This window comes from Daphnia magna, unplaced genomic scaffold (genome assembly GCF_020631705.1).
Source record: "Daphnia magna isolate NIES unplaced genomic scaffold, ASM2063170v1.1 Dm_contigs231, whole genome shotgun sequence".
NCBI lineage: Eukaryota > Metazoa > Arthropoda > Branchiopoda > Diplostraca > Daphniidae > Daphnia > Daphnia magna.
Window position 1 is genome coordinate 19,393 of NW_025533192.1, and position 70,776 is coordinate 90,168.

Here is a 70,776-nt window from a genome sequence, read left to right on the forward strand (position 1 = left end):
ATTAAATGAAGCTTGTTGGAAGTAGGAAAAGGTATTGAATGCTGGTTGTTCCCAAAATATTAGGCTTACTGTTGTGATGAAAGGAACTAAAATAAAAATTAGATACAACTGGTTGAGCTATCGACCTGACCACCTAGCGGCAGAAAATTCCCGGTCTTTTAGCGTTCCATTCAGGAACGGTGATTTACATCATATGAATCCTATATTTTACCATTTTTCATGAATAATATTCTTTTTAAAATGTACTCAATCCTATTAAATAAATAATTCAATGAGGAAAGAATAAAGTTCATTTTTTATTTTCGTCAATTTAGTCTATCTCATTTACCAAATCCAACATAAAGGTCCAACAGATGCCAAAACGGACAGTAGCTGTTTTCCAACATTTATTTAACAGTATAAAATACTTGATAAAACATTCTATGTTCAGTAACGGTGTTGGTTCGCTAGCACCGTTACTGTGGGATACCACAGTGTATGATAAATGATGGTTATATGGTGATGGACGTTGTCGGACCATTTGGAGATTGTCTGACGCTAATTCCAGGTCGAAAATGGCTTCAAGACTATCTCAAGGATCAATATAACCATCATTTATCATACACTGTGGTATCCCATAGGTGCAGAAATGTGCGAATGGCATAAGGTGGCTAGTATATGGGATATACTTGTATCCAATATGAATACACTGTTATACCATGAGTATTTACTTCTATATGTAAACTGTATGGAATATACTTGTATACTTCTATACCTGTATGGTGATGGACGTGGTCGGACCATTGGAGATTGTCTGACGCTAATTCCAGGTCGAAAATGGCTTCAAGAGGTAGCCGGAGAAATAGGACCCCGACCAATAGGACCCGGAGAAATAGGACCCCAAAAAAGGCCATGGAGAAATAGGACCCGGAGAAATAGGACCTCTTTTTCTATCTTTCTTTTTAGGGTCCTATTTCTCCGGGTCCTATTCCTCCCCTCCGCCTTCGTATAGGTACGGCCTATATAGTTTTCAGCTGACAGAACAACGTTGGCGTTGATGCACACATTGAAACAGCCACAACTTTTTTGTTTCAACTCTGATTTCTTACTACACCACGACGTATTCCGCTCCCGAGTACTACACCACCAAGGCCCTTGGCTACTACACTGAGCCTCCTAAATATTATCCAGCTCACAGCTACAAAACTGAAGCCCCAAAGTACTATCCATAGCCCTTTAATTATAATCAGCTTGCTAACAAAAACAATGTTACAGTTTTAAATGAGTCGGACTTTCAGAGTCGATAAGTCGGAACTGGAACGAATAAAGCTATGACTTACTCAACACGAGACTACAACGTTCTCAGACCCATTTTACCTCAATTTTGTAGGAGAGGTCAATAATATCGCAAAAATGCAAATAGTATGGTGTCATTGTAGGGACGACGATTGGGAACACTTGAGGTACTTCTTGGAACACTCTTCCGCGCCGTTTCTGTTCACACAAAACGCGTTCGTAGGTTTTGGATTTGTTGTGGGTATGAAAATCAACGCTCTTCAGGACACCAAAGGTTTTAAAATAAACTAAAAGAATAATCACAATAGACCAAGATCGGATGCTGAGTTGCCAAGGCTGAATTCCGACCTGGGGTATTTTTCCTCTCGGGCCCTATAGGATGGAAATGAAAAATAATATATTTAATTAAGTTGTAGTTAGTTTTATTACAAAATTTTTGGAATCGTGTACTATACCTCTGTGCTGATATAATACAAAATATTTTATCTCCAAAAAAGCTGTTATTTTTCCAGGAAACTTTTTGAAAGGTACTTGTTTACAATGTACCGTAGCATACGTAAAGTGATTGACTGTGACTAGTGACTGTAGTGTCAAACTGTTTTCGTTTTTTATGTCATGAGTAGTGTAGTTTGTGATGTCGGTAATGAGTTATTTGACACAATTAGTCTTTTTAAGTTATTTGATTATGCTAAAGGACTTATTCATAAGGAAAAAGAAATTTACTTAGAAAAACTGTGCAAGTGCAATGTAGACTGTCCCTACGTACTGCCAAAAGAAATGTAGCAGAAAACTATCAGTGTTATTGAAAAGTTTTTACCACCTATAAGAGAGCATGAGCTTTACATGTATTTGATTGCAAGACGGAGCAGGGAGACGGAGCTGAGAGCGCAGAGACCCAACCACTTTCCACGTACTTGATTGCTTCATGTATGGTCTTGATTGCATTAAGTTGCATTTTTGTATCCCTGCTCTGTCTTGCAATTAAACACGTTTGTCTTCTCTCTAGTGCAGCAACTTTTACACCTTTGTTAAAAATGAATATATTTAATAAATATTGACGAATTCTATTTATAATGAATTCTGCACTAGAGAGAAGACAAACGTGTTTAATATAATGAAATAGGCAATGTTGCGAAAGGCGCAAATTTCAAAAAATTGTGAATTTCAATCATAAATTTAACATATAAATAATTGCCTAATCTAGAATAATTAGGTATTTAAGGATAGGGAATTAAATTAAGCTTAAACGAAATCAATTTCTGGATACATTGATTGGTAATTTTATAGATAACGAACGAAAAACCCCAATTTTTACTATACCCCCGAGAGGCGAGTGGCCTCCTATACTAGCGAACCTGGCGGGGAATCTAGAGACCCTTTACTGAACACCCGCTGGTCTTGGGGATAGCCGAGAGTGTACCTTTCCTATTATATCGTGGTTTTAGCGTTGATAGACGGGCTGAAGGCAGTGGCTACCGGTGCGGGGAGAACGGGTTCTACTTTTATGCCGACGATGGGTTCTGTTACGACGACGAAGGCTTTTGCTACCGTTTTGAGGGCGGGTTCTTCTACGACACTGAGGCCGGAAACCGCCATGATTCTGGCGGGTACCGCTGTGACGATCGAGGACTACGTCTGCCAGAATACGAAGAAGAATCGTCTGAAGACCAAGCCGAACCATTATCCAGTACTCACAGGAGCCGTCAGGCCGGTGACGAAAGGGACTTAAGTTACGCTAACTTAGAGCCGCCGCGTGTTAGAAAAAGTCCCCGTAATACTGATTCTGGGGATCGTCGTCGGCCATGGTTACCGAGTTCAGTTTGTAATGAAGTAGCGGTGGTGGATTTATCGACTGAAAATGATCGAGAAAACGCGACGGCCGGCGCAAACGAGTCTGTTCCGACAGAGTTCACCAGAACCACGCCACCGGCACCATCCTCTTTGGGCGAAGTTAACCTTCCAGGTACTTCTGGTCAACAACCGCTTGTGATTCCCCAAACTATATCGGAAATGATTTCCGGTTGGATGACCTGTGGCATTTCAACCGATGCATCTAGAGCCATTTCTAAAGAATTTGCGTTGGAATTCGCCGACACGGAGTTTTCGCTAAAACCCCCTAAACTAGATGGCTGGATGTCGCGTAGGGCCCTTCTTAAGTCTGATAAGAACTTGCCAAAATCCATTAACGCGATGGAAGACACCTTAACGAAAGCGCAACTCAAGATTATGGACATTGCGCCCCCTCTCGTTGATTTGTATGCGCGGCTGTGTACCTTACCGGACAGCCTAGCGGCCAAACGCTCAGTAGAAGCCGCTCTGCAACAGTGGGGGCGGGCCTACTTTAGCATTACAGAAAAACGCCGAGATTCCGTTATTGCCCTGGTCGAACCAGAATCGGATTTTTTGCTGCGTGACACAAACGCCTTCGACGTCGGCAGAGAGGCCCGTACTTTTCTGTTTACAGAAAAATACTTGCAGGCCATGCTAACGAACGCAAGCCAAGACAACACACTGGCCCAGGCAGCTAGGACAGCGGCTGCAGCCGCAAGCGTCGGAGGTCGGAGAAATGCGGGTACGAGGCGTTTACGGTTTCCGGAGCCCTCTGGTGCACCGGCTTATCATCCCCCGCAGTACGAAGCCAATCTGAGAGGTAGAGGAAGAAGAGGTGTTCGCGGTAGACGAGCTGGTCGTGCCCGTGAACCACGTCCAAACGCTTGGGCACCAGGGAGTCGAAGGTATGTTTCAATAAATTCTGATCCTTCGACTTTTCGTAAAATGCCCCTAAACACCCGCCCCGCGTCTCCTCTCGGGTCCGTGAACCGTTACGTGACTGGTGTTGCGCCGTTAACCGTCGCCTCTAGGCTGAAAATGTTTTTCTCAAACTGGGAGTCCATTACGGACAACGTTTGGATCCTTAACACGGTTCGCGATGGCCTAACTTTAGATTTTACTTCCGAACCAGTGCAGGAATTTTTTCCCCCCGAAATATCCATGCCGGACGAGATGATGTCGGTATGCGATAGGGAAGTTCGAGAACTTCTGGTCAAACGTGCGGTGACCGAAGTAACGAACGGTTCTGACGGCTTTGTCAGCTCGTTTTTCTGCGTGAAAAAGAAACAAGCCGGTAAATTTAGGCCTATCGTAAATTTAAAACCACTGAATCAATTCATCAGGTATCAACACTTTAAAATGGAGAACCTTGAATCGGTTCGTTACCTGGTTAGGGAGGGCGACTGGATGGTCAAAGTAGACCTCAAAGACGCCTATTTTACGGTGGCGATCGAAAAAACATTCAAAAAGTTCTTGCGCTTTCGCTGGAGGGGACGGATTTATGAATTTAATTGTATGGCCTTTGGTCTTGCTCCGGCTCCTAGAGTATTTACAAAAATTCTTAAGGTAGTTATGGCGTCCCTACGTAGACAAGGCATTCGTATAATAATCTACCTGGACGACATTTTGGTTCTAAATGGCACCAAAGAAGGTACTCTTGCAGACCTCAAGTCGGTGGTTGACCTTATCTATTCGTTGGGTTTTTTAATCAACTGGGAGAAGTCACTGGTCATTCCCAGCCAAGTTATGGAATATTTAGGTTTGATCGTCAACTCAATCGATCTTTCCTTTTCCCTCCCCTGTTCGAAGGCGGAAGCGGTAAGAAAGATGTGTGTTTCGGCAATAGCCCGCGGGGTGGTTTCCTTGTGATCCTTGGCGTCGATTCAAGGGAACTTTTCCTGGGCGGTCCCGGCAATCCCATTCGCGCAGTCTCATTACCGGAGCCTACAGCGGTTTTACATTGCGAACGCGCAACGGTCTAAATTCGATCTGGAAACAAAAGTACAGCTAACCCCCTCCGCCATACTTGACCTGGAATGGTGGGTGGCCAACATTGAAAGGTCCAGCGGTAAAATGTTTTTCCCGCGGGACCCGGACTTGGAGATATTCTCTGATGCGTCCTTGTCGGGTTGGGGCGCTGTCTGCAACGGGGTCACAACTCGTGGACCTTGGATGGAAGAACACCGGCAGAAACACATTAATGAGCTAGAGCTGCTCGGCGCCCTCTACGCAATCCAGGCCTTTGCGGCGGGAAAAAAGGGTATCGCGGTGCGTATCTTCTTAGATAACACAACGGCCGTAAGTTACGTTAATAAATGCGGTGGTACGAGGTCTGTAGCGCTGACCGCCACGGCTAAAATTCTCTCAGCTTGGTGCGAGGAGCGATTTGTTTCGTTGGAGGCGGTGCATTTTGCCGGAGAGCTCAATACAATCGCCGATCGTGAATCGAGGGCGCAAGCTGATGCCAGTGATTGGCAACTGGACAGTCGTGTCTTTGCTAAAATATTGAAGCTTTGGGTCATGGACATCGATTTGTTCGCTGCCCCATGGAATAAACAATTGCCCCAGTTCATCTCCTGGAAGCCTCAGCCCGGAGCAGCTGAAGTCAACGCGTTTTCGGTTAGCTGGAGTAACGTTAGGGGCTACGCCTTTCCCCCATTTTCTCTAATTTTTAGATGTATTGAGAAGTTACGCAGGGAGAAGGCCACTATAGTTTTGGTTAGCCCCATTTGGACAGGCCAAGCTTGGTTTCCAACCTTGTTGGAACACGCTTGCGACATTCCCCGTCTTCTGCGACCGTCGTCAGGCCTGCTTACTTCGGCCGAGGGGATACCTCATCCCTTGCTCCAATCGAGAGCCATCTGCCTAGCCGCCTGGAAACTCTCAGGCGATCTTACAGAATGCAGGGATTTTTCGCAATCGGTTATCAGCCTGCTCCTGGACAGATGTCACGTCAATACCAATGCTGCATACGAGTCAGCGTGGAACAGTTGGTTGCATTGGTGTCTGGGGCGGAACGAAGATCCCATGTCTGGCGATCTAAAGTCGTTAACTGATTATCTATCCTTCTTGCATGCATCTGGCAAGGCCTACAGCTCCATTAATATCCAGCGCTCGATGCTTTCAACTACTCTAGGCCCCATTGACGGATTTCCAATCGGACAACACCCTGTCATCATTAAACTACTGAAAGGGTGCTATAACCGCAGACCGCCCGCGCCTAGATACTCGTCAACGTGGGACCCTAACGACGTTATTCGTTTTATTGCGTCAATGGATGAGAATGCTTCTCTTACCATACCTATCCTGGTGGGAAAATTAGTTACTCTTTTTGCCCTCGCGTCTTTATTGAGGGTTTCGGAACTTGCCTCCATTACGTTTTCGTCCGTCAGCTTTGTTGGGAGCTCGGTCCGTTTCGACCTATCAAAACCAAGGAAAGCGCAGCGAAGTGGCGCGCTTCAATCCTTTTCCCTGGCCGCTTGCCCCGACTCAAGCGCGTGTCCAGTGTCTGCGCTGCGATCCTACATATCCCGAACTGAGATTAATCGACCGCAGGGTCAGGATGGGCGATTATTCATATCCCTGATATCCCCTTACGGCGCGGTAACAGGCAATACAATTGCTCGTTGGATCAAGTCCTTCTTAAAACTGGCCGGGATCGATACGTCCGTTTTTAGCGCACACTCAACCCGCGGCGCAGCTTCATCGTTGGCTATCGCGAAAGGCCTCTCTGTTGAAACAGTGTTACAAGCGGGTCATTGGTCAAGCCGTTCGACATTCAGTCGCTTTTATAATCGCCAAACAAACCCAACATTTTCAGCATCGGTTTTGTCCGATGCGTGAATCTTTGAAGTCACCCTTAGGGTCGAGCGGAATGTTCCGCTGTACAATTTTCAATTACCGGAGTGATCGCTTTAGCGATCACGAAGGGTAATTGTAATTGTACTAGGATAAATGAGTGAGAGACCCTAAGGGTCTTGAATCCCAACCCACAATCCACCCATCTCATTTTATCCTTGCACCTGTTCTAATGTTGTTGTTTGCCGAAACGGCCTAGGGTTCAACCAGATAGATGGTCCAAAGGAAGTTATCGTAAGGAGAACGGAGACCAATGAAGGTGTACCGGGTGATCAACCATACCACCAAAGAAGTTTCTTGAGTTTCCCCCTGTTCATGAAGGCGTCACTTGCCATTTGTCAATTTTGTTGTTCACCAGATTTGTTTATGTTCTGTTTGAATCGTTACACCTGTGCATTCTGTGCTCTTTATTTCACAGGCAAATTTTATCTGTTGGCGGCACGCTTTCTTTAAGTCTGAGTAAAAGGGGGGCGTGCCGGGCCAGAGGTAGGCCAAGTGACCTTCAATCTCTTTGAAAAAGCTAAAATAAATAGGTCTACACCCTTAGGGTCTCTCTCTCATATATCCTAGTACAATTACAATTACCCTTCGTGATCGCTAAAGCGATCACTCCGGTAATTGAAAATTGTATTTAAGTCAACAATGGTTTTAACTGTAAAAGCGAGCACATATTCCTAATTTGGTTTCCATGACGGCTTCAAAACTCCCTAAAGAAAAAAGTTATTTTTTATGGTATTTTCGAGACATTCAAAAATAATTTTTGAAAAGTAAACTACCAGTGAATGGAATGTGCAGGTTTCTCCATTTGCTTGACGTGAAGATCTCTTCAAAACTACTTTGATTGAGTATTTGACATGGCCATAGCCAAATTTTTCCAACATCTCAGTTTGAAATGAAGAGGGAATTTTTTTGGAAGTACAAACACAAATGGAAATTGGTGAACTCCACTGACAAGTTCAAATGTTTCTCTGCCTGCAAGTAAAACAATTAATTTATATAAGATAATAAAAATATTGAACATTGCTTGTCACTAAATATATAAATTGATACCTTCATTGGTAATTAGAGGAATTTTCAGGTCTAGATAAGTTTCTTCAGCTGAATAGTAAGTCTGACTACTCAATTCATTGAAACAAAATTTTGCATAGCCTTGACATTCCAGGTAAATTCCTACCAAAGTTAAAAGTGTAACAATGAGTGAAATTTTAAAAGACATCAATTAAAACCTTTCAGTATTTTACTGCTGACATTTGAGATGTGAACTACTCCAGACACTTCCTCTCCAGGAAAATAAATTCCAACAGGATTGTCTAATACTATAATGAGACTTTCTATCCCCATAATGCAGCTTTGGAACCATAACTCAACTTCATTGCAAGCCAGTTTTTCACAAAGATTTCTTTATACAAACAACATATTTGTGAAAACTTCTATAACAACTACCAGTCAGCGTCCGTACCCTTTAATGGCAACAGCTGGTCGTAAGTTTTATAAATAAAAATAGAAAAGCGCCAGTTTCGGCTGCTGGATCAATAGTTTAAATACCTATGGCTGCTCCAATGACAGGAATTCATTTAACACATTTCTAAATTCTAAAATTCAGTAAATCAGTAATCTAATATCCCCGAAAACGCTAGTACAATTACATAACGTAGTAGCAAGTTTCAAAATCAAGCAGTTCCATGAGGAATTCGGTGGAGCTTAAGGTAAAAATGTTAAAATAAAGAAGTACACGTCAGCACTCGGCAGTCATAGATTTGATGGTTTAACCTGAGGTCAGGTAGAGTGCGTACAGGTATACTGTTATAATGAGGTAGTGTAGTTCTCTAGTAGTACAGTGCAACATGTTTCTCTCAAGTTAATTCAGTTTGCATACCAAGAAAATTCTAAAAAGCATATCCTCACAATCCCAAACATGTAAAGAATATAAAAATTTACTTAAAACGAAACTTAAAGCTGAAAATATTTTGTGGCATGTGTCAAGATTTTAACCGTCGCCATAGGAGATCGCCTAGACAGATGTCATGTATTATCATCTACCAGTGCGTGTTATTAGTTGAAATTATTGACATTGTTATGTTACGTTGCTTAATTCTATGCACTGCCTTTGTGTTATTTATTTCTTAAATTTCGTTAATTTGGCAAAAGTTGATCATCGACCGTAGACTCGCGCCCCAAGTTCAGGTTCCATGTTCCATGTTTCCATGAACATTGCTTCAATCCCTCTAAGCCTCATCTAGGGTCATTGATGATCAACAGACGCCATAACCACTAGGCTATGGGCGCCCAACTTAAGTTGATTTTGTAAAATGTGTTGTTACTTCCGCAGTGCTCATCATGCATGTTTTCTACTTGGGCACAAGAAGAGAAAGAGAGATGATAATATTAGTTTCCTAGAATGCTTATTTTTATTAAAAACGAAGAACAAGAACAAAAACAAACAAATTCATTTTTTCTTGTTTGTTTTTTTGTTTTTTTTTTTTTATTAAATTAAATTTTATTTACTGTAAGATACCACAGTATATGATAAATGGTGGCTATATGGTGATGGACGTTGTCGGACCATTTGGAGATTGTCTGACGCTAATTCCAGGTCGAAAATGGCTTCAAGACTATCGTAAGGATCAATATAGCCATCATATAACATATACTGTGGTGTACCATAGGTGCAGAAATTTGCGAATGGTATAAGGTGGCCTAGTATGGTGATGGACGTGGTCGGACCATTGGAGATTGTCTGACGCTAATTCCAGGTCAAAAATGGCTTCAAGACTGTGTAAGGATCCATATATAGTGTGAATAACCTTGGCTCGATTGAAAGCGAACGCTGTACCCCTTAATGGAGGAAGCTAGGAGTCAACACGGATTACCGGTGCCTCTGGCCGGTAATTTGACCGATGATCCCACTTTTTTATTCATTCTTAGATATAGCTCATTTAAATAAAGCCTGCATGTGCGTGAATAAAAATTCAAGGATAAATAATGTGTAACAATGATCGTTACTTAATCTTTACCCGAATATTTATTCACGCACATGCATGCCTTATCTGTTCAGTATAGAATGAAACTGTTGACAGGTTAATAGCAGTCTTTGATATTGGTCAGTTCCCAGCAATGCGGGGAATTTCGATTTCAAGGTTCTCTCAGACAGGGTCATAGGCGATTGGAAACGACCGTGGTGGATCATTTTCGCATAACAAGTTTACCCAACGCAGGAACGAGCAGGATCGTGAAACTCTTGTCTTAACCAGTCTGCTGTTGGTGATATGGTCGATAAAGATTGAATAATAGGTCAGGGTATAATTTGCTACCAACCCGTTCATGTCGAAACTGGTCAAAGCATCAAGTTTAGCTTTTCACTTGCTGGAATGCAGGTGAAATGATTTGGCGTAGTATGGGATCTGGCGCACAAAATCAAGTCATAGAGGATGTTGAATTTCAGCTTACGTAAATTTATAGTCATACAAAACACTACGACGACCTAACGATTCATGAGATTTTTGAAATGCTATCTGCCTCATAATTATGAGCTGGAGCCGACGGCATCCTGTAAGTTTCAGGTGAAACAGGTAGTACTGATTAAATGGCGGTTCAAAAAGAAGGACATTCTCACAAATTCAAGAGTTACATGTTGCCAATCATTTAAACACATTTAATTTAGCTCGAGAATGAAAAAATCCACAATTCTTGTTGTTGAAAACGAGAAGCACAACACACAATATTCGACTGTGCACTCTGGAACTACCGAAATCACAGAGATAGAAAATGTGAACTGCTCGGGTGCGGTGTAAGTGTCTATTTGCTTTATGTCGGCGAATAGATTTGGAGGTAGAGGCTGAAAAGTGGAAGCGGCCATCATGGATATTTTATCCCCCTTCCCTCACTCCCTCAGTTCCGATGTGCGGGGGAATTCTCTACTTTAAAAAATGCATTTTCTCGAAAATGTCGCACCAAAAAGAAAAGAAAAATTAGTAAAGCTAGCGAAGTATCGTACAGGTTTACACATCAAAACTTAATGGAACTGATTATAATTTTCGTAAATATGAGAGAACTAATCGAATACAATCTTTACAAGTGAAGGGGGTCATCATTTTTAGACACCACTTTTCTTTATCGCCACAAGTGATTGTTTTTCCTTCACCCTATCGCCACTGGTGCTTGTTTATTTTTATATTTTTGGGTTCGGCCATTCCGAGAAGCTACAACTCTGCTAGATAATTATTGCCTTTTTCCCCTCCATGCGTTTGGATCAATCAATAGCAAAATTTAATACCCTAACGGACATTAACTAAGAAGAACTCGCAGCAGCTCATTCCAACTTCTTAAAGCTGCATCACCACAACTTCGAGCAGTCGGAGGGTCACGACAAGAATTTGTTTACATTTCTGCCTGATTTATATAAAACATAATAACAAAATATTTGTGAAGGTTAACTGCAGAGAACATGAAAAAAGAGTGGGTTTGGTCGTCCTATTAATCCACCGTTTATTATTCATGTGGACACCTAATTTCATCCATTTGGAGTTTATAGCCTTTGCTTTCCATGTAACCAGCCAGTGTGGTCCCATCGTTATTCAATCGTTATTCAAACTGTCCTGACCCTTGCGCTTGCGTCACTCTTTCATCCATAGTCGACCTGCAATTAGCATTAGATAAACACTCATTAGTAACGCATATGATATCACCCATAGTAACGATGCTAGCGAACCAACACCGTTACCAAACGTGAATCGGTTTATCAAGTCTTTTATACTGTACCATAGATGATCTAACCATCTACAGCTCTTTATGACACAAGTTGACGTATAATGTTAAATTTCGCAAACAAAATAAACTGAATTGACAATAATAACAAATGAACTTTATTCATTACTTCTTTTATTATCTATTGAATAGAATCATTTTTATGCCAGAAAAATAAATACTTATGAAAAACGCCAGAATAGAAAAATCGTATATGGTCTAATCACGGATCGTGAATGGAACGTCTATCAGTCCCGCCGTAAAGTATCGTTCAGACTACAGCTCTTTTCTACGTATAACGTATAACGTTTAAAGTTTACGTTTGTACTTCGTAAATTTCGCTGCGTTTTTTACGGAGCCATATTTACGTAAATGTGTTCGTAGACTGTTCAGACTACACTGTCAAATTTACGTAGAGTAGGCTAGATTCTGCGGAGATTCTAGCGTCTACTGTAGATTTTTGTACCTGTTGTAGCTCTTTGTTATATTTATTGATAAAAGTTCTGAGGACGAAATTTCTGAAAATAGTGACGTGGATATGGAAGACAGTGACACTGACAGTGATGAAACTGTAAACAAACAACGAATTGCTCATGAAAACGCAATGGCTATGTGGAGATGGAAGGCCAAGTGTGTTTGTTTGCTCTATTTGTTGATGAAACGTCGTCGTTTAAAGGCTTTACAAAATTCTTATCGACCAGTTGGTAGGTGTTCTTATTTCCAATGAGTTAACACATGAATACTAGTAACTGTGTATATTATCATTCTTAAATAGGTAGGCTGTGGACTAGATTCCACAACTCTTCATCACAACGGGAGCAGCATTCACTGTGTACAACTGTCCTTCTTGCAGAGAAAAGTATGGCAGATTGCTTTACCTTCCGAAACATCACTCGAATGTCTCCATCCATGTTCAATAAACTGTTGAAAATGGTTGGTCCAAAACTTGCAAAAAAAGACACAAAAATGAGACGTTCAATACCAGTTGGTATAGACTACATTGTTTTACTATCTTACTATTGTTAATTTCCATGTAAAATTTTGATGAAATTGAATGAATTGAAATAGAATAAGCAATAAACCAAAATAGTTGCAAAAGATTTCATGACATAATATTTACTTTTTGATTTTCTTTATCGGTGATTTTTTGGGGGCGACTTGAATTTGTTAGGGGAATTCTTTTTGGCAACTTTAGTAGGTGCCATATTTATTTTTAAAATAAAAATTTAAAAAATTAATTATTAAATTTACAATTCTACACCTGACATATCCCAGAATGAATAAACAGGAGAGAAAACCTGAAAAAACAAAAGAATGTAGACAAGCGTAATAGATTTTGGCTACGTAGTGCGTAGAACGTCCCAAAAACTTATGTAAAAAAGAGATCAATCTCATTTTTACGTAGGCTCAGTTTTGACTTCGTTTTGACTACGTTTTGAGTTTACGTATTACGTACTACGTAGAGTGTTGTGTCTGAACACTCTTCCGTTCCCAGCTACGTAACTCGGAGCGTAAAAACGTTATACGTAGTACGTAAAACGCTCAAAAAGGCTGTAGTCTGAACGTGGCTTAAGACCGGGAAGGTTCTCTTCAGTTGACACTAGGTGGCACGTGAGTAGCACGTTGAATTGAACCTTTTGATTCCTGTTGTTCGGCCCATCCCGTTGCCAATTTATTGGGAGTAAAAGTGATTAGCAGGTTGGTTGATGCAGTGAAACCGGTACTGTCCTCGTCGCTTTTTTTTTTATGAGTGACAGAACACAGTGGAAACGATTCCTGCGTGAACGGATTATGTCACTGTCTGGTATATGCTGTTGTATTCTCGTAATATAATTCAGGTGCTAATCGAACTGACCATACAGGAATCTTTCAACTCCTAATGGATTAATAAAAGGTTCGTTGTTTTCTCGTAAGTCGAGTTCGAATAGTCGCTGGGATTTTAGCTCGAACGAATCCAGTTTGAGGACGTCACTCGAGGAATGATAAACCTGTTCACTCTTCGTCCTCTTATTTTGGTAAGGAAACTAGGCGATGGAGCTAAGGTAATAACTGCGCTAGTCAAGGCGTTCTGCTACTTGTATCGAAGTTTCATTCGTATACTGCAAAACTTGTTTAGACTACTCAGATCATTGCCCTCTATAGGGATATCAAAACATAATTTTCTCGAAAATGTCACACCAAAAAGAAAAGAAAAAAAGAAAAGAAAAAGGCCTCCGTGGGATGAGAGAAAAACAAAATGTTGGGGAGCTTAACAGGTGGGGTAAAAAACCCTTAAACACCTGAAATGCTGTATAAGCAGTTTCGTAAATATATGCTTCAAACAAACAAATATCTTAGATAGACTCCGTTTTATATTTCCTCGTATTTACACCAACAACACAAAAAGCATCAAGGCATAAAATACACTGATTTAAATTATATTTCAGACAGGTTTTCAATAATTTAGTAGATCTTGTAGCCTTTGCCGTTGAAAGGGAAGTGGACGGGGGCAACGGGTAGCTCGTATTCGTGAACGGGAGCAACTGGGAGCTCGTATTCATGGACGGGAGCGACGGGAAAGTGGTCACCTTTGGGCTGGAATCCAGCATCATCAGCGGTCCAGATCAAAGTGAATTTCTGACCTTCAGGGGAAACCCAGAAAGAGGATCCCTTGTTGGTGTTTCCCCTGAAGGTCCGGGGGTTGCTCTACACCAGTGAAACATATCATTTGACATTAATGTTATACTTCAGGAACGACTGTGATGAACGAATAAATATGGGAGATGAAATGTTCAGCGCTTTAAAAAAACTTGGCCTCTAATAGTATTTTGGAGCTGCTTCAGTGTAGTAGCTTGGGGCAGAGTAGTACTTTGGAGCCTCAGTGTAATAGCTGGGAGCCGCATAAGTGTTGGTGTAGTATTCGGGCGCCTTTGTAGTGTAGTATTTTGGAGCCTCTGTATAGTAGCTAGGAGTGGCATATGATGTGGTGTAGTATTCAGGTGCCTTGGTGGTGTAGTACTGTGTAAGTAGTAAGTAAGTAGTGAGAATGCCATTGCAATGTCAAACTCTAACTGGAATCGTAGGATTGACAATAATTGTCATAAATAAACAATAAGGATCCTACATAAGATTGTCGTTGCTTTTTCAACGGGTAACTGATTGAATGATAGAATGACAAGGGACATTGCTTAATGCTTATACGGGTAAATACAAATCTAAATACTGAAATCTAATTGTAAATTGAATTCGGCGATTAATATTTGCGCTCTCGTTTCGTATAACTCTTAGCCGATGCATAAACCCATTAGTGTCGACATCGGCCGCAAGGTGATATGGAAGATTCTATTCTTGCATGTCATTAACGGTGTTGATGCGTGATGCCACACCCTAAATCGTGAGTGCTAGATAATAATTCGAAATTTTTAAATATTTAATTAAGTTTTTTGTTTTATAATCAAGTCGAATGATATTCATCACTGTTTTCCCGATAATGTTCATTTAAGACATTACGTCATAGTTTCTCAGAATTTAAATGGGAGTTAGTTTATGTCGGAAATTGCCCGATTGTGTTATCAACGTGGTTTGGTGCCTCAATTCACGGTATATAAGAGTTGAGTGCATTTCTATGTGTAGCGGCACTTGAAATGACTGGGTATGGCACCCTCCCAATGTTGGGATTGCTAGTAACCAAGAGTCTGTAAGCAAATACAACTCGAAACGTCAAGCGTTGGTATGGGATTGGCCCACCATTCCAATGCAAGGCTGAATAGAGAGGTAAGAGCTATCAGCTGATGTCATGATAGATCGGATCAATAGCTGTACTATACTATTCGGTCCATCGTGACAGGTCTGGAGGATACTAGCATGTCATTCAAGAGCTTAGCGCGACCATTTTTTTTTGTTTTTTTTTTTGTTTTTTTCACAATTAAGTGAAATTGCGCAAACAATGAACTCTAGCTGCTAGTACCCAATTTTGAGCATTGACTTTCTACTTGACATTTTCAATGGAAAACTAGGAAAACCCACGATAGCGATGGAAATGCAGCATGAGAGGATCTTCGCTACACCACACAGTGCAATAGAGGCGGGGTAAGAAACTGGAAATTCGAAAATGTTCAACTTCAAGATGCCTTTGGGCTAAAGCGATGAATCAGTGTGGCGGTAGGTATTATAAAAATGAACGTGTGAAGTGGAAGTAAACCAGTTACGTTGGTGCCTTCAAACTGACTCCATCGTCGGCAACATATTGCATATTCGGCTGTCAATCATGCGTAAGACAAAGTCGTTCATTCATTTTTGCATATTCCAGCAGCCCTACTAACTACAATGTTTCCCCCACTAGTTCATTGTATAGATCGATTACTGAACTGTTTAATTTTTGAATTTGTAGGGGACTACGGTGTCATGCTGCTGTTTGCTTTTGCCATTTTGATGGCTACATCGGCGGGTACCGATGGGTTTGTCCTCATCTGGACACTAGACTACACAACCCCTACGCCCTACTACACCACCTCGTATGCTGCTCCCTCTTACAGCCCCAAGGCTCTCGAATATTATACCACATATGCAGCTCCCAGCTACTACACCGAGTTTCCCAACTACTTACTACACGATCAGAACGCCCAAATACTACACGACCATATACTCCGCTCCAACATACTACACTCAAGCCATTAAATACTATGCTGCTCAAAGGTATTATACCGAGGCTCCAATTTACTACTCTATGCAACGTACGCCAGTCCCAGCTACTACGCCTAGGCTCCCTAACATTAGACCACAAAGACTCCGGAGTACTACCCACCTAAAGCCGAAGCTACATCCTATTATGCTGAATCAACCTGCTATACTGACGCTCCGAATTATTATTCTGCTTCTAGCTATTACTACCCTCATCCAGCCCCGAAATACTATTAGAGGATACTATTAGTAGATTTATTCGAAAATCTTCAGTTTCCCAGGCAGACACCTATTCACAAAGCCATGGGAGATAGATGATATAAAAAATTTATTAATAAAAAAATTCTTATTTTAGGTTATTGATTGCAGAGTCAGAGACCAATGTGTGGAATCTGCCAATGTTCTAGCCCTCGAAACCCCAGCTGCCCTTCTGCTTCAACAAGGGTATAAAGCAATTCTAATTTCAGGAGGTAAACATTGAAACCAAAAACAAATCAGACATTTTAAAATTGGCTTATTGCTTAATGCTATTGTTTCACTTAACTTTTGAAAACATGGTAGTGTATACATATGTTCAGGGTCAAGTTAATGAAATGGTTGAGCCAAAAATGAATTTTACATTACTTTTGAACAGGTCTCAACTCAGTTTACGCAGCGGATGCCCCACTATACGACCCAACAATCTTTACTTGCGATCTTCCAGTGCAGGGAATTTGTTATGCATGCAATTTACTCAAGAAAGATTTAGGTAACCAATTCTGTTTTATTAAATTTTTATTATTCAAATTATTTCATAGCAGTATTTAACATGTCAGAAATAACAATTATGTCATAAATTAAATAGAACGTTTATTTTATTTTATTTATTTTATTTTATTTTGTTTGTTTTTTCTTTCGTTCTGTTAAGGTGGAACGGTAGAGAGAAAAGATGTTTGCGAAGATGGGCAATTCGAGATCCAAGTAGGAACGGAGTGCCCATTGTTTAAAGGCTTAGAGACTCTGTTGGTTCTTGAGAGATGTTGGTTTCCTTTCCATTGAGTGCGAAACATTGATCTTAATGGCTGGTGTAAAATTACAGGGCGAAAAATGTTGCATAACTTCTTGTTCGACATTTGTGGATTGCAAGGAGCAATGGGCTATCCCGCATCTGCAGCACCTACACCTACACCAGTGAACTATCCCGCACTTCCAGCGATGCCAATTTCTGCGTCATCGCCTCCTCCGAGTCCTCCCTATTCAATGAGTTCCGCACTTCCTGTAACTACTCCTCGTCCGTATCCGATCAATTTTTCTTCAATCTATTAATGAAACATGGCCTTCCTTAATGTTGAGAGGTATGCCAAATAAACAGTACAACTTAAAAGAAAATACTCGAACGGTTATTCAAAATGAGCAAAGATTTAGTTATTAAAGGATCTACTGCTTTACGCGCGTGAACGAAGATATAGTATAGCAACAATTTTGGAGGAGAAAATTTCCTATATTTGAACTAGAATAAGCAGCTTACTATTATTCACGGTTGAGCGCCTTCGGGAACTGCCCCCGAGGCAATGCCCGTGCTCCTTTTTGGCCCGTAGGCCGAGGCGGAAGTTAGTTCCTCAAGTGATCAAGTCACTTAGTATCCTACTATTATTTATTTTTTTTATTTATTTATTTATTTTTTATTTTTTTTCTTTCTTTAACACTAGCATTGTCAGGACGTTGATTCGCTAGGATGCGAATCCAACGAGCGCGAAGTACGGTCACAGTATTGGAGGAATGACCGTGTGCTTGGTTCGTGGTTTGGAGTCACAAGTGGTAGGTGCATGCTGACGTAATCTTATTACGTCGGGGTACCCATTGAGCGGCGCGTGAAATGCGGTCTACTGACAACCCCAGTGCTACTGAATTCTTTTTTGTAACACCACATGCACATGCTACCACTCGAACCACTGCACCAACCCGACAATGATTTCCTACTCCTAATAATTACCTAGCATTCGTCCACTCTACTCTCCTCGCAATGAAGCAGTTTTCGTAAGGCGATCCAGTGGCTATTATGGGGGGGGGGGAAGTTTACGGGATTTTTTTTTAAGTACGTAGGCCACGTTACCTGATCCCGCATATTATGCGTACTGCCGTGCGGTTGGGGACTTACCACAGGCAGCTCGGGACCAAGCAACGCATATGCTACGTCAGACATCTTACCTTACCTTACTTGGGAAAAAGAAATGCAAATTATTACCTTTTCAAGCTGTGTCCCGCTCGCCTGCTTCCTTTTCTGCTTTACAGCAGTTCTTCTGTAGGAGGAGTATCACTCCTACATTAAGGGAAATGACGTCTTGAAGTTACAATAATGATCTGTCAGTTGTCATTTTTGCCACCAGGTGCCGTTTACCACGGCCGGGCTACACAGATGCATCAGTTTATTAAACCACAACTTATTCTACTCCAAGCTGCTACAATGAGGCCCCCAAATACTACACAACAAAGGCACCAGAGTACTAAACAACAAATAACGCTACACCAAGCTACTATATTGAAGCTCTGAAGTACTACTATTTACACTGCCCCAAGCTATATCATTGCTACAGTTGCCTACTACACCACAACAGAAGCAACCAAGTAATAGGGCCAAATTTTAATCTTTAAATCTTTAAAAGGAAATCAAACTGACAGCTTGTATTTTTATCGCACACCTGAAATAACACCAATGCCTAAACACATTAGTGTTAACATTGATTGCGAGGCGATCTGGAGGATCCTTGCATATCATTAATAGTTTCAGAGAGATTTCAGTTCTTCTTCTGGGAATTCTCGTCCCGCCGACAAAGAAACCATCTTTCCTCTGCGTCGGATACGGCTGACCGTGCGGAATTTATTCGCAACAGTAGCTATCGCGGGCTACCTGCATTATCAGAACAAATCAGATTTTTCAGTCAAATATTTTACGGAACTCTTAAATGTCTCAGTAGTTTTACCATGCTGGTTCTGGCTATCGGCCAAAATAGTCTGTTTTATTAATTGTTGGTCATAGCCGTACTCATTCCGATGATTTTCGTGGAACATTTTCTGCGCTGCGTCAACAATTGGTGGGTGGCTTACTTTCACTCCCCAGCAATCTGTAATTGTTTCAAGATAGACCATTCGGTTTAATTATCTTAATTCACGAAATAGATAGAACACAAATAAATTAACATAAATAAATAAACATCCAACGATGGGATACGCAATGGAATGGATGGTATCTCATGTGAAACGTTCGGTTGCTTGCCAGCTATTCACGAACGGCGTCCTGTTCACGAACTATTATCTTGCTGTCCGAGTCACGCACATCAACGTGCCCACCGTTTCATCCAGCAATGGTAGAGGAGAGTGGGGGCAATTGAGACACAGGGCACTTGAAACAAAAATTGTTTCTCTCGCCGTATAAGAGGAATTTCTTGAAAAAATTAGGGTTAATAGAATAAGGGGGTTTACAAGTTTAGAAAAATTTACGATTTTTTGTATTCAAAACTTTTTAAGATATCTCGAAAAAACTGTTTTTTATTCTCCGTCTGTTAAATTTGCGTTTTAAATTTTTTTGTTTTAACCCCTAAAACGCTACGCTTTAGTAATAAAATTAGTTTCAGATGATTTGCAATTCATTTTTCTACAATTTAATGTAATTTAATTTTTCCCTGGATTCTTAAATAATTTTAAATAATTAAATGTAACGATGACCCTATTGCAGGGCGATGGAAACACTTTGTTTATATTCCCTGTCTGCGAGTGGTTGCATTTTTTTTGCAAGTATTTGAGGTAATTCATTTAAACAAATGTAAATCATCATGTTAAGACAACTATAATACTTGTATTCGCTGTTTGGGATTTATTAAAAAAAGCATGTTGATTAATGGTTTTTTTTTAATTTAATTATTTAAATATTTTAAACTAAATTACGATCTACTTCAAGCATTTTTTTAAAATCTGTAAATCGCATTGTACCTAATGGTAAAATTTGATCACACTAGCAGTTGTGGCTGCTGAGATATCGTGATTTTCATTTTATGTGGGTATGAAGAAGCTTCCTTATGGGAAAACCCACGTTGCAATTGCGTCGACACACCTTTTCAATTGCCCTGCTACCATGGCAATTGAAACACTCGAAGCGACCTCAGTTTTTTACAATTTACTACTATTATAATTAATCTTTTCTCATTAAAAAAAATATCGTTTAGTAGCTGAGATAATAGGCTACAATTCTATATAATTTTTATATGAAATTTTTCAGTTTTTTTTTCAAGAAACACAAAAAACCAAAAAGTGTATCAATTGCCCCCACTCTCCCCTACTATCAAAGATTATGTATGAAATGAAAAGATATTATTGAATAATCTATCTGATTTTGAATTCAGTTATTTCAGGTAGCCTTTCCGGTATAATTTTTAGTTTTAGCGAATGACTTACCCAACGCCAGGTCATGGCAAACAAGTAAGCCAAATTGAGTTTTTTTATTAGCTCAGTTGCATTGTATAAATTAATGCGGTCACCGAAATCTATGGCGCTCTCAAGAACTTTCCATCCTTCATCATCGTCCATCGTTAACTTGTGGAAAATTCTCACCATCCAGCCTATTGGTTTGGTTTGTTTAATTTTTTCCAAAATTAATCGAGAAAAATAGGGATTGCAATTTGTCATTTAATTATTTTTCAAAACTTATTCAACTGGATAACAAGCCAATGGGACGCTATTGATTGTTTCCCTAAAAAATCTTAAAAATTGGCTGACAAACTTGGGCGCTGAAAGGTTGCCATAAAGTGGATAAGCAATGATTTTTTGATGAGGATCTCTCCAATCAGCATCACGGCTGCAAACTGATTTGAATGAGCCTCTATAGCCACGACGAAAAGCTCTCGCTCCAACATGGCGATGTAATTCGACGGGAGGAAACAAGTAGGCTATACACACAGAACTATCGCGGCTAGCCCCACGATCACTACCTTAACAGGACGCTGAGGCGAAAAACGTCGCATGAGAAGCCGCTCAGCATCACCCAGGTGGTAGTTTCATCATCGTAGTTTCCCTTTTTAAATTTTTTTACGAAAATTGGGATGCATCAAAATCAGCTACTAGGCTACTCGGGGCAGCCACTAGTCCGTCTCCGTCAACTAGTAACGTTATCAAAGTGTGCTTGCGAGTTCCGGACTATATGACCGCTTAACATTCGGGCAGAACAACTCGATCTTCATTTTTGGGTATTTGAAGCATCTGCTTCAACTTACCGTATACAGAAAGAAACGTAGTTGTCAATCAGTTTGTCTTAATTGCCTTGTATTTTAAGTCTCTTCCCAGCAATCACATGGCTCCAACAATTATTTTCAGGGCCTGATGGTACACGTCAACGTTATTAGGGACCTGAACTGCCATATGTTCAGTTCCCAACAGGATGTGGTGGGAAACAACAACGTGGAGTCATTACAAGCTAAATCTGGTAAAAAATAAATAAATAAAAAAATGATAAATAAACTGAATGGAACCCCTTTTGATCTTGTATATAGCCTACTTTCGACAGAATGTAATAATTGGAATGAAATGAGGAAATCGACTGTTATCTTCAAATATTACTCTGAATTCATATCGGAATGGCATCCCGACACCCAGTGTCTGTGAGTTCTTGGGAAACTAATTCTTGAAGAATGGGGGAGTGAAGGACGAAGATGAGCAGTCTTATAGCGATCGTTTCATTTTGTCACTCTCTTTTGGGTTTACGTTGTGTGAAATGTGCACACAGTTATCATTCTTTCTGTTCGGTTGTGTCTTTTGTACTATGTTTCAAATTGGTTTTCGTTTTTCAAATCAATTCTTTTACCTTTTTAAAATAGTAGTTTGAATTCATTCCAAATTTCAAAAATTTAAGAGTTCATCAAACTAAAATAGAAACACATGTCTCCTGAACCCTTTGCTAACGTTACGGCATCCATTTTGTGCCGTGCTAATATATCGTAGCCTAATATATAAGTGAGAGAAGCTTGCCGTAAAATAATGGAACACTGCGGCCTTCTAGGTTTATTCGGACAGAAGTCGTCTGGATGCTGTTTTGTCAAAATGACTCACCTATTAAGTGAAAACCTTCGATTGTAAAAGGTTACTATAATGTAAGGATCTACGGCGCGTTAATCGAGCACTTCGACGGTGCGACCAGTCTGCGCCCGGTTGCGCCCCAAAAATCTTTATCTCTCACCAAAGACGAATTGGCGCGATTCTCCTGTAAAGTATTAGGCCATTCATCGGCGCATTGCGCATATCTTCGTGGAGCTGTAAGAACTGTCTATTGTATGAATATTATAATTGCCGTGAAATTACCTGTGCCTGAAGTTTGTATTGCGCTTATGGGTAGACTAACCTATATTGTATACATTGAACAGGAAAGGCTTTTATAGGGCCTCAGGTTCTGATCTAGATAAAGGAAAAATCAACAACAAACAAACAACGAATAGGTTGGTATTGGTAGGCTGATCGGTGCTAAAAAAATTGAACATAAAATTCCAAAAGTTAAATAGGACTTGTAAGAGAAAGATGCAGTTGGCGTCCACTGTATTATATAGCTGACGTGCGTCCTTTCAGCAAACGGTCCATTCGGACGTGGTATTTGCTGGGCGACATTTTTTTGGACATGGAGCTTTCAGTATTGCTTCTGTATACACTGGCCTGCCTACGAATAAGCCATCTCTTCTCTCCGTCGGATACGGCTGACTATTCGGGAATTTTTCACAGCAATAGCTATCGTGCGCTATCTACATGTTAGACACATCACATTTCTCAGTTATGTTTTTCTGGGAACTGAAATTCTCCAAACAGTTTTACCATGCTAGCTGGAGCTATCGGCCAAAAGAGTGTATTAAGTAATTGTTGGTCATAGCCGTAGGTATGCCGATGATTTTGATGGAACATTTTTTGCGCTGTGTCAACAATTGCCGAACGATTTTGGCTGATTTTCACTCCCCAGCAACCTGCAATTGTTCAAAAAAGACCGTGTTCGTGATTGTGCATTCACAGAATGGCTGCAAATAAAAATCAACTAACATCCAACGAAGGTTACGCAGTGGTGAGGGTGGTCTCTCATGATGTGAAAAGCTCGGTCGCTTGCCAGCCATTCACGAACGGCGTCCTCTTCACGAGGTATTACCGCAGTGTCTGAGTCACGAGACATTAAAATGTCCACCATTTCATCCAGCAACGGCAGCTATCGAAAATTGTATTTTATTGAATAAATTTGTGAATCCAGTTATTAAAGGTAGCCTATAGCCTATATCCGGTATAATTTTTAGTTTTACAAAATGTCTTACCCAGCGCCAGGTCATGGCAAACAAGTCGGCCAAATTGAGTTTCTTGATTAGCTCAGTTGCATTGCATAAATCAATATGGTCTCCGAAATCTATGGTGTTCTCAAGGACTTTCCATCCTTCATCATCGTCCATTGTTAAATTGTGATAAATTCTCACAACCCAGCCTTTATGTGTTTTTTTTTTATCAATTGGGAAAATAACTTTTTCTGTTCACGCATGATTAATCATATTTTGATTGTGATTTTTCATACCTGGATAGGCCAAAGGAACTTTACTAAGTGTCTCGTTAAAATATCTTAAATATTTGCTGGCAAAAATTGGCGATGATAAGTTGCCATAAAGTGAATAGCCAATGACTTTTTGATGAGGACCTCTCCGATCAGCATTGCGACTGCAAACTGACCTGAATGGGCCCGTATAGCCATCACGAAAAGGTTTCCCTCTAAACTGGTGATGCCAATCATCCGGTAGTACGTGGACACACAGAACTATCACGGCCAGCCCCAGAATTGCCAAGAAAACGGAGCGTTGAGAAAGACGTCGAATGAGGAGCCATTCAATGTCGACCAAGCATCTCATGATTTTCCTCTTTTTTCGTGTTTGTGTGTGTGTTTTCTTTTCTAAACGTAGGCGCGGAAAATATTAACTTCTACTCGTGCAGCCACTTGCTCGTCAACTAACGTTGAAAATTTGGCTATATATGAGGTTCCACTCTCTGACCGTTTAAGATCGGAGGAGGAGCAACTCAGTCACGTTTCCGCTCATCATTTTTGAGTAACCCTGACATATGTTGCAACTTAGTTTAGTCTAGAAAGAACAGGGTGGTCGCGAGGGAATATCTACTCCCTAGTGAATAACCGCAGAGGAATTTTTTTTTTTTTTTTATGGGCGAAATGTTCAAAGTGACCGCCATGGTTATTTGCCTCTTGGATTCTTTTCCTGTCCAAATGCGTACGGCGTTCTTCAATCTTTTTTCTTGTGATTTTTTTATTTATTTTACCACCACGTTTCTCGTGTTCACATTCATAAATTTTGTTTGCTTGCGTATAAGGGAAAAAATATACTTTGGATTTAGCTAGTCTACTCTTATATTAGTTTAGTATGCCTAGACTAAATGAATAATGTGATGTTTGTTAAAGATATAAACTTATTAAATCATATGCAATTGTTCAGTATATAGTCTACGTGGGATACTGCAAGGAATTTTTGTGTTTAAACACAAAGGACAAGAGAAGCTTTGAAAAAAGGCCAACGTCAGGGACTTGTTTCTTTTCAAGGTAATTTTCGGAACAAAATTTGAATTGTAAAAATATTTGTTTAAATCATTGTGTTTTTGACATCACAAAGGAACATGGATATAATAATCTATACAAATTTGGACGAAGATTAAATACCGAACGATGTAAAGTTTAGTCATTTTTGTACCCTCTGTAACCCCTATAAGTTATATTAAAAACTTTTATTATTAATTGTGGGATTTTTTTTTTCCTAGTAGCTTCGATGCACCTGAACGATAGTGTATCCAGTTGAACGACGTGTGGTGGAGCAGGAGGAACAAGGAAAATCCTTAATATAGATACTTTTGTATTCCAAATTTGTTTGATATCTTCACTGGCTGTGACTTATCTGCAGGTTCTTGATCAATATTTCTTGATTAACTAGTAATCGCTAATGTCTTTTAGTTTTGTTTTCACGGTCGCAATCTTCAAGTGTTTCATTAGATGATGCATCAGTTGTATATATGGCCTACCTAGTACGTCAGTCGATCACATGGATGGAATGGTGCTAATCAAACTGTAGACTATTTTAACATTCATTCAGCCAGTTCTCCGCGTATACCTACGTTTTTGTTCACTAGAGGGAAAAAAAGAGAAAAAAATGGCAAAACAATCAGCTAGTCGTCCTTGTATGGCACCTTTTGTGAGATATACAACAACAGCAACTCTTTCGATTCATTGTAAAAAAAAAAAAAAAAAAAAAAATCCGTTGATGGCTGTGATCGTTTAAGATACCATTCCTGATGGAATATATGTTCTTTACTCAATTTCCTGGTTAGTTAAACATTTCTTCTCTTTAGTGATTTCTGTGAAGCGCCTAGGATCTTGGCGCCCGAAGTTAGTTGACTCTAAACTTTGTATAATTGCAGCCATTTCCGACGGGGTTTTCCTTCCAATTTGTAAATGACTTTTTCAACGACATTTTCCTTCTCTTTTTTTCTCTCCTTAAATAAGACGGGCAGTATGCAAATTTCCGACATCTTGCGTTAGTTCTAAAAAAAAACCGGCATTTTTTTTTTCTCCGTAAAAGCGAACGAAGCAAATTTTGTCAATCCATATTCCTATAATTTCATGCAACTGCGATGCGTAAAGAATACAAAATGCTGTATTTCAACATGTTTCCTGGAATGCAATGTGTAGCATTTTAACGCAGGATTTTCTTTTTTATAGTTTGACTAGCAGAACGGCAGCTTGTTTACGCTTATATAGTGAATGAGTTCGAACAAGAAAGGCGTTTTTATTTTGTCCTTCAGCGAACGAAGAAATTTGCTTAGTCGAACACTAGATCATTGTATTTTACTTTTGAAGCGATGGGTTGGTCACCCTGACATGCCTCTTATTACTTGCTCACCATTTCTTTTGACCGCAACCTTTTTCATTTTCATTTTCTTCTCTGTTTGAACTCGAACAAAAATGAATCGAATACTCTACTTTCTGTATTCTGGTTCGTTTGAGAAAACTTGTTATCGCTCATCTGGAGTGCAGCCAAAAAAATGTGAACGTAAGAATTTTTGAGGGCATTGGACCCGTAGAGTCTGAGACAGTTTGATATTTAAAGAACAGAAGGTTGCCCAACTTCTGACAGGTAACTTGTTAATAGACTTGCGCGCGTAACATCATAGTTACGATATAAATGTCTGGAATCTTCCAGACTTTGCCTTTCTTGTCCAAACTTGTCCAACTCTCTAAAGACTTGGGCAATATGTTTTCTACCGAGCAATCATTTCTCTTCACTAATTTATAGTTGCCAGAGGGATCGCGAAGCGATCCCGACAGGCAACTGTGATTGCATGTAAATAAATGAAACGAGACCCTAAGGGTGTAGACCATTTATTTACTAGCCCCACTTCACAGAAAATTAACCTGCGGCCTATTGCCGCCCTACAGCCTCAGATCTTTTTTAACCTGAAGCATGTGGTATACAAGGATATAGCACAAACTGTACAAGCCCTCTTATGCAAACAAACAAGGGAAAAAAGGGGGAACCAAAACAAAACTAAAGGATCTCGCGATGATAGCGCGACTGAAACTTGAAAATAATGATAATTCCTGGCTTGCATGGGCTTGTGGGCAATGGTGCGGAAGAACTCACTGCCCGTTGTACTGCTGGCCACCTCCACGTCTTCCAAAACCTCCTCTGTACTTCCTAACCATAGGAAAAATATAAATTTTAATAATTTAATGATATGAACGATAGACTGATGGGTGGTTGTGGTGGGATTTTAGAGACCCTTAGGGTCTCGTTTCATTTATTTACATGCAATCACAGTTGCCTGTCGGGATCGCTTCGCGATCCCTCTGGCAACTATAAATTGCATGCAAAACATTTTCACTCTACCCTAAGGGTGATTTCAAAGCGTGATTTCTCGGTTGTAGTATTTTGCAAAGGTTGTTTCGTTCGACCAATCTCCCGCTCGAAGAATTGCATCTATCGAAATTCCTGATCTTGCTGCTTCTGAAGCTGCGGCGCCCCTTGTTGAATGAGCTGAAAAAATTGATGTGTCGATTCCTGCATCTGACAAATACTCTTTTATCCATCTAGCTACCGTATTGCCTGAAACTGACCCGAACGGTTGTATTAAACTGATGAGTAAATGCTGCTGATTTGCCTCTGTCCTATTAATGTCTGTAAAGTAAACGTAGGCACGTAGACAATCCACAGGGCAAATGAGATTATTAGCATACTTAGCAATCGATACCCACCGCAAAGGACCGCTTGTTTGAGCCTTTCTTGGTTTGGAGAGAGCTATCTTAGCTCCGGAAGAGGAAAATTCCAAAGTATGTTTGTCTAAAGATGCTATTTCAGACACTCTCAGTAGGGTAGAGACCGCCAATAATGTAGCCAGTTTTTTTGTAAGCGATGAGAGATCTAGAGACAAATTGTTACCCGCATGACGCATATAGCTGAAAACGACTTCCACGTCCCAGATCGACGAGTATTTAGGCCTAGGGGGATTTTCATTATAACATCCTTTCATAAAACGTATTACTAGCGGATGCTGCCCAATGGCCACGCTATCTATCGGGTTCAGTGTCATTGATAACATAGAACGATGTATGTTAACTGTACTATATGACTTACCCTCCATATGCAAGGTCGTAAGGAAGTCCAACATGACTGTCAAATCATTTGACATGGGATCATGATGCTCCCCAGCACACCAATTATTCCAGTTGCGCCACGCTGACTCGTAGGTAGATAGCGTGGATGTACGACTCCCTGCCAACAGTACTTTGACAGTGTTCCCTGAAAATCCTTTACTTTCGAGTCCGATCCTGATAGTCTCCAGGCGGCTAGCATAAGGTTGGCCCCCGCGAGCGGATGCGGATTTCCGGATGGAGAGGTCAGCAATTGGTGGCCGGGTGGTAAGATTCTTGGTGTGTCGCACACTAACTCTAATATAAGGGGATACCATGGTTGACTTGGCCATACTGGGCATACCATGGTGACTGTGCACCGTTCTCTCCTTATCTTCGCCAGACAACGAGGAATAAGGGAAAAGGGGGAAAGAGATAACCATCTACATTTCTCCAGTTGCATGTAAAAGCATCAACCGCTCGTGCACCGGGTTGGGGTTTCCATGAAACGAAATCTGGGGTTTGAGCGTTCCACGCGTTTGCAAATAAATCTGTTCTGATTGGCCACAATTCACAGATTCTCTTAAAAAGAGACGGAGATAGCATCCAATCACTAGAATCATTTGCCACCCTTGATTCATGGTCCGCTACTACATTTAATTTACCTGGAATGTAAACAGCCTGAATTTGGATGTTACGAGCTTCGCACCATTCCGCAATCTCTATTGCCAATGTAGTAAGCTGCCTTGATTTCGTTCCCCCGAATTTATTTAAATAACAAACCGCTGTGTGGTTGTCTAAAAAAATTCGAATGACAATACCGTTTAAATAATTTGCAAATGATTTCAAGGCATTGGCAGCTGCTTTTAGTTCTAATACATTAATATGCCACCCTAACTCTGAGCTCCAAGGCCCTCCTGTGGCCACTCCGTTTGAACATGCCCCCCACCTATTCAACGAAGCGTCTGAATGAATTGTTAAATCCGGTTCCAGTGGCGAAAAAATTTTCCCGTTTACTTCTTTTAAACAGGAAGACCACCAAATCAAATCCTTGCGTGCTTGGGAAGAAAGAATGCACTTAAAGGCCAGACTGTGGTTGCTCCGCTTTGAATTTTCAATGAAAAACTTTTGCAAGGACCTATAGTGCGCCTGTGCAAAAGGTACCGATATAATCGCCCAAGCTAGACTTCCCAAAATTGACGATAGTTCTCTTAAGGTGACGAACTGATTTGACAGAGCTCCAGAACACTGTTTCTGAATGCGGCTTACCTTCGCCGGAGGAAGCGCGAAGGAAAAAGTATTAGAATTTATTATTACCCCCAGGTATTCTATAGTCTGTGACGGTGTCGTAACAGACTTCTCCCAGTTTATCAAAAAACCTAAAGATTCTAAAAGCTGAACTACCCACTCTACCTCTGATCTAAGTATGTCCTTGATTTCGTTCATCAGTAAAATGTCGTCAAGGTAAATAACTAGTCTCAACCCCCGCTCCCTGACAAAAGCCGCCACAGCCCTTAAAATTTTTGTAAAATGCGAGGGGCTGAACAAAGACCAAAGGCTAGGCACGAAAATTGAAAAAGGCGGTTTTTCCACTTAAAACGTAAGTATTTTTGGTGGGGTTTAGCAATGGGAATGGTAAGGTAGGCATCTTTTAGATCTAGTTTAGTAAACCAATCCCCTTTCCTAACGAGATTCTTTACTGTTTCCAACCCTTCCATTTTGAAATGTTCGTATCGAACAAATTGGTTCAAAGGTTTTAAGTTAACTATCGGCCTAAAACCCCCGATTTTTTGGGTATTACAAACAATGAACTAACAAAACCCCAGGAACTGTCGACTACCTCACTGATTGCTTGCTTTTCTAACAAATCTTCGACTTCTTTATCACATACCGCCTGCATTTCTAGGGACATAGCTACCTCCGCCGGAATAAAATTTTGACAAGGGGTAGACCAGAAGTCCAGCCAAGCGCCTTCCACCACTACTTGATTAATCCAGGGGTTGTTCGATAGCACAGCCCAATTTGAAGCAAAATAAGAAACTCTGCCCCCAATCACATGAGGGGGGTGTTCAAGGAAAAAGTTTAACGACGAAGATTCCAACACATACCTAGATCCACGCTCTCCCCTTTTGCTTCGGAAACCTTTCTCCGGTCTAGTTCGGCCGCCACGGTTGTTTCGTCCGCCACCACGACCTCTGGACTGTGATCCCGATGAGCCGGCCTGTGCTGCCTCGATCTGGTTCAGAGTGAGCTCTTGGTTGGCTTCCTTTAACATTGCTGCCAGAAAGGCTGGGCCAAACAGCCATTTGGTTCCTTCTTCATTGTTAAATGAATCTTCAGCGTCTAATAAATGTTCAGATCGCGGAGCTGCACATTTGAGAACGTTCTGTCGGCGACGACGAGTGACATGGTTAAAGGCCCTTGCCCATTGCGCCAGAGCCGCTTCCGTTGCCAACAAGAGAGGATTCTCCGGTGAAATGCCTGGGAATGCAGCTACATGGTTGAGAATGTGAAGTAAAGGCGGGGCAATGTCCATTACTTTAAACTGCATGGTCAACCAAATCTTCTCCGCCGCCTCTACCGTTTTCTGCATCGATTTTTCTTTCAATCGACGGGCGGCCCATTCGTCAATAGCTGGCGGAATAAGAGAAAATTTCTCATTTTCAAAGGACCCCTTGAATTCCTGTTGAATATCTTTTGAGTCGGCGGTAGAGATACCCTTGGTCATCCAACTCGCCAAACCCAGTGAAATCTCTTCAGAGACCACATTTCTCGCATCTTCCGCCAGCTTTTTCGCACCTGCTCCCTGGGACGGCAAGGTGGTTCTTGTCAGCGAATCCCGAACTTGCATATACTGAGCTAACCTGTTCGGTTGCTCATTCGGATCTAGACGGACGGGCGGATCTATTGGACGAGGCGGTGGTTCTGTGGTATTGAGCGCTTCTGCTGGAAATTAAGGCGTCTCTATTGCACTAGTAGGCACCGATGATGGCTCTTTTAACAACCTGGGACGCGTAAAGGTGGGTCTTGCTTGAATCCCAACCGCTGCTAGGCCTAAAAGCCGACGAGAGCGGCGTACGGGGGATCTTGATCGCTCTCGTTCTGGTCTAATTTCTTTCGGCTCTACTGACTGTTGCGACCTTCTCAGGTAATTATACCTGTTGTAAGTGCTGCACTGTGATGATGGAGAGATGTCACGACCCAAGGATCGGAGTGCTTTGTCCCTCAGGTTTTGCTCGGCTTCACCGTCGGACCACTGACCATCCTCTAGTCCCCCGTCATCCACCTGCTCCTCTTCACTTTCTACCACGTTTAGAAATTGGTCCATCTCGTCTAAGTACCCTATAGTACGTGAGTCCACTGACTGGGCGTAAGCCCCTTGTCGAGAACTATGTAAGATTCTTCGAGACATGACTTCAAAACGACTGCTCTGTGACGGAGCCAAAAAAGATCTGAGGCTGTAGGGCGGCAATAGGCCGCAGGTTAATTTTCTGTGAAGTGGGGCTAGTAAATAAATGGTCTACACCCTTAGGGTAGAGTGAAAATGTTTTGCATGCAATCTCGACTTCCGTCTCGAATTGTTCCCCCCTCGTTTTTCAGTTTGTGAACCCTACCTCCCCTTTTTATTTTTTCGATTGAACCAAGTCAACACTGATGCTGAATCAGTGCCACGTTTTTTCGCGTCCAAGAAGGACGTCAATACAAAGTTCTCAACTGCAATTCTAAATCCGGTGTCGCGCAATCATTCGCGACATCTTTGGTGCCGTGACCAGGATACAAGAACACCTTAAGCTTCTTTATTCCGGTAACTTCAATCTCAACAAACACAACGTAGGGTAATCTTACACAATCATGGGTGATCGGGCACTGCTTAGCAAGTCACGCCGTGGCGTTCGCGGCGTAGCCACTCGCCATGTAAACAGACTTAAGCAAATCATCGATGACGAGGCAATTGTCCTTCCTCGTAAAATCCATGACCTCAAACAAAGGCTAGCCGATCTGAATCAGTGCGTTATGAAATTAGAAGATCTTGATCAGCAGATTTATGACACTTTCACGGACGATGCTGAGCTGGAGAATGAAATGGACGCGGTAGAGCAAGTTAACCATTTAATTCGCACAGAGCGTGAAGAAGTAACTTATACAATTGCTCAACTGGAGAAACAATGGGCTGAAGAAAATAATGGAACAAGACCAGACAATCCACCAGAAGTCGGCGTCAATCAAGCTCCGGTAGTCTCATCAAGATCAGCAACGAGACCTAAAATCCAACTTCCACGTTTCAACGGTGATATTCTGCAATGGCAATCATTTTGGCAAGCCTTTTGTGCTGAAATTGACAGCGACGTAACACTTGCGGATATCAACAAATTCAATTATTTGCTGGGTCAACTCGACAACAACGTGTTAACTACCGTGGCTGGATTAACACCATTCCACGCAAATTATGCCGTGTTGACCGATCTTCTCAAAGAACGTTATGGCAGAAAGCCAAAAGTAATCGCGGCTTACATGAGAGCCTTATATACCCTTCAAAAACCGGAGGGCAATTTGAAAAGTTTGCGCTCCTTTTATGACCTTTTGGAATCCTATGTCAGAGGCCTGGAATCACTTGGTAAGCCTCCAGATACCTACGGGGACTTATTGGTATGCATTCTGCTTGATAAACTTCCAAGTGATCTGAGAAAAAACATTACCCGTCAACATGATCAGGATCAATGGACGCTGGACGAACTACGGAAATCGTTACGTGGAGAGATCCGTGTTCTTGAAGCTGGACAAATCACTTCTTCATCGCCGCATCAGTCTAGACCTTCGTATCAACAATCTACGTCACTTTTAAACAATGCATCACATTCGAAAGTAAACTGCAACTATTGTAATGGCGAACACTTCCATTTTTAATGTACTAAATATACAACAGCGGATGATCGAATGCAAACTGTATTGAAGAAGAGGATGTGTCTCAATTGCCTGAACACCAATCATCAAGTCAACGATTGTCGATCAAAGAAATTTTGTCGTGTGTGCAAAGCTAAACATCACTCAAGTCTTCATGGAGCAAAATCCTTACTGGTTATCTCAAATTTCACCATTTCGTCAAGCGCCAAGCAAACTCAAGAACCAACATCAGTTCTATCAGCCAGTACGTTGGTGGTACCCACTGAGTACAGCGTTTTAAAAACAGCCATCACGTCAGTGTTAACCCCCAAAGGAAATAGCAAAACAAACATCATAGTCGACGAAGGATCTCAAAGGTCACTGATGACACGAAAATTAGCGAGAAGAGTAAAAATCAAGAGCTCCAGTCAGGAATTTCTGTTGCTGTCTGGCTCTACTGGACTTTCAAATAAACCAAGTGTCTATGAAGTAGTTGAATTTACATTGATGGACAAAAAAGACAAGCCCATCTATATCAAAGCTATCGTCGTTGACCAAGTGGCAAAACCCTTAGAAGACAAACACAGTGAACGAATCAACTCTCTTCCACATCTAAAAAAACTGGATCTCGCTCATCCAACTATCAAGAATGACATTTTCAACATCGAATTACTGATTGGTGCAGATTTTTATTGGTCCATTGTCGAAGACGAGAAGCCCATTCGGGGTGACGGACCAATTGCTGTACGGTCAAGAATCGGATATCTTGTTTCCGGACCATTACCAGGAACGGCCCACGAAAGTCCGAACCCAGTGATTTCTCTTCACGTAACTGCCATAGAAGAACTCGACGTCTCCTGTTTCTGGAGTCTAGAATCTCTTGGAATTCATCCGCAAAAGGAAAATAGTGAAGAAGCGGCGGAGTACGCAAGAGAAAACATCAAGTATCAAGACGGAAAATACGTCGCAAAATTTCCCTGGAAAAAGGAACATCCAGATCTCCCTCCAAACTTCAAGATGGTCCAGAACATGACACGGGCAATTGTTAGGCGTCTAACAAAAGACCCAGCTCTATTTCAGTTTTTTGGCAAACTTATTGAAGACCAGTTAGAAAACCAATTCATTGAAAAGGTTCCAGAGTCCGAAACGACTAAGCCATGCCACTACATTCCTTTTCACTATGTCAAGAAAAATTCCGTTACTACGCCGATTAGAATTGTATACAATTGTTCGTGTCGAGCTCGAAACGGAGTTAGTTTTAATGACTGTGTTCAAACGGGAGCTATTCTACAAAATGATCAAGTCGGTATCATGCTTCGTTTTCGCTCACATCAAATCGGATTAGTGGCTGATGTGGAAAAGGCGTTTCACCACATAGGCTTGGATGAAAATGACAGAGATTTTCTACGGTGGTTTTGGCTTAAGGACCCCAGTGACCCAGAGTCTGAACTCATCGCCTACCGTTTCAAAGTAATACCTTTCGGAGCCAAGTCGTCACCCTTTATTCTCAACTCCACCGTGATTCATCATCTAAAACAAGAGTCATCAGCAGTCGCCAGAAATATGCAAAACAACATTTTCGTTGACAATATAGTATCCGGCTGCAAGACACAAGAAGAGGCGATAGAATACTATAGCTCTGCAAACACGATCATGAAACGAGCTGGTCTGCCATTACAAGCATGGGGATTTAGCGATCCAGTCGTAGAAGAAAAAATCAAGAAAGATGGGCGTCTGGATCAAAGCTCTATTTCAAAAACTCTAGGCTTCATTTGGGATCGTTCTAACGACAGGTTAAGCATCCAACCAGTCAATATGTTGTCATTTTGTTCAGTCTCGGCCACACACAAAGATATTCTTCGCGGAACACATTCTCTTTATGACCCACTCGGGTTCTACAGCCCCTTAAGTGTTAAAGGCAAGATTCTACTTCAAGATTTAAATCGCGAAAAGGTTCCACTTGAGCAAAAACTTTCGGATCAACAACTCGATCGATGGCGAATGATTGCAGCTGATATCTCAAGTGCTGTGGATCAACGCATTATGTCCGTCTCTCGACCATTCTTTCCCTTTCATCTTGACCGTTGTGAGCTGCACATATTTGGTGACGCTAGTAGGCGTGCGTATGGAGCTGTGGCCTATCTAGTGCAAAATAACCAAGTTTCGTTCGTCATGGCGAAGTCTAAAATCAACCCGAAGAAAGAAGAGAGTATAGAAGGTGAGAGAGAACTATCCATTCCAGAAGCGGAACTCATGGCAGCGTACATTGGAACCTTAGTCGCTGAAACTATCGTCGCCGCCCTGGAGCCCCTCGGCATTCGTATTCAAGTTTTCTTTTGGAGTGACAGTCAGATCGTTCTTTTTTGGATATCAAAGCCGGAAAACCATCCACGTTCTTTCATTACAAACCGGGTCAAGAAAATACGAGAGTCAACACGATTGAAAGCAGCCACCTGGAAGTACGTGACTACTGATCAGAATCCAGCTGACATACTCTCCCGTGGTGCTTCATTAAAAGAGTTCAAAGCCTCAGACATTTGGAAAAAGGGACCAATTTGGTTAACGGATCGGAAAAATTGGCCAGTATGGTCGGTTACCTACTTTAAGTCTTGTCAAACTCTACACATGGCGCAAGCTAAGCCTGTAACACGACAAAATGACATTCTATCAGTGATTGACCCGTCCAAGTATAAATGGTCTATCCTCTTGCGAGTGACGGCGTTAATTCAACGTTTGTATAAAAACCTCAAACTAAAAGATCATTCGAGACTGTCATGGAATCGCGAACCTCTTACTTCACTAGAACTAGCAGACGCGGAAAAGATATGGTTTCGCGTATTTCAACGTATGCACCTACCTGAAGAGTTACGCTACTTACAATCGAAGAAAAGATGTTGGCGCCCAGCTCTTGTGTCTCAACTGGACCTCTTTCTCGATCCACAAGGAGTGATACGATGCGGAGGACGTTACGCCAACGCCAACATGACTGAAGCAGCCAAACATCCACTACTTATCCCCAAAAACTCCCAACTAGCCAAGTTGATCATCACATCAGTCCACGAAAGGATCTTTCATCTTAGAATCGACCAAACTATTACTCACCTACAACAACGCTATTGGATCCCAGCCTACCGACAACAAGTAGCAGCAGTCGTTCACAATTGTGTGAAATGTCGACGTGTATCCGGACCAGCCTATAGTTTACCTGATCCCGCTCCATTACCTACCGCCCGAGTTCAAGATTCATATCCTTTCTCAACCATGGGACTGGATTACACAGGAGTTATCAACATCCGAATCAAAGGAACAAAGGAGGTAGCTCAAGCATACATCCTTTTGATGACATGTGGTTTTTCGAGAGCTCTACATCTTGAAGTAGTACAAGACATGTCGACCGAATCATTTCTAAAAGCCTTTCGTCGCTATACTGGCCACCATCGACTTCCGCGCCTTATCATTTCAGATAACGCGTCAACTTTCATCACTGCAAGTGGCTACCTAACCAAACTCTTTAACGACCATCAAGTAACAAGATTTCTGAGCGACCGCAACATTCAGTGGAAATTTATTCCAAAGAGAGCCCCGTGGTACGGAGGCTTTTGGGAAAGGTTGGTTGCAATGCCAAAAAATGTACTGACTAAAATGGTGGGCCTAAACAAGCTAACACTAGAAGAACTTCAGACGGTAGTTTGAGAAATTGAAGTGGTGCTCAACGACCGAAAGCTGACAAACATTCCGTCGGAAATCAATGGATTGACTCCCCTTACACCCTCGCATCTTCTTTATGGTGAACGGCTCACTATCTTTCCACAAGACATCGCTATGGAGGAAGAATTGGATGACCCCAGTTACGGAGAACGGGCTTCCTTCTTGTCCAAATCCTACTTCAGGATTCAGAACGTAAAAAAATCCTTCGTCCGGATGTGGAACAACGTCTATCTACCGTCACTCCGCGAACATCATCAAAGAACCCGCGGACCGATTAAAGAAATCATCAAAGTTGGAGATATTGTTCAAATCCACAACGAGTGCAAAAGATCCAGCTGGAAATTAGCAGTCGTTGAAAATCTCATCAGGGGTGCAGATGGAAAAGTACGCGCAGCAGATATCAGGACAGCCAACGGCAAAACCAACAGGCCAATCAACAAGCTGTACCCCCTAGAACTATCGGAAGAAGAAGAACCTGTTGTCCCATCAAGCTTAGCTAAGGAGTCCATAATCTCATCTAACTCAACAACAGGCGACGAAAGACCAGCACCGGCAGTAGGGAGACCAGCTCGGCGAGCAGCAGCAAAAAGGGCAGATCGTCGTATTTTTTCCATTGCCCAGCTAGAATCCATCGACGAGTTTGAAGAATGATCACTGCCAAATTACCGCAAAACAACAAAATATTTATGTTCTTTAGATTTTGTGTTCTTTCCCCCTTTTTTCCCTCCGGCGAGAATCTTCGTTGCCGGGTGTATGTCTGGAATCTTCCAGACTTTGCCTTTCTTGTCCAAACTTGTCCAACTCTCTAAAGACTTGGGCAATATGTTTTCTACCGAGCAATCACTTCTCTTCACTAATCTCGACTTCCGTCTCGAATTGTTCCCCCCTCGTTTTTCAGTTTGTGAACCCTACCTCCCCTTTTTGTTTTTTCGACTGAACCAAGTCAACACTGATGCTGAATCAGTGCCACGTTTTTTCGCGTCCAAGAAGGACGTCAATACAAAGTTCTCAACTGCAATTCTAAATCCAGTGTCGCGCAATCATTCGCGACAATAAATGTTTCGGCGTGACGTTTGCAAAATTGGCAAATTTTTAATGGCTTAGAAATAGCCTACATTTTTTAATTAAAGATTGGAAACGTGAAGTGTAAAGCATTCTAATGCACACACAATAAAACATTTGCAATTTTATTTCTTCCCTTTTCGTGTAGCACAAGTGATGGGCGTTGCACTGATTTCTTTGCTGACGATTGTCAGAGGTCGGCTAATTTAGATCAAGGAACTCAGGAGTCTATACGCTTCTACCTTGCTCTTCTATTCTCCGCACGCGTTCAATCCAGCATCCGTCCCGTTGATACTCCCTCCCTCAATCAGTCCACAATCTACCATAAAAGATGGCATTATCTATACAATCGAAAGGATTGGGTTTAATCGACCTTGTTGTTTTGAAGAAATTAACATCTAGACTATAAGCCAGTTAAATGAAACGGTCAAGAATCTCACAAATTCGAACAGTCAAGGTAATTGTTGGGAATATATCTCGTTCCCAACATCCGACAACACGAACTGGAAGACGGACGCGACTTCCATTACGTTTTATTGAATATGATTTGGGTGGCCCTCGCTAGGAGGCCACCATGTTACAATTTAATTTGTGTAGCCCCGCCCCTCGGCCTACCGGCCGGAAAATGTACAGGGCAAGGGGCAGTCAGTTACAAAATATACCTCACACCGTCAAGACAGCAGCCAGTGCTCCCGTGTGTTCTTTATTTCATCGTCACATTTTTCTCTTTACTAAGGTAAGTTCAGTCACGGGCTGAACAATATCCTACATGGTCCTTCGAACCGGAGACTAAAATCTTACATGGTCCTTCGAACTAGTTAAGTAATTTAAATTTACTAAGAAATTTCGCTGTCAGTGGACTGTGGGGAGACGTAACTCACCCCTAAAATTTTTCTTTCTTTTCTTATTCGGTGAACACCACGTGTTAGCCGCAGGGCAAATTTTTCCCTTTTTCATTTTTTGCTACTTGCGTCGTAGTAACTGCGACAGTAGACGGGTAAATAATTGTCTTGTAAAAAAAAAAAAAAAATTTCTTTTCTCTTTTTTTTCCACCGCGTGGTCAGTGGCGGCCATTACGGTGGGCTCAACCTAGCTCAAGCTAGGAATCTTTGGAGAAACCTCCACGAAGGTTACCTCCCTGTAAATTTTTTTTTTTGTGTTTGCTAAAACATTTTTATTTTTCTTTCCTTTTCTCGTTTGCTATTTCCTTTGTCTTCTCTATTTCGAGCCAAAGAGTTTGAGTTTTTTTGCCTCTCACTCACGTGGTCGGTGGCGGCCATATTGGATTGAATTTCTTTACTCTTCCTTTTCAAAAAAAATTTTTTTTTCTCTTCTTTGTTTTGTTGGAGGTTCCTCCATTAATTTCCCTTCTTCTCGTTTGTTCTCCGCCATAGCGGAGCACCTCGGGTCTCCAAACAAGCCTAAAAAATTAGGGACTCAGAGAAGATAAAAAGGGCGCAGAGGCGTAAGGCGGGTCTGGAAAGGCCGTGGACAGGGCCCACACTTCCGAGAAGATTCCACAACACCCCGGAAGGTCGGCGCCAAGTTGCAGCCTACAACCACCACGTGGAAGCAACCGCTGCAGCCAATCCAGATACCCAAAAGACAACAACCTCGCCCCTGGAGTCTCTTCTCCCAATTATTGTGCGGCACATGCCACTCAAGGACAAAAAGGCCATAATCGCCAGGCAGAAAAGGTGCGTCAGATGTTTCAGCCCTAATCACGAAACTTCAAACTGCCCCACCAACTACTTATGCAAACACTGCCAGGCGACACACCACACCGCCCTCTGTGACAAAAAGGTGACAAGATTTGCACACACCGGAAACAATGCCCCAACGAACGTCATGGCATCTGTCTCCAGTGCAAACACCTACGGCGATCTCGTGGTGAAAACGGCAACGGTGATGGTAATAGGCCCCAATGGTAAAGAAACCAGGGCAATATTATTTATTGATGATGGCAGCCATAGATCCTGGGTCACCAGATCTATTTCAAAATCGCTGAATTTAAAGATAGTGGCCGTGGAAAATATCGGGACGAGAGTCTTCAAACAAAGGAAACCCAATCCAGTAGAGCAAATCACCACAGTGGAATTGACAGTTCGGGGCACCTGGAAAGGAGCCCCTCTCGTCAAAATAACAGCCCTGGAAACGGACTACATCGGCCCTGGAAGCGGACTACATCGGAGACACTGGACCCTACTCCCACACGGCATTCGCAAGACACCTGTGGTTGGAAGACGAAAAGATGGCTGACGACAGGTTTGAAACCAACAGCCAAGAAAAAGAAGTCGGAATTTTAATCGGAGTCGACCAAATGTTTGAGTTCATTCCTAACGAACCGGCTATCCAAAGTCCGTGCGGCCTTAGAGCATACAACACAAAACTAGGTCGCATGGTAGCTGGACCTTCGAAGGAAAAAAGATCGAAAAAAGAAAAGGCAATAATCCAGCAAATGCTACAATGCAGTAGCTTTTCCAATCATCAGACAGTATCATCGTACGCAGCCAGATGTCTCGATTCAGAATTTTATTTTACGAATCCCTCCGAAGATATGGACGTAATGGGAGCCGGCAAGGAGGCCAAAGAATTTTCGCCCGCCCAGCCGAGGCCTATGGAAGAAATTTCCAGCCAGGAGCTCAACCATACCTCCAAAAACAAAAAGGAAAAACGGAAAATCGTAAAAGAAGAATTGAAGCGGCAAACGGACTTTGACTTATCTCTGTTCTGGAAGCTGGAACACTTTGCCATTTTAGACGATTGTGATGCAGTGGAGCCAGACGATGCTCTCAGCTCCTTTGGCGACAAAATCACCCGTCAAAAAGATGGGTGATACTGCACCCCAATCCCGTGGAAAACGGACAAATGGAGGCTAGAAAAGAATTTCCTGATGGCAAAAGGAAGACTGGAGAGTCTATTGAAAAGACTCAAAAGAACACCAGAGCTTCTATCAGCCTACCATAAGGAAATAGACCAGCTTCGCGTCCAAAACTTCGTAGAGGAGGCAGACCAGAATTACGAAGGACTCCACACTTATCTGCCACACCATCCTGTCATCCGACAGGACAAAAAATCCACGAAGATTCGACCGGTATTCGACGGGGCGGCAAAATCAAAGTATGGCCCAAGCCTCAACGATGTCTTGGAAACCGGCCCGAACCTAAACCCCGATCTGCTAGCCGTCTTAATGCGATTCCGTTTGAACAAAATCGCATGGATAGCAGACATCGAAAAAGCTTTCTTAAACATCGCCCTGCATCCTGAAGACGCCGAAGCTGTCAGATTCCTGTGGATCATGGAGCCAGAAACGCCAAATCCGCTTCTAGTGGCATACAAGTGGAAACGAGTCCCATTTGGGCTCAGCTCCAGCCCATTTTTGCTGCGAGCTACCCTAAACAAGCACCTAGACGGCATGGAATCAATCTACTCCACCACAGTAAGACAGCTCAAGGAGCAAATTTATGTTGACGACTACCTTGGAGGCGCCGACAACATCTCCACAGCCAAAACCAGGATACAGGAGACAAAATCCATCTTCCAGGAGGCAAAACTCAACATGCAAAGTTGGGTCACCAACGACAAAACAGTTCGCAAATTTCTCAGTGAAAAGGGGCTCATCAACCCCATAGTAAAAATTTTTACTCAGAAACTTGAAGAAGGTCAGCCTAAGGTCCTAGGGATTCGATGGGATACCGAATCCGACACCTTCCAATTCGATCCCGCACCTATCATCGAAGCTGCGACAGAATTGGGAGAACTAGTGACCAAAAGAAATATTTTAAGAATATCGGCAAGAGTATTCGATCCCATTGGGTTTCTAGCACCCACAACGCTCCTGCTGAAAATAATCTACCAGAAACTTTGGGAAGCCGAAATTGACTGGGATGCGGAAGCGCCTCCTGAAATACGGAAGACATGGATAGCAGCCATGACTGGGTTGAACGAGTTTGCCAACTTAAAAATCCCACGTTGGATAGGCTACTCGAAAAGGGTCATACAAAATACAGAAATTCATGTCTTCGGCGACGCATCCGAGGTCGCTTATGGAGCCGTTGCCTACGCAAGGCTACAAACCAAAAACGGCGACACAGTCATCCATTTTCTTGCTAGCAAGACAAAAGTGGCGCCTCTTCCAAAGAAAAAGGTCACCTTACCAAGATTGGAGCTATTAAGCTCACTTTTGGCGGCACGATTGGGAGAAAAACTCAAGAACTTTCTCCACATCGAATCGTGGCGAACTATATTCTGGGCTGACTCTCTAGTGGCACTTGGCTGGATCCGAGGAGACACCAACAGGTGGAAACCATTCGTCAGGAACCAAGTCGATGCTATTAAGAAACTTTCTGGCCCAAATTGGTGGCGGCACTGTCCAGGCGTCCAAAATCCTGCGGATCTCGCCTCGCGGGGAGCGCCAGCCGTAACGCTGGTACACTCCGAGCTATGGTGGAACGGACCATCATGGCTGAAAGAAGACGAAACCAAATGGCCGGATTCAACGCCCGAGGTAGAAGAACCCAGTATCCATGAAAGAATCGAAGCGGAAGCAAAATCAAAAACCGTCACCATGTCGGTAGCTTCCGTGGAGCCAGCCACTCCAGTGGAATGGCACCTGGATCGAATTCCGTCTTGGAATCGACTACTCAGAAGAACTGCTTGGATACTGAGATTCGCCTCCAAAAACCGCCCCACAAACGCCACACAAGTGAAGACTCCAATCAAGACAGGAGACGGAAAACAGATAATGGTAGAACATTTAAAAGTAGAGGAACTGACGAAAGCGGAGCTACTTATTTATAGGCAGCTCCAAAAAGAAGCTTTTCCCAAGACGTTTCAGGATCTACAAGAAGGGCGGCAACCGCACCATAAAGAGAAAATTGCCGCACTCCGACCCGTGTGGGACGCAAGAGACAAGTTGATTAGAATAACAGGAAGAGTAGAGCTAGCGCTAAGAGACAGGGAGATTCAACCCGCCATCTTGCTTCCCGCTCAACATCCAGTCGTCAAACTAATCATCCAAGATCGACACGTCTCGCTAAAACACGCTGGAGTTAAAACCACTCTATCGGATCTAAGAGAACGTTTTTGGATCATCAAAGGACGCCAACAGACCAAATCAGTCTGGCACGCCTGCGTCAAGTGCCAACGGCTATCTTCACCGCCATTCAGAGAAATAGCTGCACCTCTACCGATTAATCGACTGAAACAAGCGAAAGCCTTCGAAATCACGGGTGTTGATTTCGCAGGGCCGCTGTATTACAAACACCCAACATTGCGTAAGAAACGCAAGCAAACGGATCCTACATCCTCCACGGATCCCTCGCAAACGGATGGTTCGGCTTTGGAGCCTACGGTAGAGCCTCCAGCGACGGAGCCCATTGAAGAACCTCCAACCACAGAACCAACAGAGGAAAACGAAGAAAACCTCCAATTGGACGAATCCTCAGCCAAAAAGAAAGGCACAATTAAACAGCCAAAGAGCTATGCCTGCCTATTTACCTGTGCTGTAACGAGGGCCGTCCATCTGGAGCTAACAAAAACGATGTCCGCGCGCGACTTCCTCCTCGCATTTCGAAGATTTTCCGCCAGGAGAGGTAGCGTCTCCATCATGTATTCGGACAATGCCCAAACATTCAGATGCGTCTCGAAACACTTGAAAGTCTTAAGATCCGACCCAGCGATCCACGACCTTCTGGCAATGCGGAAAACCGAATGGATTTTCTCGGCCAGCCTAGCCCCATGGTGGGGAGGGTTCTGGGAGCGCATGGTGCGGACGATGAAGGATTTGTTGAGGCGCTCCAATGGTCGTGCATGTCTGGAATACGACGAGCTAGAGGTTAGTCTTATTGAGACCGAGAGCGTGGTGAATGCACGGCCACTCACCTACGTGGCAGAAGGGAGCGACGACCCGCTTCCCATCACCCCGAACCAGTTTCTCAATAATAGGCGTTCGAACTGCACTCCGCCGGAGCCAGCCAAAAACCTCATGGCTCCCGACGCAACCAATTTGAAACTGCTGGAAATGGATCGTCAACGTAGGGAGTATGTCAGGGATATCTGCGAACGATTTGTGACGGACTACTTTCTCCAAATCGACAAGTTCCACTGAAAAGGGGGACCCGGCCGCAAGATCCGGGTAGGAGAAGTTGTCATCATTCACGATGACAACACCAAGCGCCTTATGTGGACGATAGGAGTAGTAAAGGAGCTAATCACTAGCAGAGACGGGTTGATCCGTTCGGTTATGGTCAAGACGCCGAACGGGAATCTTATCAACCGTGCCATTCAATCGTTACACCCCTTAGAGCTACGTGAGGATCAGCCGGACGACGTCGAAATTCCAGCTACGCCAGAGCCGGAATTGGAACCAGAAGAAGCAACTCCACCCGTGGCCGCCGCAGATCCAGTCGAGCAGGGAGAGCCGTGGACCACGGGCTCTGGTGGAGAGTGTGTTGGGAATATATCTCGTTCCCAACATCCGACAACACGAACTGGAAGACGGACGCGACTTCCATTACGTTTTATTGAATAGATTTGGGTGGCCCTCGCTAGGAGGCCACCATGTTACAATTTAATTTGTGTAGCCCCGCCCCTCGGCCTACCGGCCGGAAAATGTACAGGGCAAGGGGCAGTCAGTTACAAAATATACCTCACACCGTCAAGACAGCAGCCAGTGCTCCCGTGTGTTCTTTATTTCATCGTCACATTTTTCTCTTTACTAAGGTAAGTTCAGTCACGGGCTGAACAATATCCTACAGTAATTATGTTATTAAAAATTCAGCTCTTTAATGTATTCCAGCCTATACACATTTAGCCTACTGTATTTCAAAGAAGAAAGGAAAAGTTGTAAAGGTTGCACTTTTGTTGTTTTTCACTTGTGTGGTAAATTCAACAATATTTTGGAAAGGGATCGAATGTGCCCTGCCGACGTCCATCGGTGGCATCATGCCACAGGCATGCCAAAGTCATGTGACGATCTAAAGAAAGTAGGAAACTCAAAAAGGCGGATTTCACACCATCTAAAACACTACGAAACTCGCCACTGTTTTCTGCGACTTTACGATAAGGCAGGTAACAATTTATCTTTATTCGTCTTTTGTAATTACAAGATCAAATTTTTATGGGTTTTTTTTTCTCGCTATTTTTTTTTATTGGTTAACAGCGATGTAAAATCTGGACCTGTTTAATTTCTATGTTCAAAAACAACGTCCACTATCTACTGGTTCGGAACCAGAGCCCTCCGAAATAGTAAAAATCAACGTATGGGAGCCGCGATGAACGCCTCAACGGGAATATTCACGCGGCGCTCCTATAAATGGAACATCTTTCTTTTTGTTCACGGGAACTGTCAACTTTGTATCTGCTTCCGTGAGTCGAAAATTTTATAATGTTGAGTTGATACTGAATGGTACGTCAGTGGGTAAGGCGCAAATTGACGAAAGTAACACGCACGATTTTCATAACGACTCCTTGCTTTTGGAAGCAACGCTTGCTTTGGCAAACGGCGATCAAATCTGGCTCAAGAGTTCTCACTTCTCAGTCATCGGGCATTTCACTGGAGGGTTACAGTTATAATCTACTCATTTTACGGGCATGTTGATGGCTGAAATAATTTTCCCGCTGTTTAAGTGTTGATCACTGGGAAAACTTTTTCTGTAATGAATAAAAACAAAACAAATTAGGATATAATAATAAAGCCTTACGAGTCCGTTCGTTACGCCAACCACATTTTTATTTCTTGGGAAAATAGATACCGGTTAGGACTATACCTTTCACCTCAAATGCATTCTCAAAATTTAAATGTAATTGTTCATAAAAGTCACAGCACCAAAGCGTAAAAATAGGGGCGAACATCAAAATTTATTTTTGCTGGTATGGAACTGACGGAACTGAAAACTGACGGAACTGAGAACTGAAAATGATTCGGAAAATTTGTACTATCTATAGATCTACGGTGTTGTTGTTGAGCATCGACAATTAACTGTTTGATTTTGATGATGGGCCTTATCATTCATATGCTATTCTCCTATAGATTGTCATGCTAAAAGAGACCATTCCATTATCCTCGTGTTCCCTGGTTCTCAAAATAATCCAATTGAAGTGAGATACGTAGCCTACAGAACTGCAGATGCAACATAGATACGTAGCCTACAACGGTTAACGACAAAATTTGTTCCGAATCCTACAACTCCGAAATAGCTAGAAGAGGCTTTGTCGCGATCGGTATTGTGCCATAGGCGAGAACGGAGGCAGGGGAACATAGACGACGCAACGACAAGGGAAGAACACGTTTGGCGGGCGTTAATTAGAGAAAAGAATTCGCTAGTTACAGTCGCGTCGCTCGTTTTCCACACAACAGTATTGTAACATTTAAATGTCAGTTTGATCTAACGTGTTCGTAAAATAATACAGAGTGTCGAAAATTTACCTACAGTATAAAGTCAGTGCGTATCTATAACAAAATTAAATTATTTTGCATCACACACAGAAAGCATTTTCGAAAGAGAACGGCTTTAGTACAAAATCGAAAAATGTTTCAGAATAGATACCAATAATTTATCATTTTCATTTAAAACCTGAAACAGATTGGCTGTTTCAAAATAAGGGGATCTATACAATTTAAAAATAGAATGAAATGAGACATTGCTAAATGATTAGGGCTAAATGTAAATCTAACATTTTTCAGTTTAAAATTAAATTAAACTAAATTAGACAACTCATATTTGCCCACACACCTATAGGTATGTGGGTTAACTTATTAGTGTCAACATCGGCCGCAAAATTATATGGAGGATCCTTGCATCATGTCATTAAAGTGACTGCCATCGTCTTATCGCAGTAATGAATCCACCCCAATTCGTGAGTAGGCTACAGAATATTTGTTGAATTGAATTTATAGCAGTTAATTTACTTTTGCATTGTTTCTTTTTTTAATGTAAGGTATAAAAGAACAAGATTTAATTTACAATATAAATTCACAAAAATATCTCAATAGCTACATTTTGAAAAGTCACTGCGGCTGGTTTAGTTGGTAATAGTCACACTAGATGGGTATAATTGGTAATAGTCACACTAGATGGCTAATCAAGCCAAAATACAAAAAATAGTTTTAATGTTGCAGGATACGTGTAAATGTAAAAAGCGCCACTTCTATTTTGGAATGATGAAAGTGTAAATAGAATAGAATGGCTACGTAGTGATCATCGACTTTGACTTTGATTTTGAAATGAAACGACCATTACAGTACACTACAGCCCATTGTCAGATGTACAGTCATATTCGATTTTTTAGAATCAAATAATTTCGAGCAATTACATTTGTTTTCGAAAATGGGTCGTAATAGGAAAGTGGATATGGATCCAATTAAAAGAGCTCGTATAGATAAGATGCTTGAGCAGAGAAAACGAATAGGTAATATAACAATGAGGGAATTTCTTCAGAAGTTTTTGACAAAAACTTTTTCCAACTGTGGATATTGTGGATTAAGTAGCATGTCTATTGTACATATACTATAGAATTTTAACGGATTATTACTAAATAATATTTTATCTTCAGGAATTAGGGAAACTTGTAATGAGACAACAGGAGAACTTACGTCAAAACCTGCAAAGAAAAATTATTGCTCTTCTTACCTTCAAGAAAACAATTCAGAAATTTATCGATGACTTGACTTATTGCTCCACATTTTCTCTCTGCTTAATATTTCCACAAACTTTCACTAGAAAAGGTTTGCTTTTCCCAATTCACTAAAAAGATTTTGAAAACAAGAAATCAGTCTTCCAAAAAAATTCAGAAACAATCGTCTTAATTCAATAAACAAGATAAACCTCTCCCCATTACTTACTGAATTGCTTCATTCAAATCAGAAGCTCACTTTCACTGTAAACTTGTACAAAAAAACATTTTTTTTTAAACATCCCTAAAATAAAAACTCAACAAAAAACGAAAAAGTTCCCTTCGGGTACCTTGCTAACGCAGGTAGCTTACAATGTAAGAGTAAGACCGACGAGACACGTTTTGAGTTGTAGGTTGCTCTCGCAGGATGGCGGTGATCGGACGTAAGCATAGAACTAGCAGGATTCTTTATGTCATCATGTGTGCAATGCAAACACCAAACACTCCTCTGACCGAGACGCAAGTCGACAAGTATCATCGAGGTCACGTAGGCTAGCTACTTTACTGTCGATTTCGGATGGCTGTACTTTTCTGCACTGGTGCAATTGCCCCGAGAAAAAGTTGTTCGAGTGGTAATCTTAGTGCAATCCACTTTTTCGGTGAATCGAATCAACACAGTCTTCATCTGTCCACGGAAACAGATCCGTTTAGATTGTCGGTCAAAAACGGATCCTCCAAGTGGTGGGGAACGGAGTTGTTTCCGATCACTCTGCGTACGGCTTATTCTGATTCGTTTCCGTTCGCAGGTTTTTTAAATTTCTAACTTGCCGAATATACTCAACGGATTAATATCCGTTCACTGATTTTTTTAAATGACAGAATATTTAGCGTCAAATTCAGATTTCAAGTAAAAACTAAAAAACAAAAATGACAAAACAGGAAAATTTTCTAAAAACCTTAAAACATGAGTTTTAATTACTAAACATACAAACTAACGATACATTAAAAAACAAAAGAAATACAAAGTTGAGAAATACAAAAAACGGTAAGTGTTTTACCTAAAATCAGATGTCCTTCTGGCAAAATTAGCTAAAAAAACTGAAAAGCAAACATCGCTTCACATCAAATAACGTTGATGGTAAGTACGCCAAATTTCACCATGTTCGATTAATTTTGTATTGTTTATAATTTGTTGATTCAGATGTAGAAGATATTGAGAATAGTGAAGCTTCCACTGAAGACTTTGAAACATTTATTCGTGGTTGTAACCCAGCAGAGGAAGACATTGTTAATTTTGAAGCAACTGCAACTAATCATGATGGTATGAAATACTAAAGACCAGTCAATCAAATAATGTAAGTTAAATCTAAAAATTTGTATTTGAATAGAGTCAGCTGTTCCTTTTGAGCTATACTTAAATAGGCTTCAAAGTGATTTTGAGATATCGAACAGTGAATTTCAAAATACTGACAGTATGCAAGATAATCAAGATAAAATGAAGAAACATGCTAAGCGAATGTGCCAGATTGCTGAAAACTGGGACGAGCACTGGGAAAGAGTGGGGGAAGTTCATATTGGGAGCTATGCTACACTTCTATCGCTGTGTTGGAATTGCAAAACTTCCCTGACATCTTGTTATATTTGCTGCCTTTGCTGTGTGAAAACTTTTTGTCCAGAATGTGACATCCAATTTCATTTGTGGAATGCATTTCACCAACGTCAACTATTGTTCAATGCTGAATTGATTAAATTGAGATCCAGGGATTTTTGGGATCAAAATTTATCTGTTGTTGTTGAAAGAGGTAAAAGTAACATACTTTTTTAAAAAATGAAATGCTAATTTTATTCAAAATTATTTTAGATGTTGCTGTTCCGTGCTTCATTCCTCCTCGCTGCAAATCCTGTCGAAGGTTGAATACATTGGTTACAGAGCCCCAAAAAAATAAATTTATGATAGTTATCACGCTTCTAGGTAAGTAAAATGTATAAAATATTTTTTCTCTGTTTGAACTTGGGAGACAGATTTTAATTTGTAAGGAATCAAACGTGTTTTTTATTCTTTAAAGGTTTTATTTATTTAACTCACAGGTAGATTTGACTTAAACGCAACATCTTTTAAATGCAGTCACCCTGCGTGTGGAATAACCAAGGAGGCATCCGTGCGGAACTATGTCGAGTCTGGATATTGGCCCGGATCCCCAACAAGAACCTGCACTCTCTTCACACAAACCTACATGACTCATTGGTTTCAAACAAAACATCAAATTCCGTCAACAGCTGCAATGAAATACATGGAGGTATCAAGAAAATGTCCTCCGAAGGTGGTAGGGTAAGTAATAAATTAAAATTAATATCTTAAAAGCAGTGTACTTATAAATAACTGTGTACTTATAAAATTTGCCTTTCAGAATCTGGTTATAAACTCTATAATGTTTTGGACAGCCAGCAGCCAATTTTCCTACATTAACCACATGATTGACCTTGACATAAAGCAAGATGAGAAAATGCGATGTAAAGCATGCTTTTCACCTTGCACGTATAGTCACTTTGACGTGATCTTTAAACTTTATCACTATAAAGCAGATAGGAGGTAAGGAAATAATATATAAAATTCTTATCAATGTCTGTTAGTAAATTTTTATTATTTAGTGGCCATTTCAAGTCTCTATATGGGGATTCTGTAATCGTGAGTGACGAAAAAATTGAAGCGCATGTCGCCGAGATTAATAAATTAAAACATCAGGTCAGTTGCATTTATTTATTTTTGATGTCAGTTATACAGCTAATACCTTTATTATTATACAGAAAGGTTATGACAACTGCGGCAACTCGACATATAGGCATAGACTACAAGGTAAAGACTGAACTCCCCTATAACCCTCCTGAAGCGATGCTCCTGCATGTCGGTAGGGGTCAGGTCGTACGGTTTCCAGTGGATATCAGTCGTTTCTCCTTTTCCCTACTGATTACGTGCTTCACACACACGCATTTTCCGACATGCAGGAGCATCGCTTCAGACGATTCCTCTCAGGCTTATGGAGCCGATCGCCGTCTTTACTTCGTAGTCCATGATAGCCTATAAGGCAGGAAAAGAAACTACGTCGCGTCACCGCACCCAGGATGAAACTGGACTCGGTAGTGCTTGTTGTCGGCGCGGAGTTGTTTTGGTTGCCGCAAATTTAAAAACGGGAGAAAATTATCGCATTGTTGTAAAAATCGTAGAATGATAATTTTTTTTTCGTTTTATCGCCAAGGTCCAGTTTTGTGCCAGAGCGATAAAACTAAGATTTATTTTTCCTTCTACGATTTTTTTTATTTTTAACATTTTACTTCAAATTTTACTGAAATCGAAATGTTACCGAGTTGCCATGGCAACTCGGCCGGGCTTCGCGCGCGCCTTTAATTACCCCCCCCCCTTTTTAATCTATTGTTTATCTAATTCGCGCATCTTTATTCTTTTGTTTTTTCGTAAGTGATCGGATGACGTGTATTTAACGAGCCAGTCTCATTTTTGCAACGGTAGCGTCTCGTCGCCATTTTTTGTCACCTCATTTATTTTTATTTCGCCTGCGTCTTAAAGTTTAATACAAGTTCTTGCGCCCTGCCCGTTCGGTTCTGATTGTTTTTTCGCATCGCCTTTCGAACGATCGTTATCTTACGGTTAGTTTACAACATTTTTGGTGCCGAAACCCGGGAAGATTCGACCCTGGTTTTTCGACATTCATTCTCGCCGTTCGTTTTTCGCCCTTGATTTTCGCCATTCGTTCTCGTCATCGGGTTTTCGTCGTTCATTTTCGTCACTGGATATTTCTTTTGTGCTTTTGTCTCTTTACATCCCAACGCTGAATCAACCGCCAGCCCAGGAGGGGTAACGGTCAGAGTTCCCGGATTTTGAGCAAAAGCTTTCTTTACGCGCCAGTGTTTAAGTGGTTCTCCAAGCCTTTCTTTTTTCATTCCGAGCATCGTGTCCTCTCTCTTGAATTCATCATGGCTACTCAAGATGAGCTTCGTGATGCTGATTTGATCGTTGCCGCTCCTGATGCTGTTATTCGAGGCCTTTCGCCGACTCGTTCGTTCGCCTCGGATTCGACAAGTCGTCTCGATCCTGCCACCTTGATCAGCAAACGTTCCCATCATCGAAGAAATTTCACCCGCAACGTGAATAAAGTCAAGATGGTGATTCACGAGACAGGTCCTTCCATCTACTCAAACGATCTCATCACGAAGGCCAACGATCATTATGAGCAATGTATGTATTACCATCATCGTTATTGTGCAAAATTGGGTGTCACCGACGACACTTGGTTGGAGAAATTGCGTCATGATTATAATACGGCTCATGAAGAATTTGCCATAGCCCGTCGCCCCGGCCATGCTACCGAACAACCAGCGCCTAGAGCAACTACCCGCACGAGAGCTCAAGTTCGCCCCGGTTCTGTCGAGTCAACCCGTCAACCCGAGTTCGCCCCGCTGGATGTGCCCGTCAGCACATCTCGCCCCGGTGTGGTTGAGTCGACCCGTCAACCCGAATCTGCCTCGCGGGGTGTGCCTACCAGTACATCCCACCATTCCCGTGAGGAAGATGTCTCTCGCACCGAAGTGGTTGTCGATCCCGTTAGTGGCAGTCGTCATCAGGCCGAGGGTAGCCGCCCGTCTTCTTTGGCCAGCTCAAGGTCTTCGGTTGCCGCCAGCATTTCGTCTTCTCATCGTTCGCGGAGCTCTACCCTTTCGGCTCTGACTAGACAACGCCTTGCTGCCGAACTCGACCTTGAACTGGCACGCAAGCGGCGAGAAGAAGAAAAGAATGAAAATGACCTTCTGGACGAGCTAGCCCGTAAGTTACGTGAGGAGAAGATTCGTATCGGGGCCAAACGAAAGGAACGGAAAATCGAGGAAGAAATCGCACGTCTTTGTATGAACGAGAAGTTGTCAAAGAGGTCTGTTCGTTCGCCTTCGCCGACCTCCTTGAGTTCTTTCAGTGAACCATATGACGATATCCATATTCCGTTGCCGAAGAGTAAGCCTCGCGACAAAGTGCTGCTTCCCACCGGGCCGTCCGACAAGAGCGCAGATAGCTGGATCGACGATCTGGGACAGAATCCGACGGCCTTACACGCTGCAGCACCCATGCCTTGGATGTTTGGAGGTTCGGCCCCGTTCACGTGTAGGACACCGTTTGATGGCGACCCTCGAGATTGGCTTCTCTTTGCCTCAAGATTTCGAGCCCTCGTCCACGACGTCATTCCGAACGATGCCCAGCGTTTGGCCATTCTTACCGAGTGGGTTGGCCCTAGCGTTTTTCGCCGCATCTCCCCATTGTTAAAGGCTCCTCGTGGGTACACTGCAGTTCTTGCCTATCTTAAGAAGCCCTACGGTTCGAGCGAGCAGATCGCTCGCTGTCAAATACACGATCTTCTTAGTCTTCCCTTCGTCAAGCCGGGTGATCGCCAGGCGCTTGAAAGTTTTTCTGATCAGCTGCATGGAGCTGTTGTGGTGTTGGAACAAGGGGGATTGGAGCACGATCTTAAGAGTGCTGCTAATCTTGATCAGGCAGTACAGAAGCTGCCACCTGTCTTTCGCCATCGCTGGGCCCGTTACGCACGTAAACGCTTACCGAAAGGTGTCGACCTTAGCGACTTGGATCGGTTCATGGAAGAGGTCGTGGAAGAGGAGCGGATGGCTCGTTCGGCATTCGAGTTGGCGCCTAAGATTGATCTTCGTGAAAAGCGTGTTACGTTTCCCAAGCCAGCCGTTGAAAAGCACCCTTCAAGCAGACCTGCAATTCTGAAACCGCCACCCGTTCGGCCACCCCCTACCATCTTAGCCACCCAAGTAGCGAAAGACGTAGATGTCGAGTGTCCAGGCTGCGGCGGCGCTCATCGACTTGTTTCTTGCCCCGAATTACAGAGGAAGTCACCGAGTGAACGAGCGCTGGTGGCGAAGGAGAAAGGCGTATGTTTCAACTGTCTTGGAGGAAAGCACCGCAGTGCGGATTGTCGTTCAAAACCCGCTTGTGAATCCACCGGATGCCGTGCACGTCATCATTCGCTGTTGCATGGTGCGGAGAGAGTTTTTCCTGAGAAAAGCACACCTCGTCAGTTCCCGTCATCCGTCGGAGGCCAAGAATGTTTTCAAGGACCTCAAACACTCGCCATTGCTCCCCGCCTGACATCTGATGTTCTCTTGGCCGTGGTTCCCGTCCGACTTCGTGCGGGTTGCCGGACTCTTGACGTTTTCGCCCTGCTCGACACCGGGAGCCAAGCTACCCTTCTGCGTGAAGACGCGGCTAATGCGCTTGGTCTTACTGGCCGGCCACGCAAAATTCGTTTTGGAACCTTCCATGGGAAAGATCCGGTCGTCGAGACTCGTCTTGTGGGCTTCTCCGTTTCCTCGCTAGAGGGAGACCAAAGCTATAAGGTTTCCGATGCCTTTGTTGTGCCTCGTCTAAATGTTGGGCAACGCAAGATAAAAGATGTTCTCGCTTCGTTCGATTATCTTCGTGACCTCAACTTTCCTGCTCGAGACGCTGGTGAAGTCCAGATTTTGATCGGGATGGACGTTCAAGACGCCCATCTAAACATCGAGGTTCGTCGCCCTCCAACTGGAGTTCGGGGCCCTAATGCTGTGCTCACCCCATTTGGCTGGTGCGTTGTTGGGAGGACCTACCCATTACCGGCAGTGGAAAATCCAAGCATAAATTTCGTTAAGCTGGGAACGATCGAGCAGCTGGAAGAGTGCGTCGAAAGGTTTTGGAAAACCCAATCTCTCCCCGTTCGTGAGGCCCCCAGTACATTTATGTCGTCGTTAGACCGTGCCGCAATGGACCAACTCGAATCGACCATTCGGCACACTGGAACGCGTTACGAAGTAGGCTTGCCTGTTCGCCCGCATTGCCCGAAGTTGCCGGACAACAAAGAGTTTGCACGTCGCAAGTTCTTCGCACTGGAGAGGAGACTTCTTTTACACAACGACCTTCGCCAAGCAGTTACGGCGCAGATGAAGGAGGTGTTTTGCAGCGGCCACGCACTGAAAGTCACTTCTACAGCTCCCGGTTCCAAGGTGTGGTTCCTACCTTATCATCCGGTTCGACATCCAACGAAGCCCAGCAAGATTCGTCTCGTTTACGACGCTGCTGCCCGGTTTAAAGGAACCGCGATCAACGACATCCTGCTGAAAGGTCCGGATCTCACCACGCAGTTATTGGCCGTGCTGCTTCGCTTCCGTGAAAGGAGAATTGGCGTTACTGCAGACATTGCGAAAATGTTTTATCAAGTGCTGGTTCGTGAGTCAGATTGCACGATGTTTCGTTTTTTGTGGCGCGAGCCTGGAACCGAAGATCCTATCCAGGAATTCCAGATGACGGTGCACATTTTCGGTGCTGTCTCCTCGCCAACGGTTTGCAGCTTTGCCCTTCAGCGCCTCGAAAAGGATGCGCCCGAACACCTGAAGGAAGTCGCGAGGCGTATTCGTTCCAGCTTTTATGTGGACAACCTGTTGTCGTCGTTCGACGAAGTGGATGAAGGCGTTTCCATCAGTCAGAAGCTGGTTGAACTACTCAAGCTCGGTGGTTTCGACCTCGTCCAATTTCTGAGCTCTTCGCGTTCGTTGTTGGACCAACTTCCGTCTTCCTCTCGTCTGGTTCCCGAGCTCGATCTAGATTTCGACGATTTGCCCACCGAGCGCACGTTGGGGTATCTGTGGAGTTGTGAGCGAGACGAATTCGTTTTCCGTTTTAAGAAGACAGGAGAGGCCTTTTCAAAACGCTCGATTCTTTCTGCAATTTCGAGCATCTATGATCCCCTTGGTCTGCTAGCACCCGTCGTTTTGGTGGCGAAAATCATCCTTCAGGACATCTGGCGACTCAAAGGTGGCTGGGATGAGATTCTGCCCGCCGATATTCTGAATCGTTGGGGGCGCTTTGTGGAACATCTGCCGATGCTCGAACTGCTGAACATTCCGAGAAGTTTCTTGACTAAGCCCCAGTCGGCGTATCGTTCTTTTCAGTTGCACGCTTTTTCGGACGCATCGAAAGACGGTTTCGGTGTTGTAATTTATCTTCGAGCTCAGTAGATGACGTTGTGGCACGAGCCGATAATCTACATCGCCTAATTCGCATCGCCGCTTGGATTGAAAGATTCGTTCGCAACATCCAGATCCTCGTTCATCGGAGACGTGCCAGAGAAAGGTCTATTCTGGATGGCAATCATGAAGAAGCGGCGACCGGACAAAGTGAGCCGTTGAAAACGGGCCGGCAGCAGAGTGCGGACGAGCTGAAGTCAGCCCGTCGCCTTTTAATTCGCGTTTCGCAGCGCGACTCCTTCCCTGACGATTTAAGCAGTTTGCAGAAGGCGAAGTCCGTTCGCCCGGAGTCTCGGTTGCTGAAACTGGCCGTTTATGTAGATTACGCCGGAATCATTCGTGTTGGTGGCCGCCTCGAAAATGCCCCCATCAGCGCTGAAGCCCGTCATCCTGCCGTTCTGGAACCCAAGCATCCGCTCACCCGATTGCTCATACGCTGGGCGCATATTTCCGTGGCTCATGGACGAGCTGATCGCACTCTTGCGGAAGTTCGTGCTCGCTACTGGGTTTTGAAAGGTCGCGAAGCGACAAAGTCGGTCATCACGACTTGCCTGTATTGTTCCCGCATGAGAGCCAAGCCGTTTCAGCCGATGATGGCCCCGCTTCCAGCGGAGCGGGTCCAACCGTTCAGCCCTCCATTTACCCGTATTGGAGTGGACTACCTCGGTCCCTTCCCTATTTCAATTGGCCGGCGAACAGAAAATCGTTGGATTGCACTTTTTACCTGCCTCTCCACCCGTGCTATCCACCTCGAAATTACCCCGTCCATGGATGTGGACTCCTTTTTAATGTCTTTTACCCGTTTCGTCAGTCGTCGGGGTGCCCCGACCGATGTTTTTAGCGACAACGGTACCAATCTGACAGCAGGAGAACGTGAGCTGCGTGAGGCGGTTACCCGCCTTAACGACGTGAAAATCGCTGACCAACTTGCTCAGAAAGAGATTCGTTGGCACTTCTCCCCGCCTGCTGCCCCGCATTTCGGAGGTTTTTGGGAGCGTCTGGTTCGCTCGTGCAAGGAGGCCCTGCGCGCTATCCTCGGTCAGCAGACGGTGAAGGAGGAAACCTTTGCAACGGTCGTCATCGAAGTTGTGGGCTTGCTCAACAATCGACCGTTGACGGATCTAGGTGCGGACCCGCAAGAATTCGAGCCGTTAACCCCGAATCATTTTTTGTTGGGGCGCCCCAATCCCCACTTGCCCGCTGACGTCATCGACCCGGAAATCAAATGTTTTCGCCGAAGATGGTTTCACGCACAGCAGATCGTGGATCAGGTGTGGAGCCGATGGTTACGGGAATACCTGCCGACCCTCACGACCCGCAACAAATGGACCCGATCGCAAAACAGCTTGGAGGTGAACGACATGGTACTTATGGTGGATCCAAAGTCACCGCGCGGACACTGGCCAATTTGTCGTGTTGCCAGATTTGTCGTGTTGCCAGAGTTTTACCTGGCTCTGATGGTGTAGTACGCGCGGCCGAAATCATTACGAAGTACGGCAAGACCTACACCCGCCCGGTTGTGCGATTATGTCGCTTGGAAGCCTTTAGTGCTGCTTAATGTTTACCGCAGCAGGGCCGGCTGTGTTACCGAGTTGCCATGGCAACTCGGCCGGGCTTCGCGCGCGCCTTTAATTACCCCCCCTTTTTAATCTATTGTTTATCTAATTCGCGCATCTTTATTCTTTTGTTTTTTCGTAAGTGATCGGATGACGTGTATTTAACGAGGCAGTCTCGTTTTTGCAACGGTAGCGTCTCGTCGCCATTTTTTGTCACCTCATTTATTTTTATTTCGCCTGCGTCTTAAAGTTTAATACAAGTTCTTGCGCCCTGCCCGTTCGGTTCTGATTGTTTTTTCGCATCGCCTTTCGAACGATCGTTATCTTACGGTTAGTTTACAACACGAAAGCTCTTGGCAAGATCTTTCGATTGCCGTAAAATCTAAAATTTTCCGACTTACAGTTCGGCTGGTATTAATTATTCAATTTTTCAAACTTTTCGGGAGAGGGGGGGCGTACTTGCACACTCAACTTCTAGCCCGTCATTTGAGTAGTTTTCTTCACAGAAACTTATTTATATTGTAATTTTTGCAATCCTCTTTGCACGAAGAACACAATGCCTACAAGAACGACGATCTGAAACATAGTTTTACTTCAAATATATCCAAACAGAAATGGACCAATCATCAACGAGCATGAAGGCGGCCATCATTTTTACGTGCCATTTTAAATTGCATTCATGTACAACTAAAAACTAACCAAGAAGCTTAGTGTTCGTTATTTTTAAACTTCTTATCGCTACAACACAATCATTTAAAAATCATAGTTTTTTTTTATTGAAACTTTATTTACCAGACATATGATCAAAAGAAAATACAGTAACAATCCTGAGATCAATTTCGAGACAGGGAAACATTTACGTTAAATGCGTTTAAAAGTGTAATGATGGCTGGACTGGATTAAAACGGTAAAATTTATGCAATGCACGATTTTCGAAACAACATAATGAACCAAACTAAACGAAACCCTTTTTTAAATTATTCTGTGTCACTAGCAACACACTAAAATGTATCTGAATTTGGGGAAGGGGGGAACTAGAAAAGGCAGTTAGAAACTTAAACAAAACGCGTTATTACATATTCAATATCAAAATCGATGACTAAGCAGCGTGACAGGATTGTTCCCTATAGGCTGGATCCCATAAACACATTAGCTTTACAATACACAACAAGTTGCATTTTCTAAATAGAACCTAGTTGTTTCCTTCGTCGGCGGTGCAAAAACGAGCAGTAAAGAATTCGATAGTTTCAGCTTCGGTTCAAGCTATTGGTACTCCTCTTATCTCAATTTCCTGGTCCTCTTTCCCGTCAGAATGTATGGTGTAACTTCGGCTTCCAACTTCACTGCCAGCAAAATCGTCCAATGTTAAGACTGTAACCGTTGTTTCACAATGATTGACTGGATCACTAGCGAGAGGATCAAAACTAGTAGAGGCTTCTCCGTTTATCACCTCTTCTGCAGGATAACTAGCCCCACAAATGGGGGGCATTGTGGAGTCCAAATTAGCTACTGTTAATTCGCTGCCTTTTGGCTCTGTTGGGTCGCTAGCCTCTGCGGTGCAAATGGCAGAGGAAAAATGGGGTTGGAAATTTTGCTTTTTTCTCCGCATGCTGCTAACTCTGAATCCCTGGCGACAGCAACACTTTTAGTTTTCATTTCAGCGGCTTTTCTTTTTTTTCTGCCGCGGTTGCGTCAATTTCTCTTCCAGCGCTTCTAAACATTAAAACAAAAATTTCAAATAGACTGATGAGAAACTTAGAGGAGAGTGGGGGCAATTGAGACACAGGGCAATTGAAACAAAAATTGTTTCTCTCGCCGTATAAGAGGAATTTTCTTGAAAAAATTTGGGTTAATAGAATGAGGGGGTTTGCAAGTTTAGAAAAATTTACGAGTTTTTGTATTCAAAACTTTTTAAGATATCTCGAAAAAACTGTTTTTTGTTCTCTGTCTGTTAAATTTGCGTTTTCAATTTTTTTGTTTTAACCCCTAAAACGCTACGCTTTATTAGTAATAAAATTAGTTTCAGTTGATTTGCAATTCATTTTTCTACAATTTAATGTCATTTAATTTTTCCCTGCATTCTTAAATAATTTTAAATAATTAAATGTAACGATGACCCTATTGCAGGGCAATTGAAACACTTTGTTTATATTCCCTGTCTGCGAGTGGTTGAATTTTTTTTGCAAGTATTTGACGTAATTCATTTAAACAAATGTAAATCATCATGTTAACACAACTATAATACTTGTATTCGCTGTTTTGGCTTTATTTAAAAAAAGCATGTTGCTTAATGGTTTTTTTTAAATTTAATTATTTAAATATTTTAAACTAAATTACGATCTACTTTAAGCATATTTTAAAAATCTGTAAATCGCATTGTACCTAATGGTAAAATTTGATCACACTAGCAGTTGTGGCTGCTGAGATATCGTGATTTTCATTTTATGTGGGTATAAAGAAGCTTCCTTATGGGAAAACCCACGTTGCAATTGCGTCGACACACCGCTTCAATTGCCCTGCTACCATGGCAATTGAAACACTCGAAGCGACCTCAGTTTTTTACAATTTACTACTATTAAAATTAATCTTTTCTCATTAAAAAAAATATCGTTTAGTAGCTGAGATAATAGGCTACAATTCTATGTAATTTTTATATTACATTTTTCAGTTTTTTTTTCAAGAAATACAAAAAACCAAAAAGTGTATCAATTGCCCCACTCTCCCCTACTATGATCTTTAATAGTGAATCCGTATTACTGGTAATCGAGGGGTTGCCGACTCTTTTTGAAAGTGCAATTTGCGAAAATTGGGAAAAATGAGAAAGTCGAGAAAACCTTTTTTCCCGACATTTCCGGTGTTTTCTAATTTTTCCGTGATTTTTCTTATTTTTCCCGTTTTTCTCATTTTTCCCTATTTTTCCCTACTTTCCTCATTTTTCCCATTTTCCCGAGTTTTCCCTTATTTTCTCTTATTTCTTTGTTTTTCTTGGTTTTTAAAGATTTGAACAATATCAACGAATCAAAATTATTTTTTTATTTCACTTTTGATAAAAAAGGAGTAACATCACACACAACATTGTCTGGATATGAAATCATTTGACAGGACGGGATGGTGGGCGGAGGTAAACTACAAACATAAGTTTTACAAGGATGAAATCTATGAACAATAACTGCCAATTTTTTTCCAATCGTAGAAATTTTCCTCGATCCTTTTACTTGTCCCTCAAATGTGTACCATGTGCAATTTACTCCTATTTCATCATTTTTTTTCTCACTTTAGCTTTGCCATTCGTAAATTGACTTTTGTTTGCTATCCGCAAATGAATTGAACTGAAGAACGCGTCCTAGAAGAAATAAATATTCCCGTTGAGGACCAGGAAGAGTTTTAAAAATATACCAATCTCCGATTCTCACAATCGGTCTTTTTTCAACTGATTTCACAATCAGTTTTCGAGAGTCAGGAAATGACATCAATTGACGGACTCGCAAAATACGGTCACTGCTCATCTTCCTTGTTTGCTCCTCTAAAAACCAACAAAGCGTTCTTTTTTGAACAAGGCGCATGTTCCCTTCATCATCTACTAACTGTACAAAGGCAAATAAATTTTTTGATGGATCTTTAAAAGGGTTAGTGAAATCCTGAAGATTAGCTTGTTGAAGGGACTTAAGCACCTCAAGATCACAGGGGTCTTGGTCAGATGCAATTTCTTCAAAAGAATGGTCGAGGTCCTCATTTTGTCCGTCGTCCCCATCGTCGTCTTCATCTTCCCAGTCAGAGATTAAGTTCCCCCTTAGTTTTTTCCCATATTGAGAACTAAAGGTAAAGTTTTCAATATCTTCCCCAGTTAACTTAATGCCAAGAGAATTCATTTTCTTTTTCGCTGTCTGCATGCACTTTTTTAATTCATTTGCGAGATCATCGTCGGATGGGATCTCCACTTCTTTAAGAGCATTGAGTGATCCACCACATCGGTTTCTCTTCTGTTCAACCCGGCGGTAAATGATGTCTGAACTTTTTTGCTGGAGAAGTAGACTGGCGTCGACCTTACGAGCGCGATCTAAAAATTCTCCTTCAGTCATATTTGGTTTATTGAGGCCTACTGGACAAAGAGCTCGAGATCCTCTGAAGAAAGACTCACACTGTTGGCTACCAAATAACCATACTAACAGATGTTCCGGAGTATTTTCGATACATTTTCTCATGTACAGCAGAAGATAGTGAGCATTTATTTCAATGCACAGATAAGCGTTGGAGGAGATAAAATTTTTCGCCAGAGTGTATACATTATCACACGTCATCCACCGGCGCCAATAGCTTAAACAGAACACAACTGTCCAAATGCGGCCTATACGTTCAATAGGGGATAAGGTCTTGTCCAAGAAACTCGATCTAACAAGATCCATCATTTCAAGGTAGAAAGATGTACCAGCGGCATCTCCCTATAATTAAAGTAAAACCCAAGTTAAATATTACCGCATAACATATTTAATGATTTAAAATATCTAATCCATCTGTGTCTTGTATATTACCTTAAAAACCTCCCCCAAAAGCTCACGTACTTTAGGTTTGCAAATGCGTTCAGCTGAGTCGTAGTTCGGTTTGCGGTTTGCGGTCAGTTTGCGGCAAGTCAAGCAGAAAAGTCGACCACCAGATCTTAATTCATAATGCTCAGCACCATAGTTGACAAGCTGTCCCTTTCTAGAGCACCAATCGTCAATGTAAGTAGCAATAGTTTTTCCACGATTGTCTACTGCTTCGGTCCTCTGAAGGGTGCTGTTGTTGACAGATTGTTGTTGCTGACCAGTGTGAATGCTCGCTTGTCTTCCAGCCTTAACATTGAAAGTGGGAGTTGCTTGTTCGATGATGGGAGAGATGTAAACCAATGGCAGTTTCCCCACTAAAGAAGAACACAATCTCTTAATAGAAATGAGTGAAGCTTTCTCTCCAGGTAGAAATTTGAAGCGTGCTGGATTCTTCCAATGGATTAGGCCCAGTAATGCTTTCCTTTCTTCTGGTTGAAACGTGTCATATTCAGGACAGTTCCCATATATGTCAATGATGGATTCTTGAAGGGACTCAGGAGTTTCTAATTGCATCAAAGTGTGGATATCAAAGTATCCAATTTCTTTTAAAAGGTTTAGCATGTGAGGTGGCAGAACAAGTCCATTTTTTTGAAGTAACTCAAAAACGTCGAGTTTAGGTGGGCGTATCACGCCACTCATTTTCCTGAAATAGCAATGAATATGAGTCAGATCAGGTCAGGGGTGTCAGAAAGATCAGGTCAGATCAGAAAATTCCTTGCAGAGTTGCCAAATATTGTGAGAAAAGTCTAACATTTCCTAATTTCTCTTATTTTTTCCTTATTTTTCCCATTTTTCTCAACTTTTCTTATTTTTCCTGATTTTTCCTGATTTTTCCCGATTTCCCAAAATTTTCTTATTTTTCCTAAAATTTCTTAAATTTCTTATTTTTTCCGTTTTCCCGACCTTTTCCCGACGGGTGCAACTCGGGAAAAAGAGTCGGCAACCCCTCGCTGGTAATGAAATAAATGTGTTTCTTTGTTGAAGACAACACAAGGATGGCACTCGTTGGCTAGGATTGGCAAGCAGTACACCACTGCTGCTAGCCGTTTGCTAATTGACTTACAGCGGGTGATGTATTGAGAATCGCTCAACAACTGAGCAATGTCTCCAACGAACCCTTTCCCGTTAGGCAGTCGGGCAATCGTATCACGGACGAGGGAAAAGACATTTACGCTTGCTGGCCTGGGTTCCGTCATGAGATGTTTGAATCCCTTCAATCGCTGATTTGGCTCTTCAAAAAAAAAAAAAAAAAAGAACCGCCACGTAAAAAAATATATATACTATATATTTCAATTTTCTATATATATATGTATGATTTATGGTAATCTATAGCACACAATCCCCTCCCTGCTCAGGGGACAGCGGCTTGGGGCAGACAGCATTCATTCATTTTGCCGAATCACGCTTATTGATATCAATTTGGCTATCAAATATCAATCCGTCCTTGCCAAGTAAAATACTTCCATGTTTCAGTGGATGAAAAGTTGGGAATCAAAAACAAGAACTGGGGAGAATCCGGGAGAATCCGCTGCCTTGAGAGAGATACTTCCCTAATTTGACAGACAGACAGCTTATGATGCTGACGTAAACAACAATATTATATGAGTGGTAGCTTAGTGGTGGAAGAGCGGCATAGCAAGTAAGGTCCAGAGTTCAACTCTCACACATAGCTGAAAATAATGTTTTTGGATTTTGTTTGTTTTATTGTCACACCGCAGACGTCGGCCATTTCTGTCTTTCAAATTCCCTGTCCTCTGTAAATTGTTATTATTTAGGAGTCACACTATCGAGCGCTAGATGGCGTCGTCGTATCCTCCCTCTCCTGATTGGCCCTAATCGGCACGTGATCAGAAAGGATTCTGATTGGCTTTGGAAGCAAATCCTCTCGCCTTCATGGGGAAGATTGAAGTTTACTGGCCTTAACCATTTAGTAGGCCATGGATAGGAGCCTCTTTTTCTTTCGAGTGTAACCTCCATTTTCTGACAACCCGGTGGAGTGCATGACGTCACATGACCCTTCTCGCTCCGAGCCAGTGTGCACTGGCTACTGCACCGAGTGCAGCCATCCGAAATCGACATACGTTTCACCATTGATTTCTGTCGGATATATTTGGCTTGCCATAAAAGAACAAGCCGAAAGATTGATTATCGTCTGTCATTTTAACAGTTTTCTTCATTTCCTCCTGTAATCGCAGCCCAAATTCTTGAAAATTCGCAGCACATCAAATGTACCGCAGCAAGGAATACTTACCGGCCTGTTCATTTAGATTAATAAAAAAATTTGTTTGATCCAAATCAAGCGTTTCTCCATTTTGTTTTATTTTACTCGTTACTGGGTATTAATTGAGCAGATATACAATATATGGGCTACAATACAATACGTAGCCTACAGCTATACAAGAATGTCCCTTTAGCGATATTTACGACTGAATTCCATAAAAATTATAGCGAATACGTAAGAATGCATACGTCACCGCATTTAGGACGGAAGAACCACAAAGCGGATATGCGTCATCAATCTTTAAACAGGAATTAAACCGTTCAAGCCAAAAATGATTCGAAATTAGGAAGGAACTTAACTGACAGTAGGCTATCTGCAAAGCAAAATTGCATGCAAATTTGACCCAAGCAACCTTGTTGGTTTATCCATTAAAATATGATGATTATAGACATCTATTGTTCTAAATTTATTGTAAACAATGACGTATTTTTAAAAAAACCGAAAACGAAGAACTATAAATTTCTTTTTTCTCAAAACCAATTGTATTACCAATTAAATTTTGCTGTGCAAGCAAAAACCGTTATCTCATAAACTGTGGCTAGCTAATACAAGTTTTCGGGGTTCTTAGCGTTGCATGGTATCCTACTCGAGTTCTGTTTCACAACGAAACTTGAAGTTCCCTATACATATGCTATTGAGCAATTATATTGAGCCACTATACAGTTCACCAAATTCGTAGCTTATTCGTATAAACGGCGTTTTCTTATAAATGGGGCTCTCGTGTATTTGCACGAAAGATTCAAGTAGAAGGTTGTTAAATGCGTCAAGCCAGACTTGTCCCTAAATACACCTTCTGGCTACGTTGGACTTCCAAAAAGTGTTGTTTATCAAACAAATCGAGAATTGGCAAATCTACTAAGCTTGTTGTTAGGTTTATTTCTCTGTGCTATTCCCCTATAGACCTACTACTACAAAACCAGACAACCACTCCCTTATTTTTGATTAAATTCTACGAAACACTTCTTCAAAGACGAATACGTGTTGTTTTCATCACTCTGATGCGCACACCTTGCCTCGCAGCTCCAGAACGTCATTTGACTAATTTTATTTCATAGATAAGCCCTGTTTCTGATTTAACATTTATTTCAGTCATTTTTTTAGAGATCTTAGACTGCTATATGGCGACAATCCATCGATATCTTCCAAGAATTAAGACACCGCCCACTTCGGGCGGAACCGATTTTGATTTGCTTTCAAATTCTTCAGTGCGCATTGGAAAACTGTAATTTAAGTTGAAAAAATAGAAAATACTGCATCGTAATCGGTTATCAAAACTTCTCCATGTTATTCATATTTAAATTTTTTGCAATATCATGGTGCAGCGAATAAAGAAATAAAAGCCTATTAGACTAGACCTAATACTAGTTTTATGCTGTCCGACCCTAGCCTCAACTGACTTCTAAAAAACTAATGAAACTTGCAGAAATACTGGTTGTCCTATAATTTGCACTCAATACGAATTTGGCTAATGATTAGACTACGTATATTTCGATTAGATATTTCTTTAAGGTATTTTATTTATTGCCCATATGACAGACATTTTGTGCATACTTGATGCGAGAAAAATTATTCGTAGCCGGTTCATAGAAAGAGAAAGTAGTAGCCTATGCTTGAGAAATGCACAGCTTGACGTTAGAATACCAAGTGTTCTATAATGAAAAGAGCTTGAGGAAAAAGGGATGAGAGAAAACTAATCTCAAAAAAAGATATATAGGCAATGACCGTCTGTCAGGAACCACATATCCGACACTATAGAGTTGTCACCATAATCTTCGCTAATTTACACGTATGACAACAGGAACGTAACAGAGACAAATTAAATAATCCCAACAGTAAACTGTGGCTTCAATTAGCATTATTTTTTGGTTTTCCATCAAGCAATATTGGCCGGAAACTAGCCTATAGCTAAAGTAAATATTTTTGCTTGAAAAACAGACTTTAAAAATCAAAAAAATCTTTCTTAGGTCACCACTGAAATATTGTGTTGACTGACGTCGTTCTTGTCTCGTGTTGCTACGTTGAAGGGTATATAGCAGCCTTAAAAACAGATCCGATGAAACCTCAATAACAGCAATAAAATAAGGCTATATAACATTAACTGCAATGGACTTTAACTTATTCAGTTATCTGACTGATAACCTCAAAAAACGATTTTCGATTACAAGTCAGGGTTTTTTCAGCTAAAGTCTACATCAACTCATATTTTCTTATGCAGTTCATCCAAATCCTTATTTCGGTCGCCTCAGAGGCAATCAAACTTGAAATGACTTCGCCTGTTTTCTCAAGTCGTGTTGTAAAATTAGATGGCATTAAGTTTGATCACAAAGATTTTTTAGGGAAAGGTAGTTATGGCTCAGTGCTTCGTGATGGCTCATTTAAAGGTCAAAAGGTAGCAATAAAAAGAATCGAGGTGATCAAAGACACGGATCTATCGATGGACGACCAGTTTAACACTCTGTCGCAGTTAGATCATCCGAATGTTGTGAAACTTCTTCACTGTGAAGACGACAACGACTTTAGGTAAGAGTATAGACTAGGTCTATTTTTTCTTTTTTAAACAGCAATGTCGTAGGCTACTAATCATGGATTTCGTTGTTTTTGGGCTTTTAAAGGTACTATACATTAGAATCATGTGTCGCCTCGTTAGGTCAACTGTTCTTGAAGTCAGATGACTCTCAAAAATACAATGGACCCATGCCACATCATGTCGAAGCACTGCTTCAATTAGCTTTAGGTCTTGAACGCATCCATTCAAAGAATTTAATTCACGGAGACCTAAAACCAGAAAACGTCCTTATTTCGGTGGGATCTGCTGAGCAAGATGAGATAACTCTCAAATGGGCATATTTTGGACTGACGAGACATGCCGATGAACGAGGAACAGAGACGATAAATCAAACAAGGGATAACAACGCATGGTTAGCGCCTGAGGTACTGTTGCTTAAGCTGAGCGGCAATTCACAAGAAAACAAGTATCAAAGTACCGTAAAAAGCGACATCTTTGCACAAGGACTTGTTTTCGGTAGTCTATGCTTAAATGGCGAACACCTCTACGGTTCCATGGAAAATGAAAATGAAATTTCCGGCAATATAATTCACAGAAATCCCGTCAATATGCCAAGTAATTCCCGATAAAATGGCACATTTTGTTTTCTGTAAGTGAATAAGAGTCCCTTTCTTTGTTTTAGAAATGGATCGCAAATTACGTAACTGCTATGAGGATGAACTATTTAAAAAGATGTTGGAAAACGACCCTGCAAAAAGGATGACATCGAAGGAAGTTGTCGATCAATTGAAATCCATCAAGGATAAGGTTTAATCGATTTTATGCAAATATCGAGCAATCATTTGTGCAAATGTCAATTTATTTTATTTAGCTTGCTGGAAAAGAAAAAGAATTGCTTCGATTATGTGGACGTGACACTCAGTTGGATCTAACGGAGCAAATCAAAAACTTAATTCTTTTCGGAATCAACTTAAATGCAAAGGACAACGATGGAAGTAATGCGCTTCATCTTTTGTGTCGCTACTATTCAAGCTCAAAACTAATCGACGCGATTAAAATCGTAATCCAAAGCGGAATCAACGTGAATGCAAAGGACAAGTGCGGACGGAACGCACTTCATTATTTGTGTCGATTCAATTTAAGCTCAAACTTAATCGACGCAATCCAAAACTTGATTCTAGCCGGAATCAACGTGAACGAAAAAGGCAACAATGGATGGAAAGCACTTCATTATTTGTGTTTTTTCCATTCAAGCCCAAAATTATTGAACGCAATTGAAAGCTTGATCAAGCACGGCATCAACTTGAACGCAGAGGTCGAGGATGGACAGAATGCGCTCCATCTTTTGTGTCAGGTAAAGGATGGAAGCCCAAACTTTGTCGACGTTATTCAACTCTTGATTCAACACGGCATCGACACGAACGCGAAAAATAAAAATGGATGCAATGCGCTCCATTTTTTGTGTCAAAACAATTCCAGCGCATACTTGAGGGACGCAATTAAACTCTTAATCCGACAAGGAATCGACGTGAATGCAAAGGACAAGGATGGACGGAACGCGCTTCATTATTTATGTCGACACAATTCAAGCACAAATTTAAGGGACGCAATTCAAATCTTATTCCAATACGGAATCGATGTGAACGAAAAGGACAATCATGAATGGAATGCGCTCAATTTCTTAGTTAGAAATAGCATGGATAAATACTTGAAATCGGACGTCTTTAGATTTTTAATCCGACACGGGGTTCAGGTTCATAATGAAAATGATGAGACGAGTGCCAAGTTGTTTCAAGACTTCTTCAAAGAAAACGAAAATAATGGAAAAAAATGTTTTGACTTTCTGGTAGAGGAAAAAATCCGTCTGGGATGGCACGACGCATGTGAACATTGCCAACAAATACTGTAAGTAGCTGGTAGCCTAGTATAGGCTACCATCTAGGCCCAACAAAGTTGTAATGATTCAACAAATAACCTAAATATATGAAACTCTTATTCACTTTTTTTGTAAGGTCGATTGAGGAAAGTCCCCGAGCAAGATTATGGCACCACCAAATGTTTAGCAGCTGCTACCTAGTGTTTGATTCTCTCATGGAAGAATTAGAAAAATGGGCAAAATCCTCAATCAATAAATTTGGAGAATCAGAGCTAGATATAAAAAACCCAACAGAATGGCTACGTGGAATAGCAGAAGAGTACCAGCAAAATACAACTGACAAAAGCTACAAAGAGGACTTTGAAGTAATGGCTGATGTCAGTGAACAAGTCAAAGACGGAAACAACTCGAGTCATTTTAACTGTGACAACTACGAACGCTATTTGAGATCCATGTATTCGATCGCAGAAATGACTGACTCAAAAGAGTCTATGGGACATATAAAATGGTGTTATCTTTTACCTTTTGATTATCCTATTGACTATAGCAATGATAAGACATCAATCAAGCAAGCGAAAATCGAATGGGACAAAACGCTTTTTAGCTGGGCTCACAGGGAAACTGACAAAGATTACGGAAAGTTTATGACAGAGGATGCGAACGACGGCTTCTTTTTGCCGAAAGAGTTCAAATACAAGTGTCATGGCGAGCTTTAATATAATGTCTTTTTGGGGTGTAAATTTAGGAATAGAGTTCATGTTTTGTTTAGAATAACCACATTTTATCTCTCTCTAGTTTGTAGGTTTTTTCCCCTTATGTAAAGGTTTAAAACACACTTGGTTTGTGTAGTAAAATACACTGTTTAAAAGGCACACTCGTCTTAAGTTTACGGATAACAATCAATCTATAGGTCGAATATTAAAGAAACGCTTAGCCCTACTGTATTACGGTTCAACCAAGTGCAAGCCAAAAGTTACTTAGGTTACGGGCTTTGCGAGTTCAGCTATTTCTTGTTATGCACAGAGCAGTTGATTGACATAAAAATTTGAAGGCATCTTATTACTATAATACCTAGCCCATGTATGAGTTGGGAAAAACCTTTAAATAAAAAATCACTTTTTCCGACAGTCCTTTTTCGCCGCGTTCTTGGCTGTTGCTACCGCCATTCCATCCAGTTACAAGTCGGAATACAAAGCTCCCAGCTACCCTGTTGTAAGCTACCCTGCACAAAAGTAGGCTACTCTAGTCTACTCCTAGCTAGCCTACTCTGCACCAAGCTACTTCACATCAAGCTACAGCAAGAATAACAAATAATCTACGCCGAAATTGCCATAACTAGAAATGTAAATCCGATGAGGCCTGTTTTGAGTTTCAGGTTTCTCCTGCTGAGTGGAGGCGATCTGGCGTAGAGCTGGCAAAATTCTTATCCGTGACCGTATGTGCGCTGTAGATGCCCCTTCATTGATACACTACAGATATCGTAGCCTATTATTGACAAATATCATCAAAGTCGCGCGCGGATCATCATTATTGGTTCCTGCCGGTACACTTAGTTTGTCATTAGAACAAGCCAAATGATCGATTATTCTCTGTCACTTTGACAGTTTCCTCATTTCCTCCTGTACCCGCAACCCAAATTCGTAACTCAATGAATGTACCGCAACAGTTATAATACTTAACCTGTATCGGTTAATTCTTACCCTGTCTGTTCCTCTCGGCAAATTTTTCTAAATTGTTAATGTAAAACCAGGCCTTGAATCAGGCGTTTCTCCATTTGGTTTTATTTAAAAATTATACTCTTTACGCAGACTAATTGATATTTATTGAACAGATAAATAAGAATGTCCCAGGCCGAATAGAATTTGAAATTTTGAATGATCTTAACTGACAGTATGTAGCCGAAATGGCGTGCGAAATTGGCCCAAAAAACCTTGTAGGTATAACATTAAAAATTTGATGATGGTTGTCACAATCTATTAACTTTATTGTTAAATGAATGACGTGCTAAGAAGTAACCAAAAAGAAAGAATATCAAGTTTGTTCCCTAGAACAGTTCTATATTACTAATTTATTTTTTTTCTTCAAGTAATAACCGCCACATGATAATTATGACTAGCTAATACCGTGCATGACCATGCTAATACAAGTCTTTGTACTCCAAGCGTCGCATTTGATCGAGTTCTCTTTCACAGCTGGACTTGAATTTCCGTATACTATTGTGCAATTGAACATCATGGCGACTGCACTTAACCAAATACCTAGCAGAAATTTAAATATAGGCTACATGAGCTTGAAATACACGCAACATCAATTTATTAAAATTTTAAATATATTTACTCTGAAACGATCACCATTTTCTCCAAAAGTTTTTTTAACGTATCGCGGGTATCTGCTTGGGTCCATTTTCCGACCTCGTGAGTCATATCGTTTCTCAGGGCCAATAATTCTTCTGTGCGTCTTCCAAATTGCATGGGGTTAAACTCTCGCGGCCTGTATAATGTGCAGGCGTGTTTCTCTCCGTATTTCAAAATTTCCAATGAGCCAAGTTGTTGTAGAGGTCTTCTCACATATTCGTGTGTGTTAGTTTCTTTGTTCCACAGCT

The 70,776-nt window shown here is 41.8% G+C and overlaps 4 protein-coding genes, 7 long non-coding RNA genes and 2 pseudogenes across 11 annotated transcripts in view; 7 read left to right on the forward strand and 6 right to left on the reverse strand.

The window, feature by feature from the left end:
• Positions 1-1,392: 1,392 nt before the first annotated feature.
• On the forward strand, positions 1,393-6,743 carry LOC123467789 (annotated as a pseudogene).
• A 123-nt stretch (positions 6,744-6,866) lies between these two features.
• On the reverse strand, positions 6,867-8,552 carry LOC123467792. Its single transcript, XR_006641909.1, has 4 exons — positions 8,190-8,552; positions 8,014-8,133; positions 7,740-7,935; positions 6,867-7,670 (listed from the first exon to the last, which is right to left on the reverse strand). It is a non-coding gene; the product is annotated as an uncharacterized LOC123467792 (long non-coding RNA).
• Positions 8,553-10,154: 1,602 nt separating this feature from the next.
• LOC123467785 lies at positions 10,155-10,892 on the reverse strand. Its single transcript, XR_006641904.1, has 2 exons — positions 10,279-10,892; positions 10,155-10,218 (listed from the first exon to the last, which is right to left on the reverse strand). It is a non-coding gene; the product is annotated as an uncharacterized LOC123467785 (long non-coding RNA).
• Positions 10,893-12,104: 1,212 nt separating this feature from the next.
• On the forward strand, positions 12,105-12,806 carry LOC116926227. Its single transcript, XR_004395926.2, has 2 exons — positions 12,105-12,410; positions 12,482-12,806. It is a non-coding gene; the product is annotated as an uncharacterized LOC116926227 (long non-coding RNA).
• A 1,617-nt stretch (positions 12,807-14,423) lies between these two features.
• Positions 14,424-15,775, forward strand: LOC123467790. Its single transcript, XR_006641907.1, has 2 exons — positions 14,424-15,079; positions 15,702-15,775. It is a non-coding gene; the product is annotated as an uncharacterized LOC123467790 (long non-coding RNA).
• A 322-nt stretch (positions 15,776-16,097) lies between these two features.
• On the forward strand, positions 16,098-17,226 carry LOC123467791. The gene is made up of 3 exons (XR_006641908.1): positions 16,098-16,380; positions 16,721-16,835; positions 17,000-17,226. It is a non-coding gene; the product is annotated as an uncharacterized LOC123467791 (long non-coding RNA).
• A 2,066-nt stretch (positions 17,227-19,292) lies between these two features.
• LOC116936181 lies at positions 19,293-21,575 on the reverse strand (annotated as a pseudogene).
• A 1,110-nt stretch (positions 21,576-22,685) lies between these two features.
• LOC116936196 lies at positions 22,686-24,358 on the reverse strand. Its single transcript, XM_032943368.2, has 5 exons — positions 23,924-24,358; positions 23,673-23,836; positions 23,410-23,569; positions 23,191-23,336; positions 22,686-23,120 (listed from the first exon to the last, which is right to left on the reverse strand). The coding sequence occupies exons 1-5, from the start codon at positions 24,249-24,251 to the stop codon at positions 22,947-22,949; spliced, it is 972 nt and encodes a 323-aa protein (XP_032799259.1). The 5' UTR covers positions 24,252-24,358; the 3' UTR covers positions 22,686-22,946.
• A 2,514-nt stretch (positions 24,359-26,872) lies between these two features.
• On the reverse strand, positions 26,873-27,819 carry LOC123467784. The gene is made up of 2 exons (XR_006641903.1): positions 27,288-27,819; positions 26,873-27,095 (listed from the first exon to the last, which is right to left on the reverse strand). It is a non-coding gene; the product is annotated as an uncharacterized LOC123467784 (long non-coding RNA).
• Positions 27,820-32,986: 5,167 nt separating this feature from the next.
• On the forward strand, positions 32,987-36,601 carry LOC116936178. The gene has a single exon (XM_032943358.2). It carries the CDS (start codon positions 32,987-32,989, stop codon positions 36,599-36,601), a length of 3,615 nt encoding a protein of 1,204 aa, XP_032799249.2.
• A 23,252-nt stretch (positions 36,602-59,853) lies between these two features.
• Positions 59,854-60,286, forward strand: LOC123467786. Its single transcript, XR_006641905.1, has 2 exons — positions 59,854-60,049; positions 60,122-60,286. It is a non-coding gene; the product is annotated as an uncharacterized LOC123467786 (long non-coding RNA).
• A 5,724-nt stretch (positions 60,287-66,010) lies between these two features.
• Positions 66,011-69,046, forward strand: LOC116927709. The gene is made up of 5 exons (XM_032934746.2): positions 66,011-66,312; positions 66,405-66,913; positions 66,981-67,105; positions 67,170-68,203; positions 68,311-69,046. Exons 1-5 carry the CDS (start codon positions 66,056-66,058, stop codon positions 68,888-68,890), a joined length of 2,505 nt encoding a protein of 834 aa, XP_032790637.2. The 5' UTR covers positions 66,011-66,055; the 3' UTR covers positions 68,891-69,046.
• A 1,181-nt stretch (positions 69,047-70,227) lies between these two features.
• The window catches only part of LOC116927765, an 869-nt gene continuing 320 nt past the window's right edge, over positions 70,228-70,776 (reverse strand). Inside the window, exons 1-2 of the mRNA XM_032934821.2 lie at positions 70,512-70,776; positions 70,228-70,432 (exon numbers count right to left, since the gene is read on the reverse strand). The exon at positions 70,512-70,776 is cut by the window's right edge and continues 320 nt beyond it. Coding sequence (XP_032790712.1) covers positions 70,312-70,432; positions 70,512-70,776 — 386 coding nt within the window. The 3' untranslated portion in view covers positions 70,228-70,311. The remainder of the gene's footprint in view (positions 70,433-70,511) is intronic.

Coding starts and splice junctions, on each gene's coding strand:
- LOC116936178 (XM_032943358.2), top strand. CDS start 32,987: ATGTGTCTCAATTGCCTGAACACCAATCATCAAGTCAACGATTGTCGA.
- LOC116936196 (XM_032943368.2), bottom strand. CDS start 24,251: ATGAGATGCTTGGTCGACATTGAATGGCTCCTCATTCGACGTCTTTCT. Junction 23,570..23,672: donor TTGCCATGACCTGGCGCTGG/GTAAGACATTTT, acceptor AATTTTCGATAG/CTGCCGTTGCTGGATGAAAT. Junction 23,337..23,409: donor CTGCGTAACCTTCGTTGGAT/GTTAGTTGATTT, acceptor GAACAATTGCAG/GTTGCTGGGGAGTGAAAATC.
- LOC116927709 (XM_032934746.2), top strand. CDS start 66,056: ATGACTTCGCCTGTTTTCTCAAGTCGTGTTGTAAAATTAGATGGCATT. Junction 67,106..67,169: donor TGAAATCCATCAAGGATAAG/GTTTAATCGATT, acceptor TATTTTATTTAG/CTTGCTGGAAAAGAAAAAGA. Junction 68,204..68,310: donor GAACATTGCCAACAAATACT/GTAAGTAGCTGG, acceptor TTTTTTTGTAAG/GTCGATTGAGGAAAGTCCCC.